The 64,519-nt window shown below is 41.7% G+C and overlaps 1 protein-coding gene, 1 long non-coding RNA gene, 1 other non-coding gene and 1 pseudogene across 4 annotated transcripts; 1 reads left to right on the forward strand and 3 right to left on the reverse strand.

Moving 5' to 3' along the window:
* Positions 1-19,216: 19,216 nt before the first annotated feature.
* Alkal1 (ALK and LTK ligand 1) lies at positions 19,217-34,654 on the reverse strand. Its single transcript, XM_038348195.1, has 5 exons — positions 34,471-34,654; positions 23,809-23,862; positions 22,255-22,335; positions 20,700-20,776; positions 19,217-19,340 (listed from the first exon to the last, which is right to left on the reverse strand). The coding sequence occupies exons 1-4, from the start codon at positions 34,652-34,654 to the stop codon at positions 20,712-20,714; spliced, it is 384 nt and encodes a 127-aa protein (XP_038204123.1). The 3' UTR covers positions 19,217-19,340; positions 20,700-20,711.
* Positions 25,028-25,959, reverse strand: LOC121677369 (annotated as a pseudogene).
* A 9,234-nt stretch (positions 34,655-43,888) lies between the features above and the next one.
* LOC119826963 lies at positions 43,889-44,076 on the forward strand. Its single transcript, XR_005287522.1, has one exon. It is a non-coding gene; the product is annotated as a U2 spliceosomal RNA (small nuclear RNA).
* Positions 44,077-54,758: 10,682 nt separating this feature from the next.
* On the reverse strand, positions 54,759-60,553 carry LOC119826370. Of its 2 annotated transcripts, none has more exons than XR_005287409.2 (3): positions 60,393-60,553; positions 58,614-59,163; positions 54,759-58,077 (listed from the first exon to the last, which is right to left on the reverse strand). It is a non-coding gene; the product is annotated as an uncharacterized LOC119826370 (long non-coding RNA). The 2 variants fall into 2 exon arrangements; XR_005287410.2 differs by having other exon boundaries at positions 54,759-55,054; positions 58,152-59,163.
* Between the last annotated feature and the right edge of the window lie 3,966 nt (positions 60,554-64,519).

Here is a 64,519-nt window from a genome sequence, read left to right on the forward strand (position 1 = left end):
TCAGAGACACAACAAAAAGGCTTTTCTTTGTATTTTTAATTGTACAACACCTTAAAATTTGAAAGAGCCAACCAAATTGAAATATTTGAGCAAAAAAATGTTTTAAAACTATAACTGAAATCCTAGCTCTGCTCTTTAATAAGTTTGCTCAGCTCAAACCCTATAGACTTCCCTTTACCTTTCAATTGTAAATTAGTTATTGCTTTCAAAGATACAAATGAAAAGAGAAGAGGAGGAAGAGGCGGAGGGTAGGAGGGAGTGAAGGGACGAAAGCAGGGTTTCTTGTTTCTCCTGAAGCAGCTGAACATTTACTCATTTGCCTAAGAAGCCACTGCACTACAGAACAAAGGAAAACTTTATGTAGACAGATGGCTTCATTTGATTAGGTAAAAATTCAGCTCTCAAGAGCATGCAGACAGGCCACATTGTCTAAGGAGATGGCTAGGCAGTGCTGGAGCACTGATCTCCATGCTACCTATAGAGACACCAAGGGCACCTCTGTACCCTGAGGGGCTGCACCTACTCCAGACACCCACCACCAGCAATTCCTGAGAACTGGAGGGACTAACCGGTGGTCAGTGTACACAGTGAAAGGCCATGTAACTGGAGCACATAACTTTCTCTGTTAGTGAAACTCTGGAAATTTTACCTTGCAAAGACAGTGTAGTGTATCCTCCTCTCCTGGGTTTCTTTGCAAACAAGCTTGTCATTGTTTCTCAAGGAAGGGCTTTTGCTGCTCTGGTGGTTTGTAATGACTTAGATTGAGGGCACTTGGTCACAGTTTTCACAGTGAGAAGAGGCTTTGCAAGGAGCTGGGTCCTGAACTGCATTCAGACCTGAAACAAAGGATGAATTATTCACACCTGCTGTGGGTGTGCACCAAACCAAGCTGCCCACCTGCTGTGGGTTTGTGCCACACAAACTTTCAGGGAAGTTAGTTGGGGGAGACACATTCCCCATTCTCTCTCAGGCCTGCCTTCTTTGCATAGAGGTCCGGTCAGAGCAGGAACTTGACAGGAACACTCTTTCCCTTTCCAGTACCTGTGTTTTAGCTGTAGCTTTGATGGCTGTGCATTATTTATTGTGGATAATTATTCGTTTCCATCCCTAAGTATGCTCCCATCTAGTGAGAAAACAATACCCAGCCAGGTCTCAACAGATCTTTATTTACAATTCTAGAATTTGACAGCATTCAGAACCAAAAATGGTTTAGAAGGTCCCAGCCCAAAACAAGGATGGATCATATCATAGTGAAAGCAATGATGCAAACATGCTAATGAGGCTGAGTTGGCCATGATGGTTATGGGCTAAGTTCAACTTGAACTTATCCTGAGTCTTATGAGTTGTTTGGTTCCTGGGTCCTTACGAGTTCCCATCCAGCATAGAATTAAATCATCATGGATTAAATTATTATAAACACTCCAGTTCTTACAATTTTTTCTACCCATGTCTTTTGCAACATTTCCTAAGTCTTGAAGGGGTAATAGAGATGCCCATTTAAGGCTAAAGGCTACGTTGGAGCTACTATGTCACAACAACAGGCGTTTGCTCTCAGAAGCTGCATCAGTGATAGTGATTATCTAGGGTACACTATCGCTTGCAAAAAAGTTCCCCTCCAAGACGAACTGTGGCCATAATCAATAGATTCAGACACAAATGTTCAGAAGACAAGTGGACAGGCACAACACGTCCATTTAACAAAAATATAAGTTGCTTTCCTATAATTCCCCCAACCATAGATTTTTATCTTGGTTTGCAATACCAGATATAAATTCCCTCATGTGGAACAGGCCTTGAATCTAATCTGTTGATTATACCCAAAAAGCTGTTGATTGTACCCAAAATTCATCTTGTACCTATTGCATCCGCCGTCTCATCTTGCTTGTCATTTTGATAGTTTAGCATCCAAGGTCCACACCTCAGTAGGATGTAGTTGCATTTAGTATCCCCTATGTACCAATTAAATCATAAATTTGTTCAGATACTGGTGGGTAGGAGAGACTGTGTCCGTAGTAAGTGGTAATAAGCCAACAGGTTTCAACGCTGTGATGCTTAATAAACTCTATGCATATCCAGTATGTTATGCCCACAGCATGATGGGTCATAATTAAAGAGGAGATACAGTCGATAATAGAATATAGGGAAATATGTTCATTGAATTGCAGGACACAGGTGAATTAATCATTGAAGATTTTATTTCAGAGAGACATTTGTACTGTGTGGACTACTATTAAGAAATAATCGGAGCTGGGCAGTGGTGGTGCACTCCTTTAATCGCAGCACTCAGGAGGTAGAGGTGGGCAAATTTCTAAGTTTGATGCCAGCCTGGACTATAGAGCAAGTTCCAGAATTATCAGGGCTACACACCCAAAGAAACTCTGTCTTGAAAAACCAAAGGGGGGAGAGAAAACAAATAATTGGAGGCAAGAATGTGGTTATAAGTGCTCTCAAAGAGACATGGGGCAATGTCAGAAACTGTAACTAGTGTTTGTAAGAACGGAAACAAGAAAGCAGCAGAGAGGCTGTCACTGTTTGTTTGTTTTTAACAGTGCCTTTCATTGCTTACAACACACAGCAAACTCCCAAGCAGAGTCTGTGGCTACTCACTTTGCAAAACTGTTTCATTGCTCAAGGACAGATACGAAAAGGGGGGAAGGAAATCAGGATTGTGAAGTTGTTGCAAACATAGTAAAAAAGTGTCCTGTAGCCACAGACCCACAAGTGAGCATGACTTTAAACCAGTGTCACATTCAGTAACAAGCCATTGTTAGAATGGTCCAGCAATGTCCCAGAAGGGGAGAGAACAGGCAGTGTTTGTCTGGTAACTGCAACGGCATGACTTCTTCACCAATGCATTGCTGTCAGAACAAATGCACAAGAATGTATCACACATGCAATATTATCCTAAGCTATAAATGTTAATGTAATGCTCTTATGTTAAATTCTAATTGGATGTAAATTTTTTTTTTTTTTTTTTGGTTTTTCGAGACAGGGTTTCCCTTTAGTTTCTAGAGCCTGTCCTGGAACTAGCTCTTGTAGAACAGGCTGGCCTCGAACTCAGAGATCCGCCTGCCTCTGCCTCCCGAGTGCTGAGATTAAAGGCGTGCGCCAATCTTTTTAAAGTAGCCATTCACTACGTGCACCCTACCCACAAGGATGTGTTCAGGACTCAGGTCTAATGGAGCAACTTGTAGCCCAGCGGTAGAGAACTTGTATAGCATACGTGAGCGTTTGGGTCCAGCCCCACCACTATAAATACACACACACACACACACACACACACACATACTAATTCTTAAAAGAATTAATGGCCATTATGTACATTTTTATAATGTAAAATTTTGTAATCATCCTTCTCTATAACTGCTTTTTAAAAATTTGCTAGAGCAACTTAAGAAACGTCAGGACCACACCTGGATGTGTTCACTTACTCATTTCTTTATCTGAACAGTTCTAGACTTAGACTATCTCTTTCCCAAATAAAGCAACATGATTCAAGATAGACAGCAGCTGTATGGTCACTCTAGGTTACTGTGCCTGTCAACACTTGCTTTGTGAACTGTGTAAACCTTTCAGTTCACTCCAGGTTGGTATGAAGGATCGTTTCTACAGCCTCCGTGAAAAGCCTCAGCCCGCATTAATCAGGCAAGTGTGACAATCACGAGCAAAGCCACTAAGCGGAGCTCTTGTCACGGCTGTGGAACACACAGGCTTGTTTTCTGCAGAATGAAACCTTTTGTTTTCCTTCAAGTTTTTGGTCACTGTGTGGGCAAGCAACTTGTAGCCTCCATAGGTACCCGGTGAAACTTATGAAAATGTTTAAATAAAAGCTTATTAAATAAAATGAATAAAATTAGGAAAACATGTACATTAGCTGATATTCTTCTAAAAAAAATATGGCCTGGTATTCTTCAAAAAAAAAAAACAATAAAGAAAGAAAGAACTTTTCTTTATATGGAAATACAAAATTAAAATTTTAAAACTTTAATTAAGTAATTGAATTTAATTGGTTCCTAAACTGTAATGATAAGTGTATTCCTAACAAGTCTGTACAGAATTCAAACACTTACCCCCGAGCTTACCAGCTTCATTCTTATATTCTCCATGCTCCAAGCCGCAAATGTGCTCTGCATCTCTTGAATGAGAATAGTTCTCATTAAAAAATTTTATGTTGAGCAAGATGGTGGTGGTGCATGCTTTTAATCCCAGCACTCAGGAGGCAGAGGCAGACAGATCTCTGGAGTTTGATGCCAGTCTGGTCTACAGAACAAATTCCAGGACAGCCAGAGCTACACAAAGAAATCCTACATCAATGAGCAATAACCAAAGTGCCTCCACGGACATGCCCAGAGGTCAGTCTGGTGGAGGTAATTGCTCAGTCAAGATTTGTTCTTCCCAGACATGTATGAGTTTGTGGTGAGCTGACAAAACCCGTGCCATGAGCTCAAGAAAAAGAGTTAAGCCACCTTTGGAACTATATGGTACTGTCACCTGACTTCAGGCCTTGCGAAGCGAGCCAAGAGCAGATGGGAGAGGCAGCAGTAAGGTATTCTGAACATTTTTAAAATGGTTCTACAAAGCCAAGTGGCCTATGGAGTGACAGTAGGAAAGAGGGGGAAAAAACAACAACCTGACTCTGGTACTTCCCAGCAGGTGGCAAGCTCTGTCAAGTGATACTGGCATTAGAGACTCAGCTGGGGAGTCCTTGGAGCACTTTGAGGAGCAGCTGTTCGTGTCTGCTGGAGAATCTGGCAGTCACTTCCTATCTAACACTTATGAGGTTAGAGGAAATCTTGGGCCACGCGCTGCAGTAGATCCAGCTTTGCCAGATGCAGGATGTTCTTTGGAAACACCCAAGATGATCTATCCACACAAGACCTGTGGATGAAATCAACTCCTCACCTTCGTATAGCTCCACGGTAATCTCCCACTATCTTCTCGGCATGGCTTCCCACTATTGCCATCCTAAAAGCCACACCATGCTGAAGAATCAGGCCATTATTCTATATCTACAAGGTGCGTTTGCCTATCACCAGGCAGCTCCCTGCTTGAGGTGCCCTTCTAACCACCTGCCAAAAATCCTCCAAGGAAAAATTAAGCTGGTCCTTGTCTGGAAGTGTCTTCCCTGGTGACAGGCACTAAGGATGTCAGAAGGCACAGTGTGGGCTACCAGGGTCAAAAATCATCAGCTTTGCTACCCAGATATAAATCTAGTGAACTATACCAATGATTGACCTGGCAAGATATGCCTAACAGTACAAGAGTGACACAAATATCTCTGAGGGTAAACAAGAGCTGTCTGTTTGGACTTAAGGCCTATTCAACTGGAAGAAACTGGAAGCCAAGAACCCATGGATGGGAAGGTAACAGACTAGTAGAGACCCTACTGGTACTATTTTGCTACACTGATGTAGTATGCAACTGTCTTCTAATTACTTACCCTTTTGTCCTCTTTTCTCACCCAAGACACTTCTCTTTGCAACAGGTGGAGGCTATTACAGAGAACCAGAACTAGTCAAAGTACAATAACTACAAGACAGTGTAGTGTCCAACCCCAAACAGAAGCTCCATAGTCTATAGCACAGCCCCTGTATCCAAGACTTCGAAAATGATGCAAAACAGAAAGCAGAGACATTGCATGCACCGAAGGACCAGGAAGAGTACTGTGAAATAGTGTCTTCTGGACAGGAGAGACACTGTAGCCATATACTCTCAGTGGTTGCCCGCACAAGGCCACCACAGTCAACATTCCAGTGTGGGTAGGGAGAAAGGTTCACAAAATCCCATGCTCACTTGCAGAGCTAGAGGTAGTTGATGCCTGCTGAAAGAGGAAGGTCAGATTTCTATGGAGAAAAGACTAAGTGGTCAACTTTACACCCATGTGCTCATGAACAATACTTGTGTGTGTGTGTGTGTGTGTGTGTGCAGCAGAGAGAGTGAGCTAGAAATGACATTAGTCTTGAAACTCTCAAAGCCTACCTCCAGTGTCATACTTTGTCCAACAATGCCACACTTCATTTACCTTTTTTCCCTCTTATTTATTCTTATCTCATATAATGCAACTGATCACATCCTTCCCTTCTTCCTCTTCTTGCTGCCTCCTCTGCTTCCCCTCTCCTCCAGATCCACAGCTCCTCTATTTCTACCATTTCCCTTTAGAAACAAGCAGACATTCCAGGGATAATAACCAAATGCAGCATAATAAGATGCAATAAGAGAAGGCACAAACCCTCACATCAAGGCTGGATGAGGCAACCCAGTAGGAGGGAAAGGGTCTCAAGAGCAGACAAAGAAGTTACAGATACCCCAACTCTCACTGTTATAAGTCCCACATGAACACCAAGCTAAACAACAACAACATATTTTGAAAGGACCTAGCACAGATCCATGTAGGCTCAGTGATTGTTGCTTCAGTCTCTGTGAACCCTGCTTAGTAGACTCTGTGGGCCATGTTCTCCTGGTGTCCTTGACATCTCTGGCTTCTACAAGCCTTCCTTTGTCTCTAAGGGTTCCCCAAGCTCTGGCTAATGTTTGGTGGTGGGTCTCTGCAACTGCTTCCACCAATTGCCAGAGGGAGTTTCTTTGATGGTGGCTGTGCTAAGCACTGATCCATGCTTAAAGCAGAATATCATTGGGAATCATTTCATTGCCATTATCTAAGCAGTCCTGTTTGCTTCTATTCTGGGTCCCTGGGCTGTACAGACCCTGGTTCCTGGCCTTCCTGACAGTATCAGGAATGGGCTCCCGCTCTGGTATTGGGCCTCAAGTTAGACCAGTCAATAGTTGTCCACTCTGAGCCACAACTGCCTCAGCATATCTACTGCTTTAATCTACCTGAGATTTACCCCCAAAGGAATCCAGCAAAGACTTGTTGTGTTCTGCCCAACTCACAATACAGGCAGCTTGGTTCTCAGAAAGGAATGAGACCAAATGAATGAGCTCTGCTAATGAGGGGGAAAAAAAACAACCAGGTGTATCCAGGTGAGAAGGCCAAGGGGGAAGCTTGTAGAGAGGAAGGGGAGTGTTAAAAGCAACTTTATACAGGACAGCTTTACAAAAAGTTTGTAACAATACAAGCATATGAAACATATTGTTTCAGTGTGGTTTTACTTACTTTGTGCAATAAGAAACCACTTACTGGGGGCTGGAGAGATAGTTCATCGATTAAGAGCACTGACTGCTCTTTCAGAGAATCAGAGTTCAATCCTAGCTCCCATAAGGCTGCTCACAAGCATCTGTAACTCCTGTTTCAGAGGATCTGAGGTCCTCTTCTGGCCTCTGAGGGCACCATTCATGTCCCTAATACACAGACATACACAAAGGCAAAACACCCACATAGATTAAATAAATAAATAATTCTGAAGAAGAGTTTGTTTCTAAAACAGGAAAAGAAAGCACTTTCTGAAGATAGAATGAGTATTAAGGAAAGACCTAACATGACCGTAAGCATTCACCTCTGGTTGGTCTTTGCACTCAAAGCAAGCATAAATTTAACCCAAGACAATGCTATAAATGGTTTGCCTAAGCAGTAAAGAAAAGTTTAGCACCAAGACAAGCTGCATAGATCTAGATGTATTTACACTTTTCTATTGTTAAAATGAATCACCATGACCAAGGCAGTGTATAGGAGAAAAAGTTGATTTGATTTATAGTGCCAGAGGGATAAGAGTCAATGATGACAGAGTGGCCGCTTGCTGACTGGAACGGGAAGGTGAGAAGTCACATCTTGGACTGGAAGCAGAAAGCAAAAGGCAAACTGGGAATGACACATGACTTTTAAACCTCAAAGTCAGTTCCCAGTGGCATACTTCTTCCAGCAAGTCTATTTTTCCCAGACTTCCCCACATAGTGTCACTAATTGGGAATCATGTATTCAAAAGCCAAAGTCTATAGGAGATATTTTGATTTAAACCACCACACTGTAAGATATTTTTCCTTCTTGTTTCTATCTGTCTTTTAAAATGTGTGATGTAATATCGAGCCCAGTGTTCACCACAACCAATAAATTTATAGCATGCCTAGAGCAAGAAAGCGTGACCTGTTTACAGAAAAAAAGACACTGCAGAAACTCCCCCTGAGGTACCACATGCATTGCACTGATTAGACAAAGAAAATGTATTTTTTTGATATATGCCCGCTTCCTTGTCCCAGCCACCTGGCTTGCTGAGCCCTGAAATAACCACATAGAAACTGTATCAATTAAATTACTGCTTGGCCTATTAGCTCTAGCCTCTTATTGGCTAATTCTCACATCTGATTTAACCCATTTCTAATAATCTGTGTATCGGCAGGTGGCAGTGGCTTACCAGGAAAGATTCAGCATATCTGACTCTGGCAGCTCCATGGCGGCTCTCTCCTGACTCTGCTTTCTTCCTCCCACAATTCAGTTCTGTCTTCTCCACCTACCTAAATTCTGCCCCCATCAGGCCAAGGCAGTTTCTTTATTCATTAACCAATACAAGCAACACATAGAAAGAAGGACCTCCTACACACATGGTAACTCTAAAATAGTTGTTAGGAGTCTAGGTTAACAAAGAAATCTGCAATATGTGATGATAATATGAAGGGAGATAAACAACTGTGTATGAAAGCGTGGTTTGACTTAACATATGCTATTAGAAACATACGTTAGGCACAGGACACATGTTAAAAAATGCTCTGGCAAGGCTCTAAGCTGTCACTTCTGAGTGTGCACCATGCAAGTTAAGTGGACTAGGTTCAGGCAAGTTAAGTTAATCAAGCTAGGTTATTGAGGAAGCTAATTGGAACCTCCAAGTAACTAGGACGACAGAAGTGGCTGACTACCAAAGAAAGACTTCTGTTTGGATGAAGAAAACGTTCAGGCATCAACTATTGATTAGTGATGATTCTTGCAAAATATTCCGAAAGTACTTAATGCAACATTTTAAACTTTCATACTGGTAAATTTCATATGTGTTTTACCAGAATGAAAACGAAGTAAGAAAAAAAAAAGCAATAGGGGCTTCACTCAGAAACCATTCAAACTGCTAATGGCTTCAGTAGAAACCCAAATCCAGTTCTACACCCCCAGAATCTAGAGGAAATTTGTGACAATGAACCGAATCCGCCTTTTCAAAAGAAGTTGCCTTCCCGAGTCTGTTAGTTACTTTCCTGTTGCTGTGATCATATGCCACGATCTAGGCAACTTATAGGAAGGGTTTATTTAGACACACTGTTGCAGAGGGATAAGTCCATCTCTGTTGTCTTTCTCTGGAAATTCCGTCTGTGGAGAACACTGTGACACTGAAAAGCAATCTTTTAAGTTTTAAAACTTTTGAAAAGGTCTTAAAACTTGCCTGCAAGCTGATTTGAATAGAAACATCAACAGTGGTGAAAAGATCCCCATCCTGTTTTTACCTTCCTGAGAGAGAAGGCAACAGAGAGAATTAAAGTCACTAAGCAGCTGGCCTGGAAATGGGAAGATTCTTCCGGATTACTAAGGCAATCACAAGGGTCCCTGTAGGTGGCGGGGAAGGCAGAGGTCCTGAAGACAGTGGAAGACTGGAAGACGCTATGCTGTTGGCTCTGAAGACAGACAAGAAACAAGAGATACAACAGGAAGGCGGGCCTTAGGAGATAGAGAAGGCAAGGAAATTATTTTAGCCTGACAAGTCTCTTCTGGTCTCCCAACCTGCAAAGGAACCAATCTGTGACATTTGAGGATACTAATTTGTTAGTAACTCCCCATCAGAGTAGAAATAGCAAACCAGACATGAACATAAAGTTAGAATATTTCAGCAAGCCCATCCTCTTCCAACTGATTAAACTATTGATAGTTTGGAAAGCATCTTAGGGCCACTCACTGTCTTCAAACGCTTTGGATAATACAATTTACATACAAAAGGGAGCTTGTTTCTCCAAGTTATCAATAATCCAAAAGGTTTATGCAACACATCAGTTGTAAAGATGAAAATATTAATACAAAAAGTAGCTCTTGATTCACCATATTGATGGTAAAAAAATGTCTAACTTTGCCCAAGGAAGATGAGAGATTACAAAATGGTTGTCGCACAGGGAAGCAGTTAAAGAGAACGAAGACAAAGGCACAGAGACGTTGTTAGCTGTATCCGGAAATTAATTAATAAAATATGATGCTATTTGCTCCATTTTCTAATTTGTGTCATCGATACACTTTTTAGCTATTCGAATTTGCTTTGATTTTAAAATTCTAAATAAATATGTAACTTGTATCTCATTTTGTATTCATAATCGTGCATTCTTTATCAACATTACATAAGCTTCCAAGTTCTTGGCTCTTGGCTACTACATACCCATGTGCCGGCTGTCCTTACTACCTTCTGCACCTCAGTTAAACGCCAGGGTCCTATTCCAGGTCACTTAGTCACCTCAGAAGCTGAGCTTGGGCTTAAACTGGAGTGTAACTCCAAGGCCTGAACAGTTTGTCAGGGAGCAAAGTCTCCCAGAGTTTGGTCCCAGTGCAGCAGGTTCTGAGCTGGGAAATGAACGGCTCCGTTTTGATTGGCTTTCAACGAGTTCTAAAAGCACTGAAGTTTCTGGACTCGGTGTCCCGACTTCCCTAAGCCCTGTCACAATCTATTTATATTTTCTTTTGCTTTCTGGGGGGAAGAGGTACTCAAAGTAGCGATCTGTTGTTAAGTACTGGCATTCTGTTTCAAACTGTAACTAGCAGTAGCGAGCCCATCTGGAGCCCTTGGCGTCTGAAATTTCTCCTGTTTTTAACTGAAAGTCTGACAGTGAGGCGCCACCGTGTGGGAGAAAGCCGGCTCTGCATAAAGATAATTGCCACGGTGAGAAGCTGATTTAGAGCTTTGCTTTGTTGTTTGGTCTTTATTTACCACATTAGGTTATACTCAAGTGTAGGTGGTTTTGTAGAAATAAAAACAAAATAAAATAAAACGAAGCTGCTTAACTTGGCACACAAAGTACATTCAAAAATAATGTGGTCGGTGTCTGTATTTTACTCCAATAAATATCATAAAGATTTTCCATGAGAATGTAGGTCAGAAACGTATTCATTGACTGATATTTTCATATGTTAAGGCATTCAACAAATGTTTTAGGGCTACTGAGCAGAAGCTCTAAGTTTGGAAGTGGCCATTTTAGTGGCAATAACATAATTCTAAGTGTTGATAAAGATGCAAATAACTATACAAATCAAGTCTGCTTTGAGACTCCCTGATGGCCCCTCTTAATCATAGTGATGAATTGACCGTGCAGAGAATCAGAAAAATACACAGAAGCTAACGCTTCCTGCCTCTAGTATCCTTCTCCTGTGTTGTGAGATATTTGGAAAATGTGTGAAAATGTATTGTGACAGAAAGCTGAGCAGCCAACAACTAGGCAGGAAGGATTTCCCGGGAGAAAAAGGAGGAGGAAGCTAAGTGAAAGCGGGGAGGGGATGGTGGGGGACAGGAGACATGGAAGAAGCAAGATAGTTGGTACGTGACAGGATGAAGATGAACAGAAATGAGATAATTAAGTTAGAAGAGCAAGTTAAAAACAAGCCAAAGCTAAGGTCATAATTTCATAATTAACACGAAGCCTTCACATCATTATCTGTGGGCTGGCAGTCCCAATGGAAAAACTACTACTTCCTTCTCCCAGCATATAACTCAATCACATGGATAGAATCGTCACTCAGTATTTCTGAGAAGAAGCAAAGTGGCATTGTGGTGGCATCCTTTAATTCTACGCAATGAGTAGTGAAAGGCAGGAGGGACACCGGAGCCTAGGAGTTTGAAGACAGCCTGGACAATATAGCAAGATATAGCTCCGTTTCAAAATGTGTTTTCTCTTTTCCCTCTTAAACAAACTTTAAAGGATCGCTGGAACACTGTATCCCCACAGCAACAAAGTCCCCAGTGGAGAGCAGTGAAAACTCGATTCTTTGAAGTCAGAGGTAAGCTCCTGAATTGATCTGGGATTTGGCTAGCATGATCTAGAAGTTTTCCAGGCCAGGATTTGAACTGGAAGTTAAATCTCAATCTCTGTCTCTGTCTCTGTCTCTGTCTCCGTCTCTATCTCTCTCTGTCTCTCTCTCTGTCTCTCTCTCTCTCTCTCTCTCTCTCTCTCTGGCTCGCTTGCTCGCTCTCTCCCTGCCCCCTAGTCTAAAGTGGATCATTTTTATTATTTGAGCATGTACACAAATATATTTGATAAAATTCAAAAATAAAATAGTTCTAAATATAAGACTTTGCTGCAATATTGGGACTGTTTGTTAGGATGTAAGAGTCCACTAGAGGGCAGAGATGTTCAGCTGATTATGATTTTTTTTTCTTTTTAAGTTTTTTAAATGTTTTTATTTAAGTGTATGTATCTGTGTGGGTTTATGTGCTAGTGACCACAGAGGCTGGAGGATCCCCTGGGGCTGAAGTTACAGGCTCTTTTGAGCTACCTGACATAGGTTCTGGGAACTGAACTCCAGCTGTCTTGAAGAGTAGCAAATAATTCTGACGAGTGAGCCATCTCCCCAGCCCATTACGCTTCATTTTAAATGATTAGCTGGTTCTATTTCCATCAAACAGAATTTTCACTGATGTAGTTCTGGGAGAAAGAAGTGTATCCTGCTTGTTGAAAAGAATTTGATATGATTCTTTGATTCAAACATGTTTTCAAGTCTTTTTTATAAAAAGGTGAGTGAGTCCATGAGCAAACCCTAGCCTACTCAAGCATGTGGTTCTGACAGACCGTGTCCTTCTTCCTTATTCCCTCTGCCTTTCTAAAAGCTATTAGACTACATTCCTAAAGCTAGCCACCAAAGTCTCTTCCCTTGTTTGACCTCTTCCTCCTCCTGAGACTTCAAAGGTCACTGTTAGACATGCTCATGGTTTAGTGCAAAAAACTGATAGAGACTCAACCTAAAGTCATATACAGGAAGGTAAATGAAGACTTTTTATAGAATTAGTTAGTACTCTGTATGACCATTAATATCATGAGAAAAAGTAAATATATATATTTGGGAAATTTATGAAATTTTATCCTGTTGGAAATGTGATATACCAATACACCAATTTACTTTTTCTTGATGCATTCTTTTCTAGATGGTTTGTCCTTTTTCTTTAGATGTCTCATTTGTCAGGTAGGCTTCAGATTTCTTAGCTTGATACTTTTATTCTCCTTAAAAGACAAAACAAACAAACAAACAACAAACAAACAAAAAACCTTCCCCAACTCTAATTTGGGGGAAGTTATCTTTTGGAAAGTTAATTCTGAAAAACATTTGTTAGTTTTATAGGTTAGTTTAGATTAAACAGCCATGCTACTTAATGAATTGTTATCTCTTCTAATATTCATAGCTTTTCTTCTCCTGTGGAAACAAAAGCAAAACCCCTTCCAAACATAAGACATGTTCTGCTTTCCATTATGCGGTCAAAACATCTTTAAAGTATACTGGTTGTTTTAATTCTGTAGTTTTTTCTAATATCCATTGTCTCTCCACAGCTGTTGTTCCTTCCTCATTAGCATTTAGAAAATTCAAAGTTAATAAAGCATTATTCAATTTATTTCTAGTTTATTTAACATATCCTTTAGAGTTCAATTTGATCTTTCTATAACTGCCTGTCCTGTAGGATTGTGTGGTATTGTGTGGTATACCTCTAATGTGCTTTACTTTATAATAAGTTAAAAAAACTTTTATTTTCTTAGAGGCATATGCTGGAGCATTGTTTGTCTTCATTTGTAAAGGTATACCCATGATGGCAATAACTTCTAGCAAATGTGTGATTACCGAGTCAACATTTTCTGAACTCAAAGCAGTTGCCCATTGAAAAGCTGAATAAATATCAATGGTGTGGTTAACATATTTTAATTTTTCAAATTCTACAAAATGGAATACCTCCATCTGCCAGATTTCATTTCTGTGTGTACCCTTTGGGTTACTTTCTGAAGGTAGTGGTGGTTAGTTGAGTATAGAACAAGTAGTACATTTCCTTATGATTTTCTTGGCTTGTGCCACAAAGGGAAAATTTTGTTTTTTAAACATTTGCTACTGACATGATGTTTTTTAATGAAATTCTGAGGACTTCAGTACATTTCCAATCAATAATTGGTGGATTTCTGCATTACCTTGTGCTAGAGAACCTGGCAGACCTGTATGGGATCCGATGTGATTATATATATGGAATGATTCCTATTCCTGACTGTATCTTATAACTGAATAAATAATAAAGTCAATTCTCTATCAACTGCTATAAATTCAGTAGTTTCAATATGCAAAACAATTATTTCTAGATTTTGCAGATCAGTAACTATGTTGAGAGGGTCTTTAAAATCCCTTAGTGCCATATGAATAGCATATAATTCTGGTTATTGGACAGAATCATAAGGGTTTTGATCCACTTTACTTAAATTTTCTGAATTATAACTTACTTTTCTGATTTATGTGCACCAGAGGCTGTTAGAAAGGATCCGGTTAGTTATCTTTGTAATTTGAATTCTTTTGCTTTTGGAATATTTGCTGTTAATCTATCCCAAAAAATTACTGCAAGCTCTTTGCCAGGGTTCACTTTCTGCCCATAATTTGTCAATTTCATCATTATTTTAAAAATTCTATAATTTCTGCTAGGATTATTTCTGCTAGTTGATGAAGTCTCAAATTTCCTTTTAAAATTAACTTCAAGACCATTTCTACATAAGCTTTTATTTTTTTTTACTCGCTTTCTGTGGTTAAAAAAAAAGATCCATTCTATGATAATATCTTCTTTCTGCATTAAAATTTCTGTGAGGAAATGTTTGGAGAGTAAAATGACCAGAATGCTGTTAAGATTTGGATCCAATGCATTCAAGAATACTTCCCACTTTCTCTTCTATGAGTTTCAGTGTGGCTGGCTTTATGTTGAGGTCTTTGATTCATTTGGACTTCAGTTTTATGCATAGTGATAGATATGAATCTATTTTCATTCTTCTACATGTTGATATCCAGTTGTGCCAGCACCATTTGTTAAATATGCTTTCTTTTTTCCATCTGATTTTTTTTTTTTTGCTTCTTTGTCAAAAATCAGGTGTTTGAAGCAATACCATTTTTGGGTATATATCCAAAGGATGCTCAATTGTATCACAAGGACATGTACTCAACTGTGTTTATAGCAGCATTGTTTGTCATAGCCAGAACCTGGAAACAACCTAAATGCCCCTCGACCCAAGAATGGATAAGGAAAATGTGGTACATTTACACCATGGCATACTACACAGCAGAAAAAAATAACAGCATCTTGAATTTTGCAGGCAAATGAATGGAGCTGGAAAACATCATATTGAGTGAGGTAACCCAGACCCTGAAAGACAATTATCATATGTATTCACTCATAAGTGGTTTTTAAACATAAATCAAAGAAAACCAGCCTACAAATCACAATCTTGTAACTGAGTGCCTCACTTCCAGCATTGCTAGGGACTGGACACAGGTGAGAGCCGTTCTTTGGGTGTTGAGCAGATAAAATAGAACAACATACTTTTCGACAATAGTACAGCACACAACAGTTACAAGAACTAGCTTTCTTCTTCCACGGCTATGTCTAAATGGGTTCATGGAAATGGGAACATTCACAAAAAATGAAGGAAAGCCCCTTAGGAACATGCCTTTCCTACTCAGTAAGTTGGCACAATTCGGATTAGATGTCAGATCTGGTTAACAATCCACAGCTGGTGTAGGAGGTCCTGTCTTTGTGTTGTTTTCATTAGTTAATAAAGAAACTCCTTTGGCCTGTTAATAGGGCAGAGCTTAGGTAGACAGGGAAAGTTAAATAGAATGCTGGGAGGAAGAAAGCAGAGTCAGGAAGACACATGGATCAGGCACCAGAGTAAGATATGCTGCCAAAACTTAGTCAGTAAGCCACTGCCATGTGGTGATAAACAGATTAATAGAAATAGGTTAAATTAAGATGTAAGAGTTAGCCAATAAGAAGTTAGAGCTAATGGGCCAAGCAGTGATTTAATTAATACAGTTTCTGTGTGGTTATTTAGGGGCTAAGCTAGCCAGGCAGTCAGGACAAAAAAGCAGCCCTCCCTGCAACACACAGCCTCCATTCAGTGCCAGGCTCTTTTCTACGGCCTTTAACAGTAACTGATCTTCCATTTGAATGAGAAAATGAAGCCATAATGTCTTGGTAATTTGTCTATGAAATCAACTCTTTTTAAAAAAAATTATCCCCATATTTAATATTGTTGACATGCAAAGTGTTTGACTACTTCAGATACCCACAACAAATCTGAGTTCTTTCATCCTTGTTCTAGAACCCATCCCTCCACACTCCTCAGAAAATGACGCTAGTGCTTTGCATTTCTCTCCTAAGCACCAGCAAACCTACCTGAGTCATGGCTTTGACTCCACCCCACTGCCTCCTCTCACCTTACTCACTCAGTTCCTATTTCCTAACCAACAACCCATGCTTATGGCCCCTTCTTATCTCTCCTCATTCCTCAGTTCACCTATCCTGGAAACCCTGCTAAACTCACTGCAATTGCTAATTTCTAAACCTGTCTATGGTGAAGTCTGTACAATGACAAGCTGTGTGACACAGAGTAAAAATAAACAGCACCTTAACAGGTATTTTTAATTAACATGAAAGGATTTTTTTAAGTAGATAGCATAGAACAAAATTCTGAAGTATACTAGTCATCTATGAGATGTTTAAAATCTAATTTCATAGACTTAAATAACTTATCACTTGAAACTATAATAATCACAAACCCCTTTAGGCTACTTTCTGTCTCTATCAGATACATTCCACAAATAAACTCCTATTCTCCACTATCCAATAGCTTCTTCTAGATAGTTGCATGTAACTCTAGATAGTTACATGCAAAACTACTTCATTTTCTAAAAGTAGCAAATATAATAGTAGTTAAATTGAAAGCATAATTTTCTTTTCCATCCATGTTATATGGCATTATTGTGGATATAATGTCTACTCTCATCCCTTACATTTGAGACTGTGTGTGGTGGATAACCTTGATTTCCAACCTAAGATACCTAAGAGGGACCTGCGGTTGAGTAATTGCTTTCATCAGATTGGCATGTGGGCATTTTCTTGATTGCTAAGACCCAGCCCACTATACATTGTAGCATTCCTAGACAAGCGGGCCTGTGCTGCATAAGAAAGGTAGATGGGGGTCTGCAGAGATGGCTCAATATCAAGAAGAGCACTTGTTACTCTTGCAGAGAACCAGGTTTGGTTCCCAGCCCCTACATGGCAGCTCACAACCATCCATAACTCCAGTTACAGGAGGATACTGCACATTCTTCTAGTCTCTGAAGTCACCAGGCATACATGCAGTGCTCTTAAATACATGCAGGCAAAATATTCATGTTGTCCTAGTTAGGGTTTCTTTTTTTGTGAAGAGACACTATGACCATACCAACTCTTATAAAGAAAGTCATTTAATTGTGGTGATTTGCTTACAGTTCAGAGATTTAGTCCATTATCATCATGGTGGGATATGGTGGCATCCAGGCAGACATGGTGCTGAAGAAGTAGCTGAGAGTCAAACATCTTGCAGGCAACAGAAAGTAGTCTGCAATACTGGGTGGTATCTTGAACATATGTGAGACCTCAAACCCCATTTCCACGATGACACGCTTCCTCCAACAAGACTGTACCTGCTCCATCAAGGCCACACCTCTAAATAGTACCTCTCCCTTTGGGGACATTTCCTTTCAAATCACCACATGTGCATAAAATAAACAAAAAATCATTAAGAAAGAGAGAGGTGGAGGAGAGAGAAAATAAGTTAGGTGAATGTATGTCTAGGAGCAAACCATTCTGTGTTCCTTCATGGTCTCTGTTTCAGTTGCTGCTTCAAGCTCCTGCCGTGAGTTCCTGTCTTGGCTTCACTCAATGAGCACATGTAAGAAGAAATAATCCCTTTCCTCTCCAGGTTGTTTTAGATCAGAGTTTTATTACATCAAAAGAGAAACTCGGACAATGGGTCTTGTTATATAGTCCACTGTGATCTTAAACTTATGACCCTCTTGACTCAGCTTCTAAGAGATGGCATTTCATGTATGAGCTCCATGCCTGGTTTCTTGAGTATGATTATTTGTAAATATTTGCCTATAGGTCAAAGAAAATAATGGTCAAAAATTTAAATATTTTTGAATCCAAAGATACTTGTGATTGTGTCTTTCTTTCTCTGACGGACAGAGGACTGTGCACATAAACACACAAATGCATTCCAAATACTCAGGGATGGATAAAATCAAAGGTGCTGGAAAGTAGGAGTGGGGTCTCCCATGTGACATAGACTACAGATCTTCATAACACAATGCAAACAATTGAAAGGTGATTAAAACAACTTCCAGTATTTGTGCTGAGTATGGCATGGCGGTTCACACTTACAATACCAGCACTCAGGAGGAAGAGGCAGGAGAACCTGGAGTTAGAAGTCATCCATCTCTGGATGCAAAGTAAGTTCGCAGCTAGGGTGCCTGAGACCTTTCTCAAAATAACAAAAGCCGCTATTTTTACTGTTGGTGTATTACTGAGAAACTCAGGTTTTGTCTATTATCGGAAAGGATAGGGCTTTTCAAGTGCTTTGTTGTGGATTTTTCTTGTTGTAGTTAAGGGAAGGAAACTGAATGTATCTGAATATGACTTCTTCTTGTTCAAAGAACACATCCTGAAAGCATACTCATCTCTGTGCTGAACACAGATGTCCACTGTGCAAGAACACCTGCATTTTATTCTACTTAAGATGTCAAAACCTTGAAATTTAATCTCTAAAAAACAAAATTATCTCAGTAAACATGTTACTAATAAATGTGTGTATGTGTGTGTATGAGGTTTCAATGATATTGCTTTACTCAAATATCTTTCATTAAAAGAAATGACATTTTTTTCATATTCCTGTTTTAATAAAATTCACAGTTCAAATTAATGCAAATAATTATTAATAAATAATAAATGCAACAAATTATTAATAAAGACTTTTAAATATTAAATAATAATTACAAAACTGAGCACAGTACACACAAATATCTGTACAACATATCACTAAAATCATGTACAATAAAGTTATTATTTTTCACTGGTACTGAGACATAATTTGCATAATTTAATATTTCTTATGAATGTTAACCATATAAAAATAATATTTCTAGCAAAAATATGACACAGTTTTAAATATTCTATTTACAATATATGATTTAAAGTTGGTTTTTAAAAAATACTATGAATTTTTGTTTACACAAAGGCAAGCCAAGAAAGCCTTCATTCTCCTTCGGGACACCACTCATCAGTTAACTCCTGGGAAGTTACTTTATGCAGGTTCATCTGAAACTAAACATTAAATATGATTCCAAATACTTTTTCTTCAAATTAGATTTGCATCTTATGAAATGTCTGAAAGGAAAAAGAGAATAAAAATAGTAGCAACATGGTTTTTAACACACATAAAATATTTTGATACTTTTAATATTTGCATTTTATATTATTTATTTAAAAAAATATAACCCCAAGAAAGCAGGCTGGATTTTATTTTATTTTATTTATATTGTTTTTATTGCACTATAAATTTTTCTCCACTCAAGGAGGGAATTTTATATAGAAGAAAGATGTTGATCTTCCTATTGACAGCAAACAAGTAGCTCAGAAAATGTGCTTAGAACATATTAAACTGGATTATTGTGATTATAATCTCTTGATTAAATAATCTGAAGCAGGTCTGAAGGGATGGTTCATCAGCTGAAAATACTGCCTGCTCTTCCAGAAAATCCTTCTCTATTTCCAGCACCCACATGGCAGCTCAAATTTCCAGTGCCAGGCATACGCATGTGCGAAAAACCCATACAAATAAGATAAAAGTAAATAAAATCTCAAATATATAGCAATATAAACCAGACATTTACATGGAATATTATACAAGACATCAGTGAAACTCAAAACTGTTTTAGTCATGATTTCAACTCTTCAATTAAAAATAATTCCAGGCAAATGTAGTTTGTGGACAATATTTTATTACCTTTATATTTGGGTGGTTTTAGTATTGGATTCGGGACCTGACGCATACACAAATACAGGCTCTAACATTAAACTACATCCCAAGTCCCATGTTTTAAATGATCATTCAATACTGGGGGAGAAACAAATCCAATTACTTTATTACTATAAGAGCTTCAAATAAATTTTCATGTACAAAAAATAAAGACCCAAGAAAGGGATATATGTATATATGGGTGGGTGTGGATTCATGTAGGTACTTTCAATAGCCAGATAGGTTTACTTATACATTATGTTTTGAAAATTCAAAAGGATTGAAACAGTTTGGAATGAACTAATTCAAGTGAGTTAACACATTTTCTTCCTCTAAGGCAAAGGAAAAATTTAAATGTGGTGGCTATGAATATTCAGAATTCACAGTGTCTATAGCTTCTAATTTGTAATGGCTGCTTTGAAATAGTAATAATAGCAACAATGTAAAAAAAACAACAGTTCCAACTGAGTCACCAGACACAATTTGATTATTTTGCATGATAGCACTTAGTCTCTTGTGTGCCTGAATCTGAAATTTGGCATTATAGGCAACATTTCCTTAAGACATAGTGTTAGGGCTGGTGGATCAACTCAGTGATAAAGCATTTGTTTGTGCATACCCTGTGTTTGATCCCCAAAACTATGGGGGAGGTGAGAGGACAGAAAGGAAATGGAGAAGAGAAATACCCTTAGGATGAGTAAATAAATAATAAATAAATAGATACTCACAGGGTAAATTTCCTAGGTCTGGGAGCAGAGCGGGCTCACGGCTAATCTCGTCAGCAATCTAGCACACCTTTTGTAATCTAGAAAAGCAATTTAAAAATAACAATACATAGAGTTCAGTGTTGCGAATGAGAAAAAAAGTAATGTTATTGTCAATGATGCATGTTCCCACCATCATTTTAGAAGTCCCTAACAACACACGTGTGTTCTTTTGTTTTTTTGAAAAGATATGGAAATTTGATGCCTTCACATTAGAGAGGAAAACACAACTTCAAAGGTTACTTATTTCACAACAGCCAAGTGTTTTAGTTCCCAAAACTGCCTTCTCTCCACCAAACTATGCCATCATCCATTGTCTTTGCCTTGAATCTCTTGCTGGCCAGTTGAGTTATTATTTTGTTTGTTTTTGTCAATGTGATACAGACTAGAGTCGAGCAGGAAGAGGAACCCTTAATTGAGGGATTGCTTCCCTTAGGTTGTCCTGTAAGTAAATCTGTGGGCATTTTCTTGATTAATGGTTATGTGGAAGGACCAGACTACCTACTGCGGGTGGTATCCATCCTGCGAAGGTGGTTCTGGGGTGTGTAAGACATTAGAAAGGCATGGGAGTAAACCAGTAAGCGGCATTCCTCCACTGCCTTTGCTTCAGTTCTGGCCTTGAGGTCCCTGCCTTGAGTTCCTGTTGGTCTCCATCAGTGGTGGAAGTGTAAGCTGAAATAAATCTTTCCCTACATCATTCTTGGTCTGCATTCTACCACAGCGACGGAAAAGCAGACTAGAATAAATCCATTGGACTTAATTTTTCCTAGTCATTAAATGGAAAGTTTTGTTTTTGAAAAACATACAAAAATCTGACTCAATTTTCAATCCTAAGTAAAGTTAAATACTCCTCAGAGTCATCTAGATTACAAGAAATAAAATGCTCAGAAGCCATTCACTGTAAAAGGAAATTTTAGATTTAGAAAGGAATTTGAAACAGGCAATTCAGCTACCATATATCATCATAACTGGGCATTTTGAATGATGGTTATTTAGTGCTATGTTTGGAATTATTATTAACTCCATTAACTTAAGTGTTCAAAAGAACTCATTGTACAAAGGACTATCATCATTCAGGGAAACCCAGCACACACTGTACAAATGACGCGATATAAAAACATTTACTTCAAAATAACTTAGGGAGAGATGTTAACTTCTTCATAGTCAGCTCACTGGGTTTTTTTTTCATTTATGTGAGAAATCACTTTATTTATACCAAGGAATTTGAATAATGATAAAAGGTTTCTGTCCTGACAAACATTCTAGTCTTTAAGAAAACCTGGCTATTTTCAGATTTGGAAATATTCCCAACCCGAATGTGATCTCTCGTTCCTTATATTTCAACAATACACACAACCTTGAGTTTGAGTACTGAAAGATTATAAATAGCATCCCATACAATGTTTAGTCTACTGAGTCCCACCCAAAGAGAATTGAAGCTTGAAAGTTTATGCATTCATTGTTGGATTGGGTTTTTGTTGTTGCTGTTGTTTTTCTAAGATTTGCCCAGGCAACTTACAAGCTGGCATGGAGCAATCCCTGGTATTGTGATAAAGTCGATGGAAGTGTTTGCTACATTCAGCTGAAAATGTGACAGGCCCTAGAGAAAGGGAAAGAATGCTTATTATAAACCTGGGCGTGTTTCCCAAGCAAGTTTCTAGCACTCTGTGGCTGGAGACAGTGCAACTCTAGATTCTGTCCTTCCTACCCTTTAAAGAACTGGCCTGAGAATTCCTTCCTTTACCCAGACACTGTGGGAGGTGCTAAACGCTGATCTAAGTTTGCACCACATTCTCAATATCTCACATCATGGAACCTTCTGGCTAGAAGAGCACATGAGGAACTGGAAGGGGACACTCCAGACAGAAGGGAAATGCAGAGAGCAAATCAGGAGGGAGTGGCTTTCTGGCCCCTTGATTTTTTTTTTCCTACTTAATGGGAACTCATGTTTCTAGTGATGACATTTGTTTTGAATTGAAGCAATGTATGCTCATTAGTGTAAGGAATTACTGCAAAGGGAGTAGGGCCTTGAAACTGCAGCAAAACTTTCCTCCTTCCCCCTGGTCCACAGGCATCTCCCCAACACTCAGGGCTGCCTTCCTCGTCTACAGGTGTCTCTGCATGACACTCAGAAACGCCATTTGAAATTTAACAGCTGGGTGTAGTTGTGTTGGACTGTAATTCTAGTACTTGAGATGGGAAGGCAGGCAATGAGGTTTTGGGCCTGTACAAAGAACTGAAGCAACTGAGGAAGGTTGGGAGAAGGCCATGTGGCCATTCCTTCCCATGGGAAGAACAATGACAAGTGATTAGCCCCAAAAATCCTGCATACAAGTAACATTATATGGACTCAATAGGTTATATTTAAGAATGTATGTATACACATATATGCATGCAATAGCAACTGATGAAAAAGCAGGCAATTGATTTGCAGGAGAGTGGGTGGGGGTATATAAGAGGGCTGAGAGGGAGCATAGGAAAGGGAGAAATGTTATAATTGAATTGCAATTTTAAAAACAAACAAGAAAGCATCCAAGAGGGGTATGTGTGTAACATATGCTCATCTGTCTCCTGTTTACTAAACCTCAATGCTGTGCTGGCCAAAGCACAGTCTAATTCTGAAGGTTGTTTGCCATCCGGTTTGTTCACACTGCTTCCTTCCCCACTAGCCAAATGCATCTCCTTCTTAAGTTCACCCTTCATCCCCAGTCCATGCCTATTATCTGCCTGTCTTCTTTCACCATAGCCCTCAAGCCTGGCCCAATGGGTGCCTTATGACCACACTCTTGTACTTTAAAGGCCAGTTTAGAAAGCCTGTCACATTGCAAGCTTTCACGGTTGGCTCTCAGTAAAGCATCCTTTTCATTGCTCTTTAAAAGATCCTTTACGTTCTACTGCTTATCAAATTCTAGTGCACTTGATAGATCATACAAGTTGGTAGCAGTTGACTGAAAACCCAGCTGACCTCAAGGCTCTTCTAGACATTAATATCAATAGCTCCATTGTCTATGAATGCATTCTATATAAAAAATCTTTCTTTTATAACTGAGTCACTGAAATAGTGTAAACTTACCTGTGAAATGCTTTATGAATTTGTCTTTCAAGGACAAGTCTCTTGGGAATATTTCTGAAAAGAAAAAAAGAGTTCATAATTTCTAGGATGGATTTCCACTATTAAAACATAGGTATAACTCTATACACATAGATCCATGTAGTAGGCATAGCAGGTCTCAGATCACTGGGCTCTGGCCCGATCCATTCTCCAGAGCTCTGGATCTCTACCTTAGCTTGTTGTTTGTTCTATACCTCCCCCAGGGAACCATTCAGACCCCTCACCAATGTCTACTGCTGAATGTCTGATTTTCTGACTTCCCAGAGATTCCCCAATCCTGTGTTCCCCAACCTCAGTGAACATCATCATTCTTTAACCCTTGCATTGCTGCAGTGATTTAAATGATAATGTTCCCTACAGGTCCATAAGGAATGACATTATTAGGAAGTATGGGCTCATTGGAGTAGGTGTGGTGTTGTTGGAGGAACTGCATCACTAGCGGGTGGGCTTTGAGTTCTCAGAAGCTCAAGTCAGGCTCAGTGGCTCACTTGTTCTTCCTGCTGCCTGCCAATCCCAGTATACACTCACAGCTACCTCTCCTCCTTTGGTTCTCCAGCTCCTCAACTGCCTGGTGCTCTGTTCTGCATCGTAAATTTCTCTTCTTAGCTGGTAATTTCCACTTGCTGTGGGATTTTGCTTTGTGTCTGGAAACACTTCGGCCTTTACTTTATGTCTGTATGTGCATTTCTGCTGCAAAGATGCCTCTTTCGTCTAAAAGGTTGTACTGCTCTCTGTAAGGTACCACTTCACTCTAGCTCCTTCAGATACCTGCATGAAACTTTCCTTCTTCCTCCTTCTGTGGCTTTTTTAAAAAAGACCTTTATTAGCAGGTGCTTGCAGTTTGTTGACTTTTTTTTTAAAAAAAATCAAGTTGTAAACTTTTTATTACAAATTAAAAACAATTTAAAATCCATTAAAGGTATATTGAGAAAAAACAGACTTTAAAAACACACACACACATTTGTCATTACCAAAAAGAGACATCTTTAGGTAAAAATAATAAAAACCTCATGCTGCATAGATAATGCAGATAGTTCTAGCATATCTGGTCAACGGGCAAAAAGCAAGCACTGAAGGTCTTCAGGACCAATCTTTGTTCATTTGTTATTGCTGGAATTTCATATTTATTTCTTCTTGTTGGATGACCAAACGGATGATGGTAGAGATGGTAAGCCAACATTTATACAGCCCCGCCCTGCTCAGCCTCGAGAGCTGACGAATTCTCAGTTAGAGGACTGACTTCTTTTGCCTCTGCCATCTTGTGGTTTAGGGTTCTCTGGGCATCTGAGATGGTAATTCAAGTTGCTGCGATACCAATGTTGAGGTGGCTGATGACCTTGGGTCTCGTTTCCTTGATGTTCCTTGTCCTCTTCATTGTAATCTTCTCTAGGTTGTCTTTGGAGAGGAGGGCCCCTGGGAAATCGTGGTCTGTAACCCCATACATATTCTGTCTCACTGGTCTACCTTGCTCTCCTGCACCCTGGTTGTCAGCACCCTCCATCACTTCTCCTTGCACAGGAGGGTTGGAATACTGTGGCCCACGCCCATAGGGTCTCCGCAAGTAGTAAGGTGGGAACCTTCGCCTACGACAGGGTTGGCGTTGTTGGGCTTGGCCTTCAGGAGCGCTTTCCGATCCCTCGTTCTTTTCCCCCACTCTCACTATCCTGGTAATTCTGCTGGTAATTACGTGGAGAACCCCTACGATGTGGATAGCGTCTATAATGGTTACGGTCTGCTGTGTATTTACTGACTTGAACTGGAATTCCACCAGGGTCTGTACCATTCGCTGCCTCTGCGACCTTTACTCCTACAACAACATCAAACTCCACAGTCTCTCCATCTCCCACACTGCGAAGGTACTTCCTGGGGTTATTCTTCTTTATGGCCGTCTGGTGTACAAACCCTATTGATGAAACCATATCCTTTCCTTACGTTGAACCATTGTACTGTTCCCAAAACCTTCAATGCGATGATCTTTTTGTCCCCACCCGCAGGCGCTGCTAATGTGCCAACTACCCACGCGCTGCCCTTGGAGACTGGCTTGGTGTCGGCGGTGCTGAGGGTGGCAGTGGGGGCGGTGGGCGGCTGCTGGGTCTTCGCATTGCTGCTCATGGTTGCAGTGGTGGTGACTGAGGCTTGCAGCGACGGCTGCAGCTCCTCTCGGGGTGTGATGTTGACTAGGCCTGCAGCAGCGGCGGTAAGGCTCTCAGGGCTCTCTGGGGTCCACTCTCTGCTCCCACTACCGATCGAACTCCTGTGGTTTTTTAAAGAAGCTTCTAACTCAGTTGCATGACTCTGTTCCTTCTGAGTTCCTTTTGGTATTGAACTCAACACAATTCTGTGATTCACTATACATCCAATTCCAGTTTACCATCATCAGCCACATCGTCTTCAAACATGGTGACCTAATCTTCATCATTGGCCACCCAACACAGAAAGGCTGGAGGCTGCTTTCTTTATTGTGACAGCTTTTCTGTTCTTTGTTGGGACTTTTAGTGTGTTTTCTCTCTATTCAGATCACCTGTTCTTCCGAGATTTCAGCTTTAAACTACCCTGAGCATCATTTTGGCTTCAGCTACTCATGATCTGAAAGCTTCAGCCTGTTTGCTAGTGATGTATCCTTTTGAAAGTACAGGCCATCAATCCATTCTGTGCAGAATGTTCAGACTTCTCTTAGTTCTTTCTCTAGAAACTGTATTTCATCACCTTTCAGCGTGAACTCCTCTCTCCAGCTTCTTTCCATTCTCCTCCAGCTTCTTGCTTCTGTTGGCTCCTTCCTGGACACCTTTAGGCTTTATTGTCCTATTTCAAGCAACCCCTACCTTTCCCAAGTAGTGCATATTTTTCTTCACATTTTCTTCACTGAGTCCTAAAAGCTCTAGAAGTGCTCTTCTCCTTCCACCCGAGGCAGCCTATTAATTGGAGGAAAGCTTCTCCATAAAACTAAGAGAGCAGTAACCAATAGGGAGACACAGGATCAATTCCCGTGAGACAGGATAGGGACTGAGGTCTGGTCTCCACACAACAGTGCCACACCCTGCTCAGTTCTTCTAGGACCGGCACCAGCAGGGCTCTGGAGCGGCCCTGGGCTCCTGTGTAGTGCCAGAAAGCTGCATAGGTGCCCGAGCTGCCAGTGCCAGCGAGCACACAGCAGAGAGCACAGAACACCCAGCATCACCTTCAGAACTGAACACTGGGTGACGGCGGGGCAAGCTCTCTCTGTCTGTGAGAACTAGGAATAGGGGTGCCCATTACTGCACCTGGCTGGACATGGGTTCTGGAGATTCGACTGGTGTGCCTCCTCATGCTGGCCCCCACTGAACCATCTCACAGGAACTACTGCTGTAATTTTCCACCTAATACTTTCTTTTTCATTTATTTATTTTATGGGTATGGGTATTTTCCCTGCATGTATATCTGTATACCGTGCACATACAGTGTGCTCAGATACCAGAAGAGGGCATTGGATCATCTGGAACTAGAATTGAAGACAATTGTGTGTTACCATGTGAAGGCTGGGAATCAATCTTGTGTCCTAAGATCAGGCCATGTCTCTAACCATTGAGCTACCTCTCTAGTCCCCCATGTAACACTTTTAAGCCTTGGTTGGCTGTAGGTACCTGAACACTTTAAAAGTGACACTAAGCATAAGGCCAGGTCTACTGTATTTCATATCCACAGTGCTTCCTGTTGCCACAGAGACAGGAGGGAAACATCACCTGCCTCTCTGTCTCCTGACAGCAGTCTTGGAAATCTGCTCCTAATATTTGGGAGTTTACTTACAACCATAAAGATGAACAGCAAAAAGGAAAAAGTATGATGAAAATATAATTTTAGGGCAAGTAGGATGGCTTAGTAGGTAAAGGTGCTTGCTGCTGAGCCTGATGACCAAGATCAATCCCTGGGGGCCACACGGACTCCCACAGGTTGTTCTCTGACTTCCACAAATGTACCCCAGCAAATGCACACACATATACATACGTGCACATATAAATAAATATAATACAAATTTTAAAGAAATTTAAAAATTTGTAGCTTCCCTAGTCAATCTCTGATTAAAAAGCAATGTTCTGGGGTGGGGGGAGGAAGCAACCCTGGGCGACTCTATCGGCTTCCTACATGGACTTCCTTTACTTTCCGCTGAGACAAATGGATCCTTCAAGTAGATAACTGTTGCTGCCAGAAGCGCTGCGAATAGGAAGAGATCCGTTCATGTCAGTGAGCTCTGGATGCTCATAATGAATGTTTATGATTGGAGCATCTGGCTACGGAGCCCAGCAGACAGAAGACATCTGCGTATAGCACCTGCCAAACACAAACGCGGAGTAAAATCATATGTATCCTTTCCACCTTGACCTCGTCCCACCCTAACAGCTTTCAGTGAAACAAATAACTCTAAGCAAACCTACCAATAAAATATTAACACACATTAAAAGCAAAGGGGAGGGACATGGTAGCTTGACTATAGTAGTCATTTCCCTCTGTATAGGAAACATCAGGCTATGAACCTTAATTATGTTTACTAGAAATGTTTTAAGAAAGAATTGACATAACCAGGCATGGTGGCATGTCCAGGATTGGAGCTTAAGGTTAGCTTGGACTATATAGTGATACTCAGTCTGAAAAACAAACTATACACTCTATCTTGATACTATGCAAAATAGCAAAAAAGATATTTTCATTGTTAATCACCAGGTATTAATGAATGACTGTCTAGTTGGGCAGACGGAAACCTTACAGATTTACAATACAGGAATTTAGATTTTATGAATAGAATTCCATTATAATGAAAGTGCCATCGGTATCCAAATATATCTAGGGGTTTTTGAGATTTTTTTTAATAAACATAACTCTGGGGTATGTTTAGCTATTTCTAAACACAAAGAGATATCATGAAGAAGGAGAGATGTGATACTAGGAAATCTGTCCTGGCTTTCAGACCTGCTTCTCGATGCTCATTTCTATCTTCTGCATGCTAGTGATTTGAGTGAGGACCAGAAGCCTTAAGAGTGCTTCGGGATGGGAGATCATCACTAGAAACAAGAAAGCAACACAGAGGTCCAGCCTCAGGGAAAGGAGAAGAGCTGAAAGTTCAGTAAACACCAATGACCGATGAGTCAATCAATCCTACCTGTGTAATGAAACCACCACCAAAGCCATAAGACGGTGGGGTTTCAGAGCTTCCAGATAGCCAAGCACATGAAGACCAGAGAAAGTGAACTTCCACGCAGAGGGCATGGAGGTTAGTGGCTTTCCCCAGCCTTCATCTCTTTAACCCTTTTATGATAAACAAAAGTGGGTATAATGTTTCCCCTAGTTCTGTTCATTGCTCTAGTGAATCAAACCATGTAGAGCCCTGTTTGTAGATGGGTGTCAGGAAAATCAGACTGGAGTTAGCGCTTGTGCAGGGCACTTGAAGTGGAGCTGGGAGGTAAGGGTTAATCATACCTCACGAAGCTGCATGCTTGAACCTTAGAACTAGGCAGCAGACATCGTGCCTTCCTAACTTCTGCTCCCCCACACAGAATCTCTCTCTCTCTCTCTCTCTCTCTCTCTCTCTCTCTCTCTCTCTCTCTCTCTCTCTCTCTCTCTCTCTCTCTCACACACACACACACACACACACACTGGCCATACCAGTTTCTCGAAACAATTCATCCCTGCCTTTGTACTAACGCTCCTTTCTCCTAGACTAGTTGTTTTCTTATATGGCAGCTTCTGCCAGTTCAGGCCATAATGCCTAGTAAGTCACCCAACTGAAGTTAAATAAATACAATATTTTGTAAATATCAGAACACATCTTGATTTTGTATTTTTCTCATACTGCCATCCTAATTAGCCCCAAATGAATTTAATTTTCTCTGTTTGTAAGTAGGTTGACTTTGCTCGTATTCAACAATCAGAATGTCAAGTTTTTAGTCTTGAGACTAGGCGTGAAGTGGGATCACTCCTGGAGTTGGACCCTGTCTCCACAAGGAGAACATCAGAATTAAGCGAGGTTCAAGGACACCAGATGGTATCCACTGCAGGGTGGACTGTGCCACTTGTGGGGAGAAAAATCCTATACCTTTAATACCACAGAAGTCTGTCGTTTTGGTTGCTAGGGCAGAAGAGTATGAAAGAGTATGAAAAGGTCATTGTTTTTAAGCACAGGATCAAAAATGTGTAAGATTTTTCTGTCTGCCTGCAGGCTATCTGTTTAGTTCCTGGTCCCTCATTGCCTTTGAGAGAGCTTAGGACTTCTTGGAAAACTCAAGAGAAGCCAATACTGATTTATGACTGGAGAGGGGTCATATCCCACACTATGTAATAAAGAATGTCATTTGCAGTTGCTTAGAGTAACCTCCCTAATGGGATCTTAAGTTTGTTTGGAGGCTCCACCATTAATCAGCATGGCCTTACATTTACTTAAACAACCCCTATCAGTCTTCAGCTTTAGAAATTCTGTAGAAATAATGGAAGTGTGTAAGTCACAAAAGGAGATATAATAAAGTCAAACTCCCTTTTGTACTTCTATTTCCCCATATTTCATGCCAACTTCCTTTTGATCTCAAAATAGCTCTTCTATTCTATCACAGCCCATTTTCAGCTTTCTGAACTTTTCTACATGTCCATGCATGAGTGCCTAGAACCTTCTTTTTCTAGCGAAGTCTGCGGTAGGGTCCTGATGCGGGAGATTTGAAATAACCAAAAATAGTCCTTTTAGAATAAATCAGTTTTAATAAAAGGAGAAAGAAGTACACTTACAAAGCCAAGGCTCCAGCGAAGCAGAGAGTCAAGGGGGGGGGGGGGAACAGGGTGTCTCCCCCCCAAACCGGTTCTTTTTAAAGGTACCTTTTCTCCCCAGGGGCAGCCACGCCCCTGAACGCAGGGATTGAGCCAGCTGCCCCAACAGGGTCCCACTATGTTGCTTTCTGCTACTGTGATGATGAACAAAAGAGCTGGTTTCAGAGGGCAGGAAGAAAGGCTATGGAAACACACACATGTAATTCTTCCCCAAGCCAGACACTGAAAGAGTTGGGAGACAATCGAGAAGGTCGCTGAAATACAACAGCTCCCCCCCCCCCCCAGGTGGTGGGAAATTTGCTACACCAATTAGAAGGCGAACTGAGTTGAAAAATGGCTATCAAAAGTCTATCAAAGTGATCTCAAACATTGTTGAATAGCTAATTCAATTGACAAATACATTCATGAATGGCAGACACACTATAGGGAAGAAAATACCACAGGTGGCTAATTATCACTGTTCCAGGGAGCCTAATACCCCCTTCTATACCTTGCTCAAACAACAGTTCTAGGGAGGGAATTCTGGCTGGCAACTCTTGTCCCAGGCTTTGGATTTACTGTCCCTTCTGCCTGGGAATGGCCCTCCCACTTCCAGCCTCTCCTCTGACTTAGGGAAGCTGGCCAGCTTACTGATAAGGAGTGATAGACAACTCCATGTCATGATACTGTGATATACAAAGTTGGTCTTCCTGGCCAAAATCATAAACCCCTTGGAATCTCAGAAATGATAGTGTGTTAAGAAGTTGACTGAGGTCTGGCAGTTTCTGATTAGCTTCAGGATGGGTCTGATGGGTTAGTTGATCAATCTTATCTATATAATGAAGCCTCCATAGAAACTCAAAAGCACTGAGTTCAGAGTTTCTGGATAGGTGAACATATATATTCAAGAAGCTGGGAGTGGGGTGGAGTGGGGTGTTTCCTCACACATGCCCCTTCCTCTATACGTCATCTTATGCATCTCTTCATATATAACCATTTATGAACCACTCCAGCAAATTAGTTTGAATTGGAGGAGAGTATGGGAAAGCTTATTCTTAGCTGGAGACTCAGAATTACAGGGACAAGCATGGAGGGACTGCATTGGGCTGCATTTGGCACTGGAGGAATTCCTCAACTAGTCGGTTCTGAGGCCCATCTTCAGGGGATAGAAGGGCCAGAACTAAGGTAGATTAGAACCCCAGCTGGCATTCACTGCAGAGCTGCTGCTGCTGCTGATGCCAAGGTGCACAGGGATGCACAACCCCACAATGCAGTGCCAGGGATGAGCTATGTGGCCATGGTACAGGAGGAGAAATTGGGTCTGACTGAGTTTTTGCTGCTTTCATGTATAGCAAAGATTCCAGAACTTAAACCTGAAAACACAGGGGTTGGGGGAAGAAAGGGAAAAAGGGGAAGTGAAATGTGGAACACAAGAGACTTCTGCTGCCCTCCTGTGACAGCCCAGTGGGAGTTCCAAGGCATTCTAAACCACCCCCTGGGCTTGGTCTTCTCTGTTGCAGGTTCACACTTCAGAAACCCAGTGGGGAATTCCAGGCTCATCCACAGGGATGACAGTCCTTGGCCTCTAGGACCTGGGAGACGCTTCCTCTGGGATGAGTTATGAGCCCTGCCGCTCCTGTGAGAACATCCAGATAGGAACTTGTCTTGTCTGTACTCATGTCCTTATTTTTCCCTGATCCATGTCAAGAGTTCCATTCACAGCCAGCCTCAAGGGTAGCCAGCCACTCTTTCTCTCCCCGTGTAAACAAAATACAGTGATCAAAATATTAGGCCACTTAAAACAGCCGTGAAAAGCAATGGCTTTTGAGGGTGAGCCATACTTCTTTTTTCCCCCAGCTATATTGTTTTAAGTCTTCTCTGTCATTTGGGAGAGGGAGGCACTTTGGGTTAAACATAGGGCCTCACATATGCTAGGAAAATGGTCTTCCACTGAGCAGCATCCCCGATCCCCGTCACTGTCTTTAACCAGAGAAGTTTAACTTGCTACACTAAAATAAAACAGGTGAAGTTTGCATGTTACCATAAATATTTTTGCAGTTTGAGATTTTTCTCACATTCTTTTTGTATTCCAAAGTGACACTGGATCCCGAGGTAAATATTTTTTGTTAGCAATAATTTTTAAGTCAAAGAGTATAAAGGAAGCCGTCACATCATGGCACCCTCCGTTCTGTAGTGACCTCCCCCCACACTATCTTCTGGAGGGTTCTCAGATAAGTAGGCTTGGGCCAGACGCACACACTTTAGCCTCCCATGCTTTTCCGTCCCTTCGCGTTTGTCCATGAGCACTGTCCCCCCCCCCCCCCATCTCCCTGAAACGTGCAGGGAAGGGCAGGCACACCCAGCTCCTGCCCATCTGCACAGCCTCAGCTCCCTGGTGGGTAGTGTGGGAAGATACGTTCTTAGTGGAAGCTGTGGGGTAACTAAATATACATTCATGCCATAACTGTTAAGACCGGTATGGTTCATCTGTGACCTTAGCCCTTGGGAGGCTGAGGCAGGAAGATTTCTGCAAACTCTAGGTCTGCCTGAACTATAGAGTGAGATCCAAGTAGCCTAAGCTATACAGTGAGACTATTGAGAGGGAGGGAGGGAAGGAGGGAGAGAGAGAGAGAGAGAGAGAGAGAGAGAGAGAGAGAGAGAGAGAGAGAGAGAGAGAAAGAGAGAGAGAGAGAGAGGCAGAAAAGAAAGAAACTAAGAAATTTTCCTATGTTTTCTTAAAATTGAACTCTACACTACTTATGGTGGTATGTGTCTATGACTCTAGGGCTGAGGATGAGGAGTTCAAGGCTACAAAGAGACACCTTGCTTCAGACAAAAGGAGAAAAAACAAAATGGAGGGATGGGAGAAGCAAGGAAGGAAAGAAGGTGGACAGGAGGGAGGGAGTCAAGAAAGGGAAGGAGGGAAGGAGGGAGGGAGAGAAGGGAGACGGAGGGAGGGAAAGAAAGAGGAAAGAAAGTGTGGAGAAGAGGCCTTGGCTGTAGTGGGAACTCCAGAGCCTTCCAAGCTATTCCCATGCTTTTTCCTCTAGGCAAGTTCAGTGCAGGCCAGGGAGACCGGCTCTTGGCTCCAGCCTCTGCCCTGCTCCCTGTCTACAGGCTTCAGCAGAGACACCAAGTGGCTTCTCTCTTCCTCACACTGTGTTTCCTGCTAGCACCTTGCACAGGCTCCCCAAGAGCCCCTGCACCTCCTGTTCCCCAGGCTTCTCACTCTCCCTTTCTTTCTCACTCATACATCTCTGTGTAGGTGTCTCGCGGTCTCTGTCCTAACTTTTCCTACCTTCTTCCTAGGCATCTTAGCAGCAGGAAGGACCAGAGTCGGCGCCCTTCTAACTGACCCAGGAAGAATGCAAGCCAGTACCAGCCATGGCAGCTTACTGAAATTCACATGCCAGTCTCTGGGGTTAGCTTGAAAGGGGGAAGAGAGAGGCATTCCAGAATGTTCAGTTGACTAAAGACGGCCATGTCAGTTAAACTCCGGAAGACCCAGAACTGTTGACAGCCGCCTAGGTCGTCCCTCATCCTGGCAGATGAGGCTGCAGCCCAGGTCTTTGGACAGTTGGGTCAGTTTACTTCCAAAACACATCACACAATTAGCAAGGAGCACATAAGGCTGATTTCTTTGCTAGCCGGGTTTTGTTATTGAAGTCTCCACCGAGGCAAATAGAGTTAGCTGGCTACTTCCTTCCCAGGGAAGATTCCCGGGAATCTACAGGTGTCTACCCTCTGCTGTGCTTAATTCAGCCTTCCCAACAGGAGCTTGCCCAGCTTCAAGAGTGGTGAAGAGCAGGAAAGGGCAGGGCGCCGAGGGCGGGCAGGGCGGCGAGGACCGGCAAGGCTTACCTGCGCTTCGGGAGGCTCTGGGAGCCTGGCGAGTCCCTGTTACCGGGAGGAAAGGCTGTGGCTTGAACTCAGCGGGACGCACCGCCCTGCGTCCCCGGGGCCGCCCCTGGGTCCCGGGCGGGGACAAAGCCAGCGCCAGCAGCAGCAATGCGGGCAGCCGGGCGCTGGGCTTAGCGGGCCACATGGTTTTGGCATCCGGAGCGAGGAGAGACAGGCGAGCGCAGCACTGGGACTTGGAGGCGCGTGGCGAGGTCTATGCGCTCCCGGGCGCGGGGCGGGGACCGGAGGTGGGGCGGCGCTGGGGACCAGGGGAACCCGGGACGAGGGCGGATCAGGGAACAGGTCCCTCGGAAGCACAAGGCGCCTTCCTGGGGATCCTTTCTTTGTCTCCAGGGTTTGGGGCAGAGATAGAGCCAAGGCGCACAGGTAGTTCCAGGTTCTCCCGGGTTCCTCACGCCCTACATTGTGGGTGTCTGGGTCACCGCCTCCGCTGACCGCAGGTTCGAAAGAAGCCACAACTTCTAGTACTGGACATGGAAAGCGGGGTGGGATTTCTGATAGCAGAGCCAAGGTGAGGAGCTCTTTGACCAGGAGCCTTGCTCCGCCCCAGGGCTGACCAGGTGGGCACAGGCGCTGTCCCTGCTCAGGTGCAAGAGAATCCATCCGACCAGAGGTCCTAAGAAGCCAGAGCCAGGGTGCCCCAGGAGGTCTAAGGATTGGCACTCAGGGCAACATAAGCCAGGAGTCCCAGACCAGGACACACCTGGGTCCCTCTGGCCAGGCGACCGGAGCCTGACATGACTGGTATTAAGTTATGAAACATTTACCATAAAGTTCTGGCAATGTTAGCATCAATAATGGGAGGGGTCCATTCGTTTAAAATGATAGCATTTCTGATGGGTCAGTACTATATCAGTTACGGTTTGAGCCATTTCGTCTGCCTGTCTTATTGTATTAAGTATACATGTCGACAGGCCCACGGCTTGATTACTTCTTATAACTAAGGGCAATAGAAGGCTTTGGGGTTCCTTAGTCGTTGACTGACTCGAAATTTCTCTTCAAAGACACCTTGTCTGTCTCAAATTGAAAAAATACTCTCGATTTACTCATACAGTTGACCTAAGCGTTTTATTTTCAAACATTAGGAGTAAATGGGGGTCAAAGCACAAAGCACTTTTCTAAGAGCTTTAGAAAGTCATGCCTTTGACGAGAAATCTTTCAAGAAAGCTGTTGCACAAAGACTGGAGATGCTTGAGGAAGCACAAGACCAATGTTTGCTAGGCAGATACCACAAAGTGTAAGAATGACTTCTATTGCCCAGACAGCCTAAATCAGAAACCTTAGCAGAAGAAACAAACTTTCTCACATCTCAACTCAAGTGAAACAATGAAACATACAGGTTCACAGACTTGAAAAAGAATTTTACATTTAAATTTAATTAGAAATATCAGAAGTTGGGTATTAGTCTGGAAAACAAGGCAGGGAGAGAGCAGGGGGTGGCGCTCCAGAGTGTGAAATAACGGTAGAGAAAATAGAGAAGTGACAGACGTGTTCCTCAAGTCGCTGCAAGTGATGAAAGCTGATGGCTTCTTTCTCTTCTCCGTGACAAATGCACGGGAAGGCAGCAAACCAAGACCTCACAGATCATGACTGTTGGTGGGGCTTGTTCCTCCGGTATGGGCAGTGTGAGGCAGAACAAGCCCCATGGTTTCTTTCAGACTGAACTTAGTGGCCTTCTAGACAGCAAGTGAAAGAGGGCAGAGTCCAAAGCTCCACTAGGTGGCGCAGGGCTGTGGAATCCGGCTGGAGGCTGAGAAGGCAGGAGTCCTTGATCTTGGGGGGTTTGGACCAGCCTGGGCAACACAGTCAAACCCCATTAGCACATTTAAAGCTATTTTAAAATGCAAACTCCATTCTTCTTAGCATTCTGTTCTGGAGGGACCCATGGATCTGTATTTCAGGGTAGGCAGGGTAGTTTTAAAGCAAACAGGCTTTCAGTTTGACAGAAATTACTTACAGGTAAGCTGTAGGCCAGGCACAGAAGAAACCATTTGAGTAAATTAGATGAAAAAAATCCTTGTCTCTGTAAAGCACTAGCTTCATGGATTTAGCTGCCCAGAATAATGGTTTTTGTCATGAAAAAGCAGATTGCCCTTACTGAAGTATCTCTCTGCTTTGTTCCAGTGGGTACTACTTGCTACCAATGCCTGTTCGTTCAGTTGCTGCTTGAAGTTTTGCTGTAGATATAATCTCACAACAGTTGCTAGCTTCCCATGTGTGGTATTTCTCATATAAAGAATGGGATGTCTGTTTAGAAACAGACACTTAGCAACTGTGGTGGTTTGAACCAGAATGGCCCCAATAGGCTTATATGTTTGACTGTTCCCCAGGTAGTGGACTCTTTGGTGAAGATTAGGAGATGTGGCCTTGTTGGAGGAAGTGTGTCACTGAAGATTGAGTAGAAGTTTCAAAAGCCCACACCAGAGCCCCCCCTCACCCCGCCTCTCTGCCTGCCACTTGTGGATCATGTGAGCTCTCGGCTACTGCTCCAGCACCCTGCCTGCCTGCTTCTGCTGTGCTTCTGCTGTGCTCATGGACTAACCATTTAAAACTGTCAGACAGCTCCAATTAAATGCTTCCCTTTAAAAGTTGCCTTGGTCGTGGCAAATCGTCACAGTAACAGAACAGTAACCAAGGCAATAACTCACGTTTTAGTAATTCTATCTGCATGTTTGGTAGGCAGGGTCTCGCTCTCTACTTGGGGATAGACTGCAGCTCAATAGGTAGCCTGGGGTAGCCTTGAAGTCATGGAAATGCTCCCATGTCAGCCTTCTGAGCTTCAGAACTACAGAAATAATGCATGCAGGAAATAATTCAAACTTTGAAGTGTACATTTCAAAATATGTTTTTAAAGCCCTAATGCTCAAGGTTTCTTCTTTTGTACAACAGACTCACACTAAGTAATCAGGGTCAGCTTTGAATTTGTAATTCTCCTGCCTCGAATCCTTAGTGATAGGATTGCTAGTGGATACCACAAAATCAAGCCATTTGTTTTCTTCTAAATTATCTACTAAATAAAACAAGTTACATTCCTCCACACTCTTAGCACCAGTGGTCTGCGGGCTGGGACCTGGTTGGAACAACGTGACAAGACACAACAAAGAGCCTGATCACTGATAACTGCCAGGCCAGCTATGGGGCCTCCCTTGGAAAATGCAGAAAGAAATCAGTGAATTCAGTCAACATAGTAAGTGCATTTGTTCTCTGCGTGGTAAAATCAAGATGACAAAGACAGGCTGTGACTCCTTCAGGGAAACAGAAGTCAGCGGTGCCTGAACCACTTCGCTATTGTGGTCAAGGGTTCATCAGAAGATTGACACGGAAGACAAGCAGAATCCCATGTAACAAGTAAAACACACCCAATGAAGCGCTTCACACTCCTTATTCACCATTGCAAATTATGCTCACAAATTTAATACACTGAATTTGACAGGCCAAAACCGAAACTCTAAAAGAAAAAAATAGAGGGAAAAATCCATTCCTAGGTCTTTTCCATTTTTCTCTCCTGTGCTAAAGATCAAACCTAGGGCCTTCTATATGCTAGACAAATGCTCTATCTATAAACTACATACACAGCCCCACTCAAAAGTAATGGTGATATTAACATTAGTATTCTTAATATTACATTTTCTTATTAAAAATTTCATACATGTATCCAATGCAAAATAGTCATACCCACTCCCCATCTCCCTTCCCCAACTTCCCTGAAATCCCCCAAAAGCCCAAGAACACAACAAATCCAAGTAGTGATGGCTGTGTGGCTGTCCACTGGACTATGAGAAATCTATCAAGAGCTGGGGGGTGGGGCGTCTTTCCTTCCCTGGTAGCTATCCACGGCCAATAGCGCTTCCAGGGATTTGGGCTAGATTGATCTTGTGCACATCACATGCAGACTGCTGTGAGTTCATGATTGAGTCAATCACGTGAGGTCCAAAAGCGTGCATTTCACAGAACTCCTCTCCTTCACCTGGCTCTTACTCCTCTTCTGAGTTGTGTCCTGAGTTGTTGTGACAATGGGGAGTGGCTCCCTTGAGAAAAGGCGTCTTATTTAGAACCAAGCTCCCAGCCTCTTTTTCTCAGGAAATGCAGCAGTATGCCTCTCAGCATTGACTCCTACACCTGCAGAAGTTTCTCGGACTAAGGTTGCGAACAGCCTAGGTCTATGGATGTGAACGTGGTTATTAAAAAGCAATTTGGCAACTAGACCATTTAGCAAATAGCAATAGGAGTTTCTACATTATGACCTATGACATCCCGGGACAGCCATGGAATTTTGATTAGGATCATAGTACTTGACATGAAATGACCTCCTGTGGAGAAGGGCTCAGATCCATTCAGAGTATGGCTAATTGCTCCATAATTGCTGTATCACTATTGCACCTGTGGGTGCTTCGTCCCTGATAGGTTGGTTTGAAGCCTCCAGGGGCAGGTGACAGTTAAGACCATTGATATCTCTTTTCCCCAGCAGCCTGGAGAGCATCTTCTGGCACTATGAAAGAAAGCCAGTTGTGCTGGTTGGTTTGTCAACAGGACGCGAGCTTGAGTCATTAGAGAAGATGCAAGTCAACTGAGGAATTACCTCCATCAGATTGACATGTAGGCAAATTATTTTCCTGATTCATAATGGATGTGGGAGGGCCCAGTTTATTGTGGGTAGTTCCACCCCTGGGCAAATGATCATGGGTTGAAAAAGGAAGAAAGCTGAACATGCCTCTGAGTTGTGCTCCTCCATGGCTTCTGCTTCAGTACTTGCTTCGAGGTTCCTGTGTTGGCTTTCCTCAATAGTACCTGACTCAAGAGGTATGAGCCAAATAAATTTGTTCTTCCCCAAGTTGCTTTTGCTATGATCTTTATAACAGCAGAAGAAAGCAAGCTAGGAAAATAGTTTCTTGGTCTAATATTTTTAAAAAATGTGATCATCTTTGTGTCTCTTCCAAGGTCAATCTACTGAGCAAGATAAATGAGGGTCCTGTTTCAGGCCAGCTAGCGGTATGGATTTGAAGTTATCTGTTAGTATTTCAGACCTCCTTGATTTTATTAAAAGTTTGTGGATCAGGCCAGTTTAGAAAAAAAAAAAAGTTAGGATTACTTCCAAGAAGATAAAGTCATACTGTGAAGAAACAGTCTCTCTAAACAGTAGTAAAGCTATACACATACAGCTCCGCTCTAGTGGCATGACCCATTACACTCTGCCCTCCGCTAATGAGTTGAATTCCCTTACATATGCTTAATGATAATGTCATTCACAACTTGTCTCATGTCTTTGTTCACAGAATACTGCATGTACACATGCACACCCACTAAGTTGCGAGATTGTTTACTAACCAGAATGCTGCATAATATTAATGTGTAAACAGAATCATATGACTCTGGGGAGCAAATGAAGTCCTGTGTGCATGAATATCGTTGACTTGAGCAACCCCAATGCCTCTGCCCCGTATGAATTGTAAAGCCTTCCGGAAGTTGGGCTTGGGGCAGTATCAAGGACTTCACCTAGGAGTACATTCTGAACAGCTAGAACCAGTGTGTGCAGAAACTACCAGCCACAGCCACCTCCTTCTCTTTCATTTGTATATAATAAGCTCACCTCTTTCTTTTTTTTTTTTTTTTTTTTTTTTTTTGGTTTTTCGAGACAGGGTTTCTCTGCAGCTTTAGAGCCTGTCCTGGAACTAGCTCTTGTAGACTAGGCTGGTCTCGAACTCACAGAGATCCGCCTGCCTCTGCCTCCCGAGTGCTGGGATTAAAGGCGTGCGCCACCACCGCCCGGCGCTCACCTCTTTCTTTAGCTATCTATGATAACCTGCCACCTCGATCAGCAGTGCTACTGTGTCTCTATCAGAGAACACAGCACATGTAATGACAGCTTTTCTCTACATGTGTCTGTCTCTGCCCTTTCTTTATTTCCTCTGTCAGGTAAATCCCAGAGTCATGCAGGCCAGGTCATAAAACATTTTCCTACAAATAGAATTTTAAAATATCTTCTCTTTCCTTTACTATATCATAGATTTCCCTTCTCTTTTTGCTGTTCTGGGCTTTAAACCCAAAGCCTATCTCACGCTTTATCTTATCACTGGGCTACATCCATATTCCTACTTCCCTATTTTGAATAGAATTAAAATTCATAGTAATGTTCATGGAATTTTTATTTGTTTGTATATGCTTGCTATAGTTTTTACCTTGAGCATCCCACAAAGCCCATGCATTGAAGACTTAAATCTGCCCTGTATGACATCAGGAAGTGGTAAACCACTAGGAGGTGGGTCCCGGTAGAAAGCAGCAGGTCGCTAGAGGCTCATTCAAGAGTGGAATATTGACACTCTGGCTCCTCTTCCTCTCTCTCAGGCCTCCATGAACAGGAAATTAGCAGCTTCCCTGGCCACATGCTTCCCCTGTAATGCACTGCCCCACTTCAGGCCTTCAAGAACAGGCAAGAAACTTCCACAACCCAGGTAAACAGACGTGTCTTCTTTTCAGATGGATTCCCTCATGTATGTGGGCACAGTAATAGGAAGCAGGATGCTCAAGTGCAGTGGTCAGATGGAAAGCCCTGTTCTACATCCCTGCTCTCCAGCAGACTGCATCATCAGTGCAAAGAGCCTTCACCTCCTAGTAGGGAAGGTGTCTAGGTAGTTCTTGCCTGACCTGGATCTTCTCTGGGAGATATCAGCAGGAAGGATCAGTGTCAGATAATTCCACATGAAATAAGGCATCAACATGTACTTTGTATTATTTTTCCAGTTTAAATTTTATAGGTTTTAAGTTTTTTAAAAATGCGTTTAATTTTCTTCTCTTTTCCATCTATCAGCTCCTCAGAGTTTTCAACATATGTTGTAGATGTAATTTAAATATTTGTATAATAGAGAAAAGAAAAATAAGGTGGAAAGTGAGAGGTTATTTATAACTTAAGTTATTGACATACTTATAAATTATCATATTTCCTTTAGCAAACTAGTATTAATGCTGCATATAGTTTCATAGATAATGTGGGTCTTTTTCATGGCATACTGAATGGCAGATAACCCCTACTTTTAGGTTAATTTTATTTATTTATTTATTTATTTATTTATTTATTTATTTATTTTGAGACAGAGTTTCTCTATATAACCCTGGCTGTCCTGCAACTCACTCTGTAGACGTGGGTGTCCTTGAACTCAGAAATGTGCCTGCTAATTCTGCCTAATGAGTGCTGGAACTAAAGGTGTGTGCCACCAATGAGATCTCTATCTTTTTTAAATAAAGCATTTTCTTTAGAAACTATTTAAAGTCAGGGGGAATCCTATCATTAAAAACCAAATAGAATATGGGTTCCCAATTGTTCACTACTCTTAGAGCCATGGGACCTAGGAAAGGGAAGCCAGAAAATGAAGTGGACTAAAGTCTCTTAAAATAATCAACAGCGTTCAGAGCAGCAGGCAACTTTTACTCTGAGGCCAAGAAGAGTCGTGTGAGTAAGCTGTCTAGCCACGAGGGCAAGCCGCAGGTGGCAGCTGAGACCAACACAGCAAAAATATGTTTTTCCAGAAGGGCATATAAACAGGGTTACAATAGCCAGTAATAATGAGTGATCTGAAGAGAACTCACGCCCATCTGCCACACCTGGGAGGGGCACAAAACCATAATCTAAAAACAGTTTGTGTTTTTGAAAAAACTGATTTCATGACTCTTGGTTACTTGAAAATTTCTTACAAACACTCCGAAATCTCCTGACATGACTCCATTCTTGGACCGTGTTCTGACACACAGTAAACTAGAATGGGGTGGGGGGAAGATGACTATAAAGGGACCCAAGGCCCCACTATCACTTCAACAGTAGCTACTTATTTTAATATTTTTCAAACCATAATTTACTGAATCTGGCTTTCCCTCTGAATTTCACAAAGAGCATGCACAATGTTGTCATAAAGTAACTGTTCTACACAAAAATTAGGACAAACTACACCAAAGACGATTCAGTACATACCCAGCAGGGACTTTGTAATCTGTAGTGGGTAGGTAACACGCACTTGGCAGAACTCTGCCAAACAAAGGAACCGAATACATGGACAAAACAAATGAAGGACATATTTTAAATATTATTAATCCAGAAATGGTATTTTATTTTCTAGGGGAAAAAAACCTATCATTTTGTGACATAGTAACACATGAGTGAATTTTGTCTAGTCAAGGTTAGTGCATTAGAAAAGTATTCAGATCACAGCTGAGAGCTGGGAAGAGCAGACGCCAAAGCATCTCCGCTTAGTAGATCGCTCAGGGATGATGGCTTTCACAGGCTACTTCCTTTGCCGGAAGCCCCCTCTCTTAGACGCTTCTCCTGTTGCTGTGATGAACTGAGAGAAAGAATTTGTTGAGTTCATGGTTCATGGGTTCAATCCATCAGGGCAGGGAAGTCAAGGCAGGAGCCTGCGGCAGCTGCTCGGGTCACATCTACCACCAGGAAGTACAGAGAGCTGGATGTCTGTGTTCAGCAAGTTCTTTCCCACTTTGAGAGTCTAGGATCTAAGCCCAGGGCATGGCACAGCATCTTTGATTACCTGTGTAAGAACTTCACAAGCTTGGACCCATCAACATTTTGTCAGGAATGGGAGAGGGGTTTAGGAAGCCTCTGTTCTCCCAAGTGGATGGTTGTTGGTGCAGAGGGAGACAGTTGCAGTGATGGAGCCACTGGTAAGTTGCCCATGTTCCTGTAAATACCCCTCATCCACACTCACATAAGTAACCCTAATTAAACTCGTTGATTTACCAAAACAAAACAAACCATATGAAGATAAAAGGAATATTAGTTTGGAAGAGGAATAGGTTCAGCGGGAAAGAGAAGAGGACGAGAGAGAAGAATTGGAGGTAAATATGATATATATGAAAATGTTATAATGCAGCACATTTTCATGTATAATTAGCATATGCCTCCCCCTTTTCTTTTTCCATGACTCCATCCAGAACCATGTGCCCAGTGGCCAGAGACGCCAAGTTCTGCTGTTTGCTGGGACTGGAACTTGGCTGCTGCTTTCGATTGTATTTGCACCAGCTTTCTGTTGTTAATGGTTACCCTCCCTGCCTGAGTTTCCATTAATTCTTCGCACAAGCTGAGCTGGGTAAGGTCTTGCCCTGAGGTCACCACTCCCTACATCCACTTAGCGTCAGGCTTTTCTTTAAGCTTTCTGTCCTCCTCTTTTTCTCCTCACACTGTACCTTGTGTATTTCTCCTTGCCCCCCTTGCTCCTTTTCACTGGAGATCTGTCTAAGAGTGACTAATAACCACCCGACACAGGCGATACTGGGCTCTCGTGAAATCTCCTCTACCAAAGCCGTGGATCCACAGCTCATCAATTTAGCCTCAGTTAAATTTTCAGGACAAGGGAAGATCACTTCTCGGCCTTTTGGCTAAGATCAAGTGTAGTATCTGTTCTTATCAGCTTAATATCTGATACGTCCTCTATCTGAGGACTATATATTAAATAGATTTTTGGAATTAGGAGTTGAAATAGGAGCTTGCTCCGTCCACTCCACACATCGACCTGGTTTTGCAGGACAAGGGAGAAAGCAACCACATTCTTTCCAAATATAACTAATTATTCAGCCACAAATAAGGCTACACTTCTGGGTTATAGAGCCATGCACGTTCAGACAAAGCCCTCAGGCAAAAGTGCCTGAATGTTAAAGAGCCCCGCCAGACCCATGTTCGCGCATGCATGGTTGCGTCCACTATGACTCAGCTAAGCCCTTGCGTGCATGAGTGAGCCCATCATCTGCGTCATCTGCGTATGACATAGTCACGCCAACCCCCTGTACACATGCCCTAGGCAGCTTTTCAAAAGCTGGACATTCTCTCTCTCTCTCTCTCTCTCTCTCTCTCTCTCTCTCTCTCTCTCTCTCTCCCCCTCCCTCCCTCCCTCCCTCCCTCCCTCTCTCTGTCTCTGTCTGTCTCTCTCTCTCTCCCTCTCTCTCTCCCTCCCTCCCTCCCTCTCTCTCTCTCTCTCTCTCTCTCTCTCTCTCTCTCTGCACACTGATTCCCCAGGCCTGTACACGGCCCCTCTCATAAACTCCTAAGCAGGTTTGTTGCGTGTTCCGTGTTTCCTTCTCACTCATGCCTTTCAATAACAGGAAGGGTCTCTTACTAATTTTCTTTGCCTCTGGAACTTCCTGAGCTGAGTCCCCAGGTTCAAATCTCCCTCAGACTGTCTTCCATGCTCCTTCTAGGAAAGCCCATTAAGCACCCTTTTACGGTGTCCAGCTGGTTTTCTAGCTCAAAGTGCCAAAGTCTTCCATATTATTCCATCAAACAGCATGGTCAGGAAATCCACAGCAGGACCCCAGCTCCTGGTGCCCGCTTCTGTCTCAGCCACTGTTGTAGTGCTGTGAAGAGACACCATGATGACTGGAAAGTACTGTAAAAGAAAGTCTTCATTCCCATTCAAACCACCACACTAGACCTTGTCTGTCTATTACAAAGTCGCCAACTTTTCCATCAGAGTTTGTATTGAAACTTTTGAGCCTCAGAATGAATTCAAATTTGTCCTGAAATGCTTCTTATGCCAGTTTACCCACAGGAATTACTTTGTTAGTGCCCATCCTCTTAGACCTGCTTGTATTTTGCCTCTTAGTATTTTGTCCTTTTGGATATATTCATGTTCTACCTTAGCATGGATTTCACTTTCTCCGAGGCACATCATCTGTCCACAAACTGACAGGAGGTAGCGCTGAGTACAGCTGCTCCTTCTCTGTAGACACAGTTCAGAGGTCACTGATCCGGGTGCAGCAGCTCAAGCTGTCACTGATGCTGAACACAAGTGTGGTGCAGCGGGCTCTCTGTTCTTGTCTTAAAGAAAACAATCTAGTCCTAACAGGTTAAGTGGGAACTTATTTAACAAAGCAATTCCAAGCAAAACAAACACCATAGTGAGAGACTGGATGGGATAATCTGTATGTGGGAGGGGGGTACATTACACTGTACTATGGTGTTTAAAGTTTTTCGTGAATATTCGGGAGGTAGGTGGCACAGTTATGGGGGTAAGGTAACTGTTTTCCCCTCACAAACCATGATGAAACAGACACCTTTGTAGCGTTTCTTTCAATCAGTCTCTAATGAAGCCTACAAGGGGCGGGGGACAACAAAATCCCAATACTAATATTATAATGAAGCTGAGCTCTTCTCAGGATGTAGACTCATGTTTCTGCACAAGTGTGAGGTGCCCTGGTGCCTTAGGTTGTTTGAGACCCTGGCTCGCCTGGAGCTTAAAGACTGCCCTTGCATGCACGCACAGAGATCTGCCTCCATCTGCCTCTGGTGAGCTAGGATCAAAGGCCCACATCACCATGCCTGTTTCCACCTTGGCCGTTTATGTAACTAAACTTTTAACCACAATGGAGCATTCTGACCATCAGAAGAGATTGCTGCCAAATTATAAGTGTAAATTTCTCCATCAACTTCAGGACTGCTAAGTCATGTCAGTTAAGAAAATTGAGACTTTATCGTGACAGCTGACCAGGGTCTTCAAATGAGTTTCCAGACTGCACAAACAGGAAGTGGGACTTGGGCTCTAGAACTCCTTTCTTCCCGGGAGCTGCTTTTGCTGCCACACCCCGTCTCCCATTTCTACGGGACTCCAGATTATCGTCGCCCCATTCAAACAGTTCAGGCGTGCCTGCATGTTGCCTTCAGATTTCATGGCAACACACTCTTTCTCTCTGCCCCTATCTCCCTCTTAATAGATTTCAGATAAAGAAGATATCCTGTTCATAATATATAAATGAAATGCATTTGGGGGCAAAGATACCAAATTACTGTCTCCCAGTTCAGCATTCTGTGGTGATATTTTGTTCTTTAACAAATAAAGCTTGTCTGAAGATCAGAGTGTGGAGCTAGCCATACTAGCTAGCCATAGAGGCCAAATATTGGTGACACACACCTCTAATCCCAGCACTACCGAGACAGAAACAGACTGACCTCTGTGAGTTCAAGACTACCCTGGGCTATACCGAGATTGAATCAGTCTAAAAGAGAAACACAGCTCACATCTTTGATCCCAGCACTTGGGATCATGCTCCTTTAATCCTAGCACTAGGGAGGTGGAGACAGGAAGGGATATGACTGGGGCAGAGAGAGGAAGCCAAGGAGCTCAGTGCAGCCTGAGGTTTCATAGGGACCGCATTCAGTCTGAGAACTTGTAGAGACAGGATATCCCATTCGGTCTGAGGATTTCATGGAGGTAAAGAACTAGTGGCTGATTGCTCTGCTTCTCTGATCTCTCGGGTTTTTATTGTCAAAACCAACTAGAATTCATGCTACAGCATTTCTTAACATACTTCCTCTGTATTTGAAGCCAGTATATATCTTCCAGTATATAAATGCAACACTTTTCTCCTTAGGTGAACTGTGCTTATTGATTGCAACTTGATCTCTGTGGTGGCGAAAATATTGGAAGATGCCATAAACTTTTAGAAAGTGAGGGGCTAAGTATCTGTCCCAGTCTTTTCCTCTCTCTGTCTGTCTGTCTGTCTCCTTCTCACTGTCCTGACTCTAGATGTGAGCACTTGTGCCAGCGTGCAAACCACAGTGCACCCCTTGTATAGGACCCTTTGACCTTGGGCTGAAAAACTGTAAGCCTAGATGAACTTCTGTTTGCCTAATAAGTAGTCAAGTATTTCATAAAGCAACACAAAGCTGACTAGCAGAGATATATATATATCCATACAGAGACGAAAACTCTATACCAAGTAGCTATGTGAATACAGAGGGAGGGGGGGTTGCTGGTATTGTGGGTTTGGTTTTTGTTTGTTTGTTTGTTTGTTTGTTTGTCCAGGCTGGCCTTTAATTCTTCCTGTAGCTAAGGATGACTTTGAACTACTGTTCTTCCTGCTTCTACCTCCCAAGGGCTGGGATTACTGGCAGGTACCACCGTAGAGGCAATTTTAAGAATAATTATGTCAGGATAATAAAAAGCCCACTTGTAAACAGCTGTGAACTCCTACATGCTCAGTCTCCGACATGGTTCCATCATTGCTAGGATTCTGCCGTGACTAAGAAGCATAATTAAAGGAAGTAGGAGGGAAGAAACATTTGTAACTATGGAAGAAGTTTATTCCGGCGCATCCTACCCATAGTTTTGAGCCAGGATATTGAAGAAACAAGAATGAACACACACACACACACACACACACACACACACACACAGGTAGTTACAATTTCAGTAAATGCCTCCCTACTCTGAGCATGTATCAACCTCTCAAGTGGCTGGGATGATTTTCTTAAAAGAAACAGAGTGGGATTTAATTAAAGTACTACCTACTGTCTTGTAAAATGCAGGGAAGTACTATATTGGGAAAGAAATCCACCAATAGATGGCAGTGCTGATTTAATTTCTGGATAGATTATCAGAAGAGAAAAGCACTATACTGCTAAAAATTGGCTATTTCATTTTATGTTTCTGCACTGCATCTTTCTCCCCCTGCCATGGTCTTCATTATCCCTCTGAGATCTGACCTGAGCAGCTGTAGCAAATCCTTTAACTAGATGCCAGTCTCTGCCCTCCTCCAAACCCATTCACACAGCTGGTGAGATTTTTGTCGGTCCTGTACTTATATGGAAGATTATACCATGGCTTACAGTGCTGATAACAATTACCCAAAGTCATTTTTTGTTTTCTTGGGGGTTTTGTTTGTTTTTTGGTTTGGATTTTTGTTTGTTATTGTTTGTTTGTTTGTTGTTTTTGTTTTGTTTTGTTTTGTTTTGATACTGAGGACCGAACCCAGGGCCTTGTGCTTGCTAGGCAAGCGCTCTACAGATGAGCTAAATCCCCAACCCCCAAAAGCAGTTTTATATGATGATATAAAACAAAGAGAATGATACAGTGAAACAAAGACTTTGTTCTTTGAGAAAATCAACAAGATAGACAAACCCTTATCCAAACTAACCAAAAGGCAGAGAAAGAATATTCAAACTAACAAATTCAGAAATGAAAGGAGAACATAACAACAAACACTGAGAAAATCCAGAGAATCATCAGGCCATACTTCAAAAACATTTACTCTACGAAATTAGAAAATTTAAAAGAAATGGACAATTTTCTGGATAGATACCACAAACCAAAATTAAATCAAGACCAGATTAACAATTTAAATAGGCCTATAACCCCAAAGAAAATAGAAGCAGCCATTAAAACTCTACCAACCAGAAAACAAAAACCAGCACCGGGTGGTTTCAGTGTAGAGTTTTACTAGAATTTCAAAGAAGAGCTAATGCCAATACTCTTCAAATTGTTCCACACAATAGAAACAGAATTCTATTCTGCCGAACTCTTTTTATGAGACTGTAGTTTCCCTGATACCCAAACCACACACAGATGCAACAAAGAAAGAGAACTCTGGACCAATCTCCCTCCTGAAGATTGATGCAAAAACACTCAATTTATTAATGGGAAATCAAATCCAAAAACACAACAAAAAAATCATTCACCGTGATAAAGCAGGCTTCAGCCCAGAAATGCAGGAACAGTTCAAAATATGAAAATATGTGAATGTAATCTACCATATAAACAAAATGAAAGGAAAAAAAACACATGATCATCGCATTAAATGCTAAAAAAGCATTCAACAAAATCCAACACCCCTTCATGATAAAGGTCTTGGAGAGATTAGGGATACAAGGAACATATCTAAACATAATAAAAGCAATTTTCAGCAAATTGACAGCCAATATCAAATTAAACAGAAACTCAAAGCAATTCCACTAAAATCAAGAACAAAACAAGGCTGTACACTCCATATCTATTAATATAGTACTTGAAGTACTATATTTATGTATTTATAGCGTGAGCAATAAGACAGCAAAAGGAGACAAAGGGGACACAACTTGGAAAGGAAGAATAAAACTTTTGCTATTTGCAGATGATACGATAGTATGTAAAACTGACCCCAAAATCTTTACCTAGTAACTCCTACAGCTGATAGATACCTTCTGTAATGTGGCTGGATACAAGATTAACTCGAGGCCAGCCTGGTCTACAAGAGCTAGTTCCAGGTCAGGCTCTAGAAACTACAGGGAAACCCTGTCTCGAAAAACCAAAAAAAAAAAAAAAAAAATCAGTAACCCTCCTATATACAAATGATAAATGACTTTGGTTTATTGATACAAATTTAAGGTCAGTTTTGTTAAACGTATAGCTCTATTTTTGTTTAATGTATTATGTTTATACAGCTTGTTGAAAAATGTAGTGTATAATTACAAAGTACAGATTAATAGTCATTCATAATAGTCAAACTTGTAGTCATGTTGGTTAGGTTTTCTAGATATACAAAGATGTATTTCAGTTAGATAGATAATCTTCAACATTTCAAATACCTACTGAATATGGCATTTTACAGGTTTTAAAAACTTAGACTTTTCTCAACAGTCAGATTTGTCTGCTTCTGGCAGCACTAATTACTTCAGAAAGTTTGATGGGAATTGAAGAAGCTTGTTATGGAATTTGCCTTCTGTGTGACAAAGCTAGCCATTTGGGCAAGAAACTGTTATTGCCTGGACTGCTAGATGCTCTACTGTATGAACTAGACATGCAGGACCCACGGAAATATGACTGCTGAAATTGCCAAAAGAAGATGAGAGAGTCCTTTAGGGTTCCTGCTTCATGAAAGAGTCTGTCAGACATTCTGCAGGACACAGAAGAAACTGATGAACTTTACCAGTGCAAAGCAGAACAGATTTATATATTTCCTGCTTCACTGAAAAGTCTGCCAGATATTCTGGGCCTATAGACTGAAGATGGATGCCCCAAGATTAGAAAAGAATTTTGGTGACTGTTCAGGCAATGAGTTGTTTCTGTCACTTCTAGATCTTTGAAAATTGCTTACAATGCTCCTCCCTTTTTTCACTAGGTTATATTACATTCTTCTGGAATATTTTATGGAGTTGAAGACAGATAGTTGTAGGTTTCCTTAGTTTATAATAAAAGATAAATTAGAAACAAAACTTTAGACTCACAAAGTTAAGATAGATGATAGAGTATTTTCTTTAATTTTGCCTAATACAAATAGACTAAATATTGTAATTATAATTCTTGCTTGATAACTGTTTTGTTATATATAATTCTACTATGTTAAAGTTAAAACTTTCCTTTTTAATTAGACAGAAAAGAGGAGGTGATGTGAGAAGTCCTTGCTTTTACTCATTGATGAATAAAGCTGTTTCAGCCAGTGGCTTAGCAGAGTAGAGCCAGGCATGAAATCCGAACAGAGATATAGAAAGAGAGTAGGCAGAAACAAGGAGATGCCATGTACCCACTGAAGGAGAAAGATGCCACAACATTACCAGTAAGCCAGTCTCATGGCGATATATAGATTAATAGATATGGGTTAATTTAAGATGTAAGACCTAATTGGGAATATCCCTGAGGCACTGGCCAAACAGAGTCATAATTAATATAGTTTCTTTGTGATTATTCGGGTCTGAGCAGCCAGAAACCAAAAGTGTAGTCTCCAATTACAAAGAACCTTCTGATATGGGACAGAAGAAAAACAAAATTAAAGGACTATTATATTGCCACTAATCTCATAATCCTTTGGTTCTATTTTGAGTCTTTGAAGCTTTTCTTGAGGTATAAATATTATCTAAAAATTTGTCAGACTAAAAAATGTATATTTATAGTTTTTATTCTAATGGTCATATAAAGTACTAACTAATTCTAGAAAAAGGCTTCATCTTGAATGGTGTACATGATTTTAGGTTTGAGTATCAGGTAGAAAATAAGTTCTTGCACTCTGGATGTAAATAACAGATATTGATCCTTTAACCTCTTTTAGTTCTGCTGCACATGGCATTTAAAATGTTTAAGGTTTCTGCAATGAACCAAGACCATGCCTAACAGTGATATTTAAAGTCTCCAAAAGGAGGATGAACCCCCCAACAATGATGATTCCACCAGGACTACGATAACACCACTAAGCTGAAAAGAACCACCTACAGATCAGTTTTGGACTACACACTGCTCAGGATAATTTCGAAGTGGCTAGCTGAGATGACTCAGCCTTACAGACTTCTCTAGCCAGGACTTGAGACAAGCCCTGGCCTTTCCCATTATGTAAAGAATGGGAAACAAATGATACAGCTACCTCTCCCAGGACTTGACAATTAACCCAAAATTTTGCAAATTCAAGACCATCCTGGGCTACATGGGACTATGTCTCAGAACAGGAGAGGAGTGAAGGAGGAAAGACAATCCTAGCAAGGATCGACTTTTTACTCATGTGTTTTCGTCATCGTGGCTTTACACTGTTTTTACATGTAGAGTCTGCTCTAATATTATTGTCATTTTCTTCTTAAATCTTTTGAAGTCGTGAGAACAGTAACCTCACTGTTACACGTTAGTAATGTAAGAATAGCAGGCGTTTGTGTCTGTTTCCAAGTTTGTGGCCAGAAGCCAACCCTATCCTAATTTCATTTTTTCTGTATTTTTCCTGAAAGAGAACAAATGAAATTCTGTTTGAAATCCCTTCAGTATGAAACTGAGCTTCACTGAACCTTCTGTTCAGGTAGAAGAGGACTCTGGTGCTAATTAGAGGCAGATTATCTTATTCTTCCACTTGCTCACTCAAAATCATGCAGTTTAATTACCTTAAAACATGTTTGCATTGATTATTTTTATTTGATATATTTGTACTTGATGAGGAATAACAAAGTTACTTGGATTTGATGAATGTGGTGGTTTGAATAAGAATGGCCCCCATAGGCTAGTATATTTGAATGTTTAGTCATCAGGGAATGGCACTCCTTGAGAAGGATTATTAGGGGATATGACCTTGTTGGAGTTATGTGACCTTGTTAAAGGAAGTGTGTCACATTTCTACTTCTGAATCCAGATATAGAATTCTTGGCTTCTTCTCCAGCACCTGTGTGCCACCATGCTCCCTACCATGATGAAAATGGACTAAACATCTGAAACATAAAGCAAGCCCCAGTTAAATGCTTTCTTTAATGAGTTGCCATGGTCATGGTGTCTCTTTGCAGCAACAGAACAGTAACCAAAACAGTGGGGAAATCTAGGTATGCTGTTCATCTTCATTTACAGCTAATTATTAAATCCAGCTTCATTCTGTCTCTGTATTTCATTCTTGAAAAGATAAGATGATAGTCAACTCCTCTTTCTCCTCCTCCTCTTCTCCTTCTTCTCCTCCTCTTCCTCCTCCTCCTCCTTCTCTTTCTTTCTTTTTCTAATTTATTATTTTCTTTGAATGGGTATTTTATCTGCATGGGTGTCTGTTGATCACATGAATGCCTGGTGCACATGGAAACCAGAAGAGGACATCAGAGGGGTGTGAACTGCCTGACATGGGTGCAAAGAATTTTGAATTAAGGTCTTTGGGAGGAGCAGTGAGCACTGGTAACTGTTGAGCTACCTATCTGGTCCATATTTTAATTTGCCCTAAATTTCAGAGCAAGTTCCTAAGTAACTTTTCAAAGTAATGTTATCAATAACAGAAATAAAGACAGATTTGACTTCACAATGAATAAGTTGTATCTCTATTTCAGATGAGATTCTTGGCTAATTTCATTATGTGATCAGTATAGGGTTCATGCCATGTCATGCTTTGTTTCATGACTTTTTTTATTTCATCTAACTCACCTTCACCTGCTGTGCTATGTCATCAACCCCACAAGAAGTACTTTGGAATGTAGCAGAAAGCCTCTTCTGACCACAGAATTCTACTCCATCCAGGAAATTATTCAGTAAATTATTTTTAATTTTCTATGGAAGATTTTGAAGACAGATGTTACTTTCCCATAACAGCCTTGTCACAGAATATTCAATACATACAGTGATTAAGCCTCCCTTCTTCCCATGATGCACCACAACCTGCCTTGTAAACATTTGTGAGATTTGTTTTATTCAAGAACAGTAAAGCACTTAGATGAGGCAGGAAGATGTTAATCCTTCCATGTAGGTAGAACACATGGTACATAATGAAGAGCCCAATGGAAGGCACGGGAGCCTGGCAGCTGAGAGGTGGAGGAAGTGTGGGCAGTAGCCTTCCTTGTGGTTTCAGGAGGGCACAGGGGACTGGCTTCTGTTTGGGACTGTTTGGATGATTCCAGAGGACTCTGATGCTGCAATGGTCTAACATGTCACAGTCCTGCCCTAGGGCAGAATACTAAGGTCCTAATACAGAGGCTACTTGCTGAGGTGTGTGTGTGTGTGTGTGTGTGTGTGTGTGTGTGTGTGTGTGTGTAGCATAAGGTAGGCAGTAGATTAGCAACATCTCCACCTTCTCTAAGAATCCAATGCGAGTGGGAATGGTGGCCCTTGCAGGGCCAGAAAGCTCTAGGAGGTCAAAGCATCAGAAATACAAAGAAAGGGTGGTAAGAGAAGGTTGAAGCTCTGGAATCTTTGTGGAAAATTCAGATCTGTGCCATCTCAAGCTGAAAAGTCTAACAGAGGAGCATTTTCAAAAGAGTGGAATTCCCTAGGCAGCTCCAGTCTCAGGCCTGTGAGTCTATGTCCCACAAGTCCCACAGATTCCACAAGTTCCAGAGATTCCACAGCTCCCAGGTCCCACAGGTCCACAGGTCCACAGGTCTTTCAGATTCCACAGGTCCACAGGTCCACAGGTCCACAGATCCACAGGTCCACAGGTCCCACAGGTCCACAGGTCCACAGGTCCACAGGTCCACAGGTCCACAGATCCACAGGTCCACAGGTCTCTCAGATCCCACAGGTCCACAGGTCCACAGGTCCACAAGTCCACAGGTCCACAGGTCCCACAGGTCCACAGGTCCACAGGTCCACAGATCCACAGGTCCACAGGTCCACAGGTCCACAAGTCCACAGGTCCACAGGTCCCACAGGTCCACAGGTCCACAGGTCCACAGATCCACAGGTCCACAGATCCACAGGTCCACAGGTCCACAGGTCCACAGGTCCACAGGTCACACGAGTCACACAGGCCCCAGAGACCCTACAGCATATACTCCTTACTAGTCCTCCCAATCACCATCATCCAGTGTGCTCAGTTCTGAAGGTGATGCTGTGTATTCTGTGCTCTCTGTTGTGTCCTGCCTGGCAATGGATGCTCAGGCAACCTACTCAGTAGCCTGCCACTGCACAGCAACGAACTCGGGGTTGCCCCCAGAATTCTGCTGGTGCTGGTTGTGGGAGAATGTGCAGGGGATGGCACTGTTGTGTGAAGATTAGACTATACGTTCTTTTGATGCTATGGAGAGTTTCAATTAGAAGCCTGTTTTGCTCTGCAGTTTTCTGGACACTGGAAAAAAATGCACACCTATATCATCCTGGAAAGGAGTCGACAGAAGCAAAACATTTGGAGACAAGCTAAAAGAAGCTGGGAGGTCCACATTGAAAGGTGATGAACTACTTTTTCCAGAGAAAGGACTACAAGATGTCTGAACATTCCATACAGAATGAATGGCTGGTCTTTAAAAAGACTCTGTTTATAGCAGATTTCCCAAACAAAGCACCCAGATTGCCAGCAGCTTAAGCCACAATGATCCCCAGGATATTTCAGATCAGTGAAGAATGGCCTGCAGAATTAATGCACAATAATGTGAACAGCAATCACCATTGTTAAGAGAGCCAGGGAAAACTTCTACAAGAAGATGCAGTAAGCCAGTCATGTTAACTCACTCTTTTATCTCAAGACTGAGGGCCTGCTACCCCAGGGTGGTCACTTAAGAGTTCTAGGCCAGTCTAGACTACAAGGTGAAACCCGTCTGAACCAGAAAAATAGAAGTCAACAATAAATAAAAATAAGAATGAGAGGAAAGAGAATTCAGAGAAGGAGGAAGACAAAGGAAAAGAGAAGTGAAGGAGAGAAGGGGAAGAAGCTAAGGGGAAGAAGGGTGAAGGGCAATAAAGGAGGGAAAAGGAAGAGAGAAGAAAGCATACTAGAGGATGCTCTGCATCATCAGATTAACAATGAAGGAGAGTCCACCTGTGATGGTGGACTGTCACAAAGCTCAGTCACATCCTCTTCCTCAAGCAGTACCTACTGACAATTACCTCCACAGGAACAAAGTCAGATGATGAGCCCTCCTCCACAACAATCACATCCCCTTCCAACTCTACTCTAGGGAAAAAAAAAAAACAGCATGCTGTATTTTAATTCTGGCAGCATTTCTAGGCCTCCTCTGGATAAAGTCATGAGCCAGTGTCTTCAGAAGAGGAATCCAGTAGCAGTGATAACTAGGGTGAAGTAGGTTGTCACATGTGCCTGACTGCCAGACCCCTGCTGAGATAAAGCATCTGGTCCTGGCCTTGTTCTTCCAACTCAGCTCTTCACCCCATCTCTGGTTCATGACTTCCACTAGATCAAAGGATCCTTTGGATGAGATGGGGTCCTCCTTTCTCTTCCCCTCCCCTAGGATGGCTTCCCACCAAGGGATTTTCTTGGACCACCTTGGTGTGCAAAAGAATCTGCTCACTATGAGGTTTCCTCTTGCTTTTTCTTCAGTGGACATTTTCCTTCTAATTTGAATTCCATTCAGGGTGGATTCTACCTCCAAAAATTGGCGTTGGAACCTTCACAATCATAGCCAGAAGTTTGACAGCATTTGACCTTTCCTCCTCTCCCATTTTCAGTGAACAGCTTCAGTCATGAGTGGTTATACTCTTGGCCATGGCCAAGGTATACATGGAATTACAATTATTAGGATGGTGATTTATAAATAAAGATAATTAAATATAAATCTTATAGGTAGTTTATTCTAGATGGCATAACCATATCTATCTGATTATCTAAAGCATTATTGCATAAACAATAAAGGTAGTTCCATACACATATATGTGTGTGTTGAACTTAAAGAATAGGTTATTTTTATGATGAGAAATAGCTGTGTTGTTGTTGTGAACAAATGTAAGTTTATACATATATGCATATGTATTAATAGTTTTTAAAATTTAAAAAGGCAATACTGGTAAATGGCAAATAACAACCAGCTATTGTCTACCACAGTGTCCAAGGAATACATGGGGAAATTTGGATAAAAGCTATCAGAAGTGGATGACATCCAAACAACTTTAGCTTAAAAAATACAATAAAATAGGGACTGATACAAAGCAAGAAAGTCTCACTTTCCTTTCCAGAGGGCCTGGCTGAGTTTGAGTTGCTTTCCACTCCCAAGGAGAGGCAGCGTCAACAACAGCTAGCAGGAACACGCTCACAAAGTCTGATTATACTTCCATTAATGGGCAGTTAAAGGAGCAGAAAACGACAGAAGAACCAAGCATAAGATGTGTTTGCAACAGAAGTGTGAGCAGAACAGAATGCTGGGAAAACTCTCTGCTTGGTACTCTTTAAGACCATAGCAACCATGGGAGGCCATTTCAAAATGACCCTTGCTATGACTGCAGCTTAGCAGCCTGGGACCCTCTGTGAACTTTATTGTGAGGAAATGTGGAGCAAGTATCAGACGACTGTATACTAAAACCTGGCCTACAGAATACTGTTCAGCCAGCCATCAGGAAGAAACCTGAAAACAAAACCATGCCAGGGGGTCAAGAGAAACAGACACAGGTTCCAAAGGCACACAAGTGTTACCTAGCTCAGGCCAGCGCCCATAACTGGGTCCTGAAAGAGTGCCCAGGGGTATGATCAACAGCTGAGCCTCCATCTGTAAAATAACTATGCACTGATGGACCAGCGTCTGTAATAGTCTTTCCAAGGATAGCCAGGAAGTGAAAATGACATTCCGACAGTGAACAGATAAACATAATAGGGTATAGGTGCACAGCTATTTTTTTTCAGGTGTAAAGATAAAATTGCATTGTTTATGGGGAAATAGATACAACTGGGGATAATTGTATTGACTAATTAAGCCCAGTCACAGAAAGACAGATACCATGTTTTCTCTCACTGATGGTACTAGATATAAATATATACATAAAATCATGTATGTATGTAAGACATGAAAGGAATAAAACTGGCAGCCCCTCCCCCTAACAGATCAAGCACAATCATGCTTCACCACCAAGAGGTCAAGCATCTTCTTCCAGATGTGGCCCTCGGCCACCAAATAAACTCCACAAGAGAAAAACAACAATAAGATTTAAAATTCTGCAGCTGCTAGAACAAGTATGAGCAACTCTCCAAGACAGAGGTCCAGGTGAGGATTTCTGAACAGGAATCTAGTCATTCGGGAAATAAGGCCAACAACTGATAAATAGGACCTCGTGAATTTCTGTACAGCAAAGGACACAGGTAATTGAGTGAGGAGACGGAACAGAAGAAAATCTTTGTCAGCTAGTTAATTTAATAATAAGCCTAAGCTAATAGGTTAAACAGTTTGTAATTAATATCAAACCTCTGAGTGCTTATTCGGGATCTGGTGAGCTGGGGAAAAATCTCTGATTATATCCAACTTTATGTTCTCTCTGTCTTTGTCTGCCTCTCGCTTTCTCTCTCCCATTGAGTCTAATTTATTGGCTGTCTGCATCTGGGGCTGTGATAGGGCTCCAGATGTTATCAGACCCCCAAACCTTAGTATAACTGACTTCATGATGGAACTATACCATTTAAACCATAAAACTCACACATAGACAGTACCACCTGCCAAAAAAACAAAAACAAAGACATAATCTATCAAAGTAAATAATTCTAGTAAAGTCTCTAAATGTACTAACCTTGCTTTTTGGCTCCTGTAGTTTCACTGTTGGTAAACTGTTCTTGTTAACTGAAGTATGTCAACCCAGGACATGGTTTTATGCTTAAAGAAAGGCTGAGAAAGACTCAGGGCTACACTGGGAACTTGAACAACCCTTGTAGATGCCAGCTGGCTAATAGACACTTTCTATTGGCTTAAACTCAAGTCTGAGGAGTCTTCTCTGGTGGATACCCCACAATAGGACCCGGCCCTGGAATGTTGTTAATATACCAGGGGTCACACCATTAACAAAAACAGACTCTCTTGTTCCAGCAGCAGTCAAATACTAATAGCTCCTCAGCTAGGGATGGGTCTTCATGCCCAAATCCCCTCTTCCATGCTGGGACTTTGTCTGGCTTGAGTTTGTGAAGCTCATGTGCATGCTTCTACAATCTCTGTGAGTTATATATGCGTGCCTGTTGTGTCTGGAAAACAAAGATACCTTGAAGTCATCCACAAGCTCTGGTTCTTATGCTCTTTTTGGCGCCCTTCCATGTAGATCTCTAAGGCTTGAAGAAAAGGTATAATATCAATTTCCTGTTTAAGGCCGAATGTGCAAGCATCTCTTATTTTCTGCTCACTGACCAGCCGTGGCTCTCTGTACTAGTTGCCATCTTTTTGCAAGAAAATTCTGGGGCTGGAGAGATGCTTCAGCATTAAAGGGCACTTGTTGCTCTTGCTAAGGACCCTGATTTGATTCCTAGTACACACATACTTTCTCACAATTGTCTAATTCCAGTTTCAAGGGACAGCGCCCTCTTCTGTCCTCTGAGGGGATTGTCCACAAATGCTATCATTATGTTCATGCAGGCAAAAGACATAACAATAAAAGCAAATGATTTTTTCGTTTATTTTGTTTTGAGGAAGAAGCTTCTCTGGTGAGGACTCAGTAGTGTGCTGTGGATCCCACTTCTTTCTTTTCTCTTTTAGATTTTATTTTATTAGGGATGCTCCAGCGAGATCAGAATTCAGGAAATCATCTTTTGTTTGCACTACAATAATGAACATTGTCAGTTACCATCAATGAATTTAACCAATTGTCATTCTTAGAAATAAAGAGCATTAATATCTTCGTTATTGGGGCTTTGAAGAAAGTGCCATGTTTTACTGAGACTGTAAAAATGTTAAATATGATTTGAATAATAATAAAAACAACTTACTCCAAGTCGATGGACTATTGATTTACTTGCTATTTCTTGCTTTTATTCTATATATTTATTCAGAAATATAGAGTATCAATTTATAATAAACTTTGAGAAATGCAGTTTGAGGTACATATTATAGATACAAATAATTATTTATTGCTTTAAGTAAACCATTCATATTATGGTTATTTCTCATGAATGAACTCTGCCCCATATTAAATAATGGACTTTTTCTGAGTGAGATCAGCAATACGGCTGTGAAAATGATCCCAGGACAGTCTCTAGCCCTCCTGTAGTGCAGGGTATGGTAAGCCTACCATAAAGTTTGTTTACATTTCTCTCTTCTGTCTTCTTAAACAGTCTAAATATAAAACAAATTCACACCCTTTAAGGAAAAAAAGTTATCTGCTGCATCTGCTAATCGCTGTAAATCCCAAGAGTGATTCCTGTGATTTCTAGCAGTTATAAGGGATTAGCTCTTTCCTGTTTTAGGGCTGGTTTTTCTCCTCCCACTGCAGAGCGCTAATCTAGGGCTTCTCTGAGTTGTCCCCTGCAGACCTAGTCCAGACCTGTGCCAGCAGCCTTTCCTCCAGACTTGCTGAAGGACAGTGCAATCCCAAAGTCACGTCAGAAAAGTGCAGCATAGAAGACTGGCAGTCCTGCTCTCTCAACTGCAGTATCTGTTCAAAACATACAGCAGTCACAAGCTCATTTTCTGACTCTTTAAGGGTAAAATATCATTGATTAAACTTGCACTTTCTATGGGGTCTCTCATACCAAAGGTCTCCCCATGAAGACTTGGAGGTAGTCTGAGATCACCTTTGCTCCCATCTGCTTAGACATTATTTTTACCATCAAGAGCTCTACTTTTCTGAGTCCACTTCTCCAGTTTTACTCATTTTTATTTCTCAGTCAGTCTAGCTTAGAATTAATTTAGGAAGTGAAAGGGAGTTCATTTTCTGGAGGAGACACAGGCCGGAGCAGGGTTTCCCAAAGCCTGTCCTTGGGTCTCCCTGGCACTGTGGTAAGAAAGACGGCAGTGCAGAGAGGAGCTGCGTGCACTTTGCCCCACTTACCCAGGTGCTGTCTAGCTGGACTTCACACACATGCAGAGCTGTTTCTTGACGTCAGTACGTCGTACCGTCAACCCGAAAACTAACAGAGGTGCAGCTGAGTGTGTGCTGTTAGAGATTCTCCTCCCAGTGGTGTACCTGTGGGTGGCACTGAGTGTGTGCTGTTAGAGATTCTCCTCCCAGTGGTGTACCTGTGGGTGGCACTGAGTGTGTGCTGTTAGAGATTCTCCTCCCAGTGGTGTACCTGTGGGTGGCACTAAGCCCAGATGCAAAACGATTGTCACAAGAAGGTGTCCGTGCTGGGAGAGGAGGTGTTAGACAGTCTCTCTGGTAGGGAGATAGATAGGGAGAGGGGGCCCATGGTTAGGTAATAAAGGAGCTAATTTTCAAGGTGGTCAGCTTCTTCTGCACCCTCCTGACTTGGGATGAAAACATCACAGCTTAAAACAAAGGCCTTGTGGGCTTTTGCCTCTCACCAGAAGGCCCTGCTGATGGACTTTGCTCAGCAAATGAAAGGCCTGCTCAGGGAAAGCCACACAACACTTCTGACCAAGCAATCTTTCTAGCTTTCTTCAAGTTGACCAACCCTAAATGAAGGGAGGAACACTCCTCGGGCTTAGTACTGGTAGGCTGACCCCAGCACTTTATTAATTGCTATTTTAGTCTCTTAATCTTTCCATACATCTAAGTTAAATAACTTATTAAAAATTTCCTGATAATTCATCTACTAATCAAGAAAATAAATTTCAAGTTATTAATTATAAGTAGGTACCATCAAATATTTATTGTATGAGTATTGTATGAGTAGATAAATCAAAAAGGCTACATGATCATGTCAAATTGTGTGTTTGGTGAGGCTGGTATTGAATTCAGGACCTTGTACATGTTAGGCAAGCTCTCTACAGCTAAGCTGTATTTCAGCTCTCTTTAATTTTCTCTCCATTATTCTTAAGCTGAAAATGGGATTGGAAGTATGTACGTGATGAAGCCTGCTGTTCTCTGCATTTAGAGAGCAGCCAATTTCAAGGAGACAAGTTTGACTTCATATGCTCTTGTGGTGGCCTAGTTATTAAAGCAATGGTCACTTTTATAGCCAGTGCTCACAGGGATCCGATTGAAGAGAGAAAATCGAATATCATACACTTAATTACCAATCATTGAAACATACCACACTTACTTTAGAAAGAGAATTACTGTCTTCAGCGGGACCATCCACTGACGATTGTGAGATCTTTGCCTAGACTCACCTTCTGCCACTAGGAAACAGGTCCAGGCATATTTGAGAGCAGCAGATGGACAGTAAAAATGCATGCTTCCTAACCGTGTCACCTGGAATTTAAATTCTCTTTCACTTATGTAGTTCCTCGCCATTCCATCGGAGGAGCGCACATGACGGAGACATTGGTATCTCCTCAAACGTATCTCGTCAAACATTTGAAACACGTATTTATTCGCAAGGCATTGCTGCAGATGCTAATATTTGCTGTTTCCTGATACTCAATAATCGGCATTGATGACTTTTTACACTTCTCTGCCAATATACTTTGAAATGCAAGCGTAAGGACTCTTTGTAAAATCGTCTTCGAGTCTTTTGGAAGGAATTACAGTGAAAATAACTTTGTAGGACTAAAGTTGCCCTGTTGTGTGAAAATATCTTTTAATTGTGATTTATTTCTGTAAACAAGAAATGTTCTTTTATTTTTGACCATGACTGTTCCCAACAAAGGAGTCCTTGGTTCTGAGCTTGTAGCAATGCTAATTTTGAAAGTGAGGTAGCTGGGGTTCTCTTGAAGGAAGCGAGTCACTGTGGGAAGTCCTTGGGGGTGTCTTTTCCTGGCACCTTCCTGTCTACAATAAAAGAAAGAATGTCCTCTACCACATGGTTAGGCTGATATGATATTCCTCCAAGAGCATGGTGCGTATGACCTGTCAGCAAAACAAATAATTCCTTCTGGAAGTTCTGCTAAGAATTTCGGTCAAAGCAATTCAGAAATAATTGATGTAATTGTGTTAGTGATGAGCTAATTTTAAATGAAAAGGAAGTTAGAGTCAATCTATAAGATTATGTCTATGAACACAAGCATGATTGAAAGCTATCAGCCTACAGTTTATGTTCTAAAGTATCTTAGAATCATCAGGTATATAATTTCAGGGAGTTGAGGACTATGGTTTAGATAATTTAAAGTGCAAATTTTTGTAGCTGTTAAGTGTAATGAATGAAAACTGAGAATAGTTTTTACTTGCTTTCAGGCATTTTTCAAATAATCATGCTTTCAAAATAGTAGTCTTCAATATGAGCATGCAGTGCCTACTGAAATGCATTATCCTCCCTTAGTTATTAGTATCTATAAATTCGAGGGTAACGTGAATTATTAGTTCGATAAAAAGCATGCTGAAATGTGTGCCCTGTGCCTGCATGGAGGAGGACCATGAAGGGTTCCGCTATGACAGAGACACTGTGAGTATCACATATGGTAAGCACTCACCCTCAAAGCTGCTCTTCAAGCTCCTAGTAGAATGCTCCTATTTCCATTGACTAGGTAAAGAAGCTGAATCGTGGAGCAAGTCACTGTCTAAGGTCAGAACTGGTAAACGGCAGAGGCAGATTTGACTCCCAGCAGGCTTCTTTGGGCTCAGTTTCCTGACTACGCATTCGTTTGTTTACTGAGCTTCCTCATCCCACCAAAGCTAGTTTCAGCAGTTTTGTACGTCAGGTGCCCCCACCCCTGCTGTGGGGCAAGGGTGCTTGAGAGAGACAACTCATTTGGCTTTCCTTGTCTACAGATGCTAATTCCCATCACTATACACTGAGCAGATGGTTCTCTGGTGTGGCTGCACTTATTCCCACGCAGAACCTAAGATAAGAACGTACTCCCACTGCCCAGGAAGTAGACTGAGCTACTAGGCAGCAGAAGTCACCTAGGTGACTTCTAGTCACGTCTAGGTGGCAGAAGTGCCACCGTTGTACTGGCCAGTGGTTATCTGATGCACAGTACTAGGGACCCGCTCCTATAGCATTCCTCCACTCTGTTGTCATGGCGCTGGGTCCCCTGTGCCTCCAGTGGATGGGAGTGTCCTTTACTAAAAGCTACATAGTAGGTAGTATCTAGTTGGCAATTATGATACAACTAAACTGGAGCTCACTTGGTTGTTTATGTTTGCTGCCTGGAGATGCTCATAAGGTTAGTGTTTTTCTTTATGGAATGATTAGTTAGCTTAAGACGATTAAATATTTTAAAATCTTAATATGTCTGTTTTAGAACTGTTCATAAATTATTTAGGACAGGTGTAAGACATGCATTCCTTTGGTGTTTTTATTACTGGCAGTTCTGCATGGAGCCCTTTCCTGGCATTGACTCCGAGGACTGACTTCTGCTTCCTGAGATGCCTTTCCGGGTGTTTCCTGGCCCCTGCGAACTAGTCTCAGCAGTGATGGATAGCAGACCAGCTTTGTTTTCCAGATTTTTCCTTCTTGATGGTGGCAATGAGTTCTGAATGTGAATTCAATAAGACAAGCTGAAAGGAGGAGTGCAGGTTCAAAATTTCCAAAGATAGCAAACAGAAAAGGCAGCCTGGGGAGTCTCACCCAGCCCTGCCTGATGCAGGAATGCAAAGCCTTTGAGCTGCTCTAAAGCCTGTAAGTGCAAGCACTTGGATGCTTTGAAGAGACAGTTCCCAAACCTCTTCAACGACCATGTGTACAACTGTGTACAACACAGACTGACTCGAGTTGGATGAGATAGCAAATGCCATTCAATTTATCACAGTGCCTGTTACTTTGCGCTCCAAACATAGGTCAGGACATAACAGAGTGTCTGTTTACCAGGCAGCTCAAAGCTACTGTCAGCGCATGGGAGCGACTCACAGAGAAGAGAAGAGGTAGGAGAAATTATAAAGTAAAGACAAGTGAGGGATAGGCCACAGGCTGACCAGTTACCAAAGGTTCCGAAACCACAAATAGAATGTAGACCAAACATTTGGATATAACAGCCTCCACATTACTGGAAGCTGAAGTTCACCTCAGATGAGCATTTAAAATCCCTAAGGAGGCCGGTGGACTAAATTGTTGGTAAAAATCTATGTCTTAAACCATTGATTAAAAGAAAACTTAGTTGCTTCGCTGTGAGAGG

This window comes from Arvicola amphibius, chromosome 11, assembly GCF_903992535.2.
Source record: "Arvicola amphibius chromosome 11, mArvAmp1.2, whole genome shotgun sequence".
Classification (NCBI taxonomy): Eukaryota; Metazoa; Chordata; class Mammalia; order Rodentia; family Cricetidae; genus Arvicola; species Arvicola amphibius.

What these genes read in the sequence shown, in the direction of transcription:
- Alkal1 (XM_038348195.1), bottom strand. Translation starts at nt 34,654, where the DNA reads ATGTGGCCCGCTAAGCCCAGCGCCCGGCTGCCCGCATTGCTGCTGCTG. An exon ending in CAGAGCCTCCCGAAGCGCAG is followed by an intron (nt 23,863 to 34,470) that starts GTAAGCCTTGCC and finishes TTTTCTTTTCAG; the next exon opens with AAATATTCCCAAGAGACTTG. An exon ending in GGATTGCTCCATGCCAGCTT is followed by an intron (nt 20,777 to 22,254) that starts GTAAGTTGCCTG and finishes TTGCTTTTCTAG; the next exon opens with ATTACAAAAGGTGTGCTAGA.